This window comes from Bidens hawaiensis, unplaced genomic scaffold, assembly GCF_021521415.1.
Source record: "Bidens hawaiensis isolate Kalapana, Puna unplaced genomic scaffold, B.hawaiensis_p1.1 tig00031453_1, whole genome shotgun sequence".
Classification (NCBI taxonomy): domain Eukaryota; kingdom Viridiplantae; phylum Streptophyta; class Magnoliopsida; order Asterales; family Asteraceae; genus Bidens; species Bidens hawaiensis.
The window spans coordinates 26,732-98,820 of record NW_027495297.1 but is presented as its reverse complement, the minus strand read 5'-3'; the positions used below and the strand labels follow the sequence as shown (position 1 = coordinate 98,820).

The window sequence follows — 72,089 nt, the reverse complement described above, 5'->3', positions numbered from 1 at the left end:
CTAAATTTATTAAATCGTGTTATATCTTTTATAATTAATCTTATTACCATTAATAACTAGGAACCCTCGTCAACGCATCCCGAGAAGCTCGGTCTCATTTAACTTATTTTCTATCACTGTTTCATCTTCACTTGTTCTACTTTATCAGGTGAGTATCTCACTCCCCTCTTTTAACTCATTTTTATTGTTTTGGGGACATATGCGTTCTAATTATTTTATTATTATTTAATACTCATTTGTAACTGTTAATTATATGTGTATATCAATTTATGCCTAACGTGTTATATGCTTATAAGCTTTATTTGATATGCATTCGGAGGGGTCCATCATAATCACATAATATACGATCATACGACCGTCGTAGTAGCCATTGTCTAGTTCATCTGGCATCCTGTTTACCGATAACTTATTTACTTGTTCATTTGGTTAAATTGCTTATCTCATTTGATACAATTTGCACTTTTCTATACTTATTATATATTCACTTATCTGGTGTTTTACTCACTCAACATAGTGCTGACAAATTATTATATTTTTAACGCATATGCAGTTCACCGTATGATATGATTATTAGGATTTGTTTGAAAAAACTTAGGGTTGCATGCTAGAGAAGAAGATACAGGAATTAGATTTTGGGTTTTGTTTTACTTGTTTAATTATGAAATTATGTACTTTGGTTATTTGAAATTGTTTGATTATTTGAATTGGAATAATATATATTATCATTTTAATATTACATGATAGTACATTGAGAGCTATGAGCAATCCGTTCGCGCCACGGAATTTCGCCTTGGGTTGGGGTGTGACATTACTAAAATTAGGGGATACCGTAACAACTCGGATTTTTCTCGATTAATATTTTATCCGTTACCCGACCCGCTTTTATGTTCGGGAAATTTTACCAACAAAATATCGCGTTATTCGAGTTATTATTATTTTTTTATTATTTGTTATTATATTTATTTAATATATAGAAAAATAACTTTGGTTTATATATAATTTTTACCCTAAACTATAATTTAACCCTGTTTTGTTTCCACCTTAATAGTTCAAGGACCTTTTTATAAAATCCTATATTTTAACCCAATTAACCTATATCCGCATACCAGAACCCGTGTACCATACTCATTTCGTATATCCGTTTACCCAATTTTATTCTTGGGCCACAATCTTGTAAGGCTCCGCTACCGGTGCCTCACTTTGGACATTGGATTTACTCATAAACGCAGTTCTAAATATCATAGTTAATTAAAACTTTACGTGGAATATAAAACTTTCATAACATTACAATAATAATTTATAACATGTCTTAAAACATTCTTGTCTTTCAAAATCAAAACATTAAATATAAAGCATCATGAGTGTTCAGATGCCAAACTCTTATTCTTCTGTCATGTGTCCCCGCTCAAGCCAGCTGTCTCATCCTACTCACCTGCATGCATACTAAAAGTCAGCAACGCTGAGTGAGTTCTAGTTAATTACACATCATACAATACATACACTTACCTTCAATCATGCATCTGAAGATACATAATGATTACTTTACTTATTTACCTTCATTACATAATTTCATACATACGTTCATACTTTACTACTTTCATACTATATAATTACCGTCCATTCTATTTCAGATATTATTAGGGTCTGATCCCTCTTTCCTTGTCTATCTCATATATTATTAGGGTCTGATCCTTTTCTTGTCTATCTCAGATATTATTTAGGGTCTGATCCCTTTCCTGTCTATCTCAGATATTATTAAGGTCTGATCCTTTTCTTGTCTATCTCAGATATTATTCGGGTCTGATCACTCTTTTCTTCTCTATCTCAGATGTTAATAAGGTTTGATCCCTTTATTCTCTATCTCAGATATTATTAGGGTCTGATCCCTTACTTCTTCATCATCGTACATACTGTTTTTACATACCCGTAACATACATATACTTTCTTTAATCATTTATACATACTCATATGATGTACATATATCTATCATACACATTTAACTTTTATATACATACCTCCCTTGTTAACACTTGCAATATCTTAAGATCGTTCACGTACCGACAAGCTTTCATTCACATCCAAGATACACATAATTAACATATAATCCATACATGGGGCATACACTTACCATTTAAGGTAAGTGTATTAACTATCACATCGAGTATGCACACAGCCCTGAAAACATAATAAGGAAATGGGGCTAGAAACTCACCTGAACTCGATTATGTTCACCGTTAATGGTTATTCCTTTCCTTAGTTGTGCGAGACTAACTGTATAACAATTACGCGTATTAATTACTATCACTACCCATATCGTATTTCTAGTTTAATCGTAACCCTCAACGAACGGGGGTCCGTGAGCGGCGCCCATGGCAGCGGGGTTCTAAGGGCGGCAGCCCCTAGCAGGGTCCAATGGGCAGAGCCCTTGGATGCGGTCGAGCTACCAAGTCAGCTTGGAAAAATTTTATTTCCATTAACTGTCTTAAAACATTTTCATTAGAATTCTTAATTATTATTATTATATTCTCTAACTCATTCGTTATAGCGAATTGTCTCTAATTCGTTATAAAATCTTCCTTAATTTGTTACCTGGTTCGTTATCTTAACATAGCGAATGGTGAGTAACGAATCACCTGATTCATTATCTTAATATAACGAATTGGTGAGTAACGAATCTCCTAATTTGTTATCTTAACATAACAAATTGATGAGTAACGAATCACCTGATTAGTTATCTTATCATAGCGAATTGGGCACATAAAGAATGACCTGATTCATTTGACATAACGAATTAGCATATGGTCTTATCCGTACTTTGAGTCAGGGTCAAAGTCAAAATTGTCAAGAACACCAAATAGTCAACTGACACCCGATTCTCAATTAGACCTCAAATCTTGATCAAATAACGCGAACTTGGTATCATTGAGCTCGGATTCACCTCGCCTACAAACCCCAATCCATCAATCATTCCAATATCGCGTTTAAATGGTGTATTTGATTCATACATACGATGGCTCCTTCATACTAACAATTAACCCCTTATATGTTAACGAATTTCAACAGAAATCATTGTGTATGGTTAGTTTTTACCAAACTCAAACAAATCTAAGATTTCTCAAGCGAATCCGAACCTAAACGAACAAGTTTCCATTATAAACGTACCTTAAACGAGTTGGTTTACAAACACGGTCTAGTCTTGATGTTATTTGGTTCGTCACAACGTTCTAGCACCAACAAGCTTGGGTTTTCACCTTCGGATCTTGGTTCGGGATATAGGATGGTGTTTGTGTGTGTTTTTTATGGTGTAGGCTATGGTGTAGAGATGGATAAAAATGGAAAAGGATTAGGGTTTAAGGGGTATTTAACTCCCTTAAGCCCATGGACCTAAGCCCTATTCCATTTCTTATTCCATCTTCTAAAATCCAAGCTCATCCTCTTAGAAATTATTATCTAAACCGATACACGACACATTATTGCATAAACGAAATTCTCTTTTATTATTATAATCAAAAGTAGGATGTTACAAATCTTCTCGTAAACTTGGAAATTGATCAATGCATCTTATTCTTCTTACGTATTTCGGCCTACCGACACTTTTAATTAGGAAAACGAAATCAAATTAATTCGTATTAACTTATTAATGAACTGACCTCAGTTGATTGGGTATTATACATTTTGAGATCATTTTAACTCAATTAAACATACCTGCGTCGTCCCCTACCCAGCGCCAACTAAACCCCAATGCTTAATTATACTATAACAGCCTATTAATCATCGTTCTGATCCGTGTTCTTGCCGGCCATAGTTGTTATTGTTTAGCCTGCAATTAATCATCAAGATAGGTAATAAATTATATGGTTTTGATCGTCATAATTTGCTGTACAATAGCCCTATGATCAATCGGCCAATCACTTAACGATTTGGCCGATTGATTGATGTAAGGTTCTTATATTAATCTGGTCTGCGACTATGTGTTTATAGTTAATCGGCTTCGTGTATATAATCAAATAACACCCTAGCACAGATGGCTAGGGTGGATGTCTTGAGGGGTTTCTTTGGCTGGGGGCACGGGTTCGAGCCACCCTCAGCCCGATATTTTTGGCAATTTTGTTAAACACATTTGTATATTGTATAAATTCTTTTAATCAACTAAATAATATTATAAATACTAAAAGATTGATAATTAATTTATATCTTATTAAAACCGACATTTTAACTGGTTACTTTTCCGAGCCTCGGTTTAAGCCATACATATATATATATAGCAAGGTTATAATAAGAAGTAATTTTTTCCTAAAAAGTGTAAAAAGTCTGTTTTCACCATTAGATCTAATAAAACACACCGCACAATAAACACACTTTCCATATCCACTGTCAGATCAACATATCTAACGCACCAGATTACTTCTTACACTTCTTAGGTACACTTCACTTCTTATTTAACCTCACCCTATATATATATATATGTATATATATATATATGTATGTATGTATATATTTATATATAGAGAGAGAAAGAGAAAAAAAAAATGCAATACAACAATCTTTAACGTACAAGAATACATATATTCACGAAACTGATCCATAAAACCACATCTCAACATCTCGGAATCATCTGTACACACCCAATTAATCATTGATTCACCGAATAAAACAGATTTGGATGGTTAATCGATCAATTTTTTACTTTTTTTCACAAAACCCGTTTTATGAGCGTTTTAGTTTTTTTTTTGAGCATTTTAGGTTTTCAACTGAGCGTTTTAGCCTTTGTTTTTGTGCCTTTGAGCGTCTCGTATACCTATCGCCCGTTAAGGCATTATTGTTTAGTATCTCGACCATATATATATATATATATAGCGTTATTAAAGTTTATTTAAAGTTTATATAATAAAGGTTTTAATAAGGGTTTTTATTTAAAATATATATATTTAGAATATCACGTTAATTTACGTATTAAAATATAGTATAAGTTTAGGTATTTTATAAAAGATTTTATTTTATATAAATATTATTATTTAGTATCTGTTATTTATTATTTATAATATCAATTTAAAGGTAATCTTTATTATTAGATAACAAATCCTACTAAACTATTATTTCGCAATTATCGGTCGATCTTAACTCATTATTAATATATATTATTTATTTATTACAATTTTAAATATTTGAAGTAAAAGGATTTAGTTTTGTTACAAATATATATATATATTTAATAACCTTCATAAAATTAATTTTTAAAGAGATTATTTTTGCGCAATGCCCGCTCATACCTAGATTCTCTTTTACCTCATTTATTAATTCGTAGTATTTCTTCGGCTATTATAATTCTTAGGATTTGTCCGTTGATATTCTATACAAGCGTGACGTTTATTTTTGTTCTTATCGAATTCATTTGCTCTTGCTTATAAGGTGAGTATTCACTCCCCTTTTACTTATTTTTAACCATTTTTGTGACATATGCGTATCGTATTATATTTACCTAGTAGTTAATATCCACATTAGCAAATTGTTAACCTTGTGTGCATATCGAATATTTGTCTAACTTGCTATATGTTTATTTGCTTAGTTGTCCTCATTCGGAGAGATCCATCATAATCGCAGTAATAGTATGATCATACGATTGTCGTAGTAGTCAATGCCCACTTCGCAAGGCAACGGTTTTTACGAAACCCCTTATTTGCTCATTGGTTTAATTGTTTATTTCACATGAACAATTTTGCACTTTTGTATTATATTGTATTCAAATTAACTAGTGTTTTACTCGCTCAACCTCGTGTTGACAAAATTTTTTATTCTATACGCATGCAGATTATCGTTTGAACTGATATCAGGATTGGTGAAGAATTTAGAGTTTTTAACACTAGAAGAATAAATCAAGACTTAGATTTGTATTTATTGTTTTGTTTAAATTATGTACTTTGTATTATCTGAATTTGTTGAATATTTAATTTAAATAAATAGATATTGTCACTTCTTAATTGTTGCATGATAGCACCTTGAGAAATATGAGCAATCAGCTCACACCCCGGCATTTCTGCTTTAGGTTGGGGTGTGATAACATGCATTTTGGTTAATTGGTGGGTTTCAAACAAGTTAAAATATCTTAAAACGAGTTGGTCCGCTACAGAGATGACCGCGCCCCGCGACCAGTCTACCCTTTCCTGGTCGTGCGGCGTGGCGTGCCATGGGGGGTGGGTTGGTCTCTAGCTTTGGTTCTTTGGCGATTTTGGTCCCTGAAGTTTGTTTTAAGTCGTTTTGAGCATAAAATGAGCGTTTTAAATACAGAGCCTTATAAGAAAATGAAAAGTATGAAACGTGATTATAACTTAAAATACACTATTTATTAATATCAAAGGATTAGAAAACAAAACGGGTCGGGTCTACTGTACAGATACAAATATGAATCAAACCGAAAATGACCAATGCCACACACTACATGTTGAAGACCTTGCAAAATCCAATTCAGAAATTAGGGGGTGAATGAAAGCTAATTACCGATTGGGCCAAGTAGGCCAGCCCGATATGTCTTAGCTAGATGGGCTTAGGTTATGGGTTTTACAGTCTATTAGTCTTTCTTGTGGACCAAGTTGGGTTCTCATATAACTGTATTTCCCTAATAACAAAGTGAAATTCTTTACGTTTGTGTGTTTGTCTATTCTTGTTTAATCTTTTGAAGACCTTGAACAACATGTTTTCCTTTTAAAATAAATTGGTTTAACTTAAATTTTAAAAGATATGAATTCATGTTATAAAAAGTTGAACGTACCTGCACCCGTAAATATACTCACCACTCATTTCTATTGTTCGGTCTCATCACAACAAATCAATTAATGAACTAATGCTGCCAATGTATTCGCAGTCACTATTTCTCTCTATAGTTTTGTCACTGTAGTTAACTTTCTATTTTACTTATTTTTGCTTAATATTCTAATTAGAAGCATATATACTGTGGTGATGTTGGCAAAACTGGTATAACTGTTGTGAATGTTGGTATAGCTGTTCGTCTGTTCAACAAAAGATACTTAATTTCCTTATTTTTATCTTTGTGAGCCGTCATTTTTTTCTCTCTTAGTTAATATTAGTTAAATAAAATAGGCATATGTATATAAACTGACACGAATATCAAACTAAATAGGTGTCTAAACTTGAGTTGGTGACAATTGGGCAACATGACACACGTTTTGGATTTATATATATTTTCTTTTTGACGTTCATTGCTAAAGTTCATTATTTTACTTTTGTATTGAAATTTTGTATATTTATAAATGTAACTACTATTAAATATATCTACAACTAAATTGTCCAATTATGTTGTGTTGATCAGTTCTTCAAGTAAATAATAGAAAACATGATAAATATTAAACCTATAAACCTGTTACAGCATGAAGAGTAGTAACCGCAACAGATTATGATGTAGTCGACATGTTTGTTATCTTGATCGAGTTCCCCTTTAGGATGTATAGTTAAGGATGGTGTTAAGGTTCTTGCGAGGAACCCGGTTTTAGAAGAGAGGAGGCACACAAAATTGTTATGTGTGTGATTAGGTAATGATGTTAATATTGATCTCTCTATATATACACACAAGGGGAAACCCTTTATTAGCTAGTAAAGGTATATAGCCCATCAACAATTACCAAACTAATATATAATAAGGTATAATTAATTATTTTGATCTATTATTATATAAATGATAATGATAGCCATATTAATAAATATATAATATGTATTTATTCTTACATTCTCCCACTTGGCCGAGTAATCATTTATTATGAGTATTAGATAAGCCTGATCAGGAGTTAACACTCATTTTAACTTTAAACTTAAACTGGAGTAGAGAAATACAGTCATTGAATTGAACATTAGCTCAAGACCCCCATTAATCATATTGCAGTCCTTATTTAAAACCTAAGTAGTTATGATCAAAATTTTCAAGTAAGCCCCTCAGAATGTTTGATTTGTATATTAATTCGTCTATATGTCATTATGCATGCAGAACATATTAAGAGACGTACAAAATCAAAACTGATGAGGAAATTAAATAATTAATCATTCACAGTATGATATGCAGTTGCGCATAGTCATCAATAACCCGTCATTATTATAAGCGCTTTCATAATATTTATGGGTGAAACTTTTAGTTATCGGATCCTTAAACATATCATGAATGTTTTTATACGAAAATTTAGATTCCTCAATTCGTTCATAAACGAATAATTAATTTCATATCGAAATTTTAATGCAGCGCATCTCGAACTGTTACTGTTTGAGAAAATATGGTAGCTGACTTATCACAGTAAATCTTCAATATATAATTTATACGGAGTTAACATACTTATTTATGAGTCCACTGATAAATTTTCAACAAAACTTATCTACAACTGTGTTGTGATTAATCAACATGTTATATTATCATGACTTAGGTTGTTGTTATCAGCATATTATAACTCCTCCACAAGATAAATTTATCTTCTGACATAAGAATATATCCCAAAAATTACATTATGTTATCTTTGTATATAACAAGGTTTAGGTAATCAATCGTCTGAGTTTTCACTTCTTCATTTTAAATTATAGTCTCTCATTTCCTTTAAAGATATTTTGATACTCTTTTAGATGTTTCACATTTACCTAGACATATCTAGTATGTTGAAATTTGAGTAATATCTGAATGAGTTTAGACTTGAACCTACATAAGGCTTTACTTAATGAAGCATAAGTAAATAATCTCAATAATCATGTATCCTCTGAAGGAGAGCAATATCATTTGTTACATGTGAAATGACCCATTTAAGGTAAAACTTATGGAACTAACTAACGTCCATTCGGGTCTATCTCAGAATGTTATATCTATAAACGTAAGAGATATCTTTGAGATATTTCATATCAAAGTATGTGTTAACAATGCTTTGACTTATGTAACATATATTGTCAAAAGAATGTCATCTATATAAGTACAAATATGTTTTAAGTTGATCCCACTCATCTTGAGGTACGTACATTAATCCACTTGGTTCTTGATGAGAATAATTGTATAAAGATTTCATCACATTTTGATGTTTGCATTAACCCATATATGGATTTTATTGACTTATAGACTAAAAGTTCTTTGACCTTTAGTTTATAACTTTTAGGTTGTTTTATGAACAAATAAGTATGTAAGCCGATTGTTAAGGAAAGTTGTTTTAATGTTCATCTAATGTAGCTCTTAACTATTATAAGCTACTAGAACAATAATGATTCTTAAAAGAAATCTTTTGTAATATAGGTAAGAAGATTCTTTGATAATTGGTTTATCCTTGAATATAACCTTTAACAATCAATCGTGCTTCTTACTGTCTTAACATTTCGTATTGGGATTTAGTTTAGTTATGAACACTCTTAGGTGATTCAATCAAATCTCAAAACGTTAGCATGACTTATGGAGTCAATTATGATTGATGCTAATGGTTTAATTATAAGGGGCATGACTATTAAACTTTCCAACATCCATTTCAACTTTAGTTAGGAAGGTTACATAATCATCAATGTTAGTAGTTTTAAAACCTAGATGGCCTCTTGAGTTGATTATTGGGTAATTTTAAAAAGTCTTAGTTTTATGAATTAGCTCTTAGTTAGGTTGCTATCATTTTCAGGATTCTAAGTGTATAATAGTTGGTGCAGTATGGTGTACAAGAGGTGTAATTGGAGTTAAATTTGGAGTAAAATTTAATGACTCTCTTCCCCCTGCCTCTTGTACTTTTAGTAAGTCATTATAAGGGCTTTTACTGCTCCCACTAACCTTAGAAACCTTTAGGAAATTAGCATACTTAAGGTCAGTATTTAAAGACCAATAGATTCTAACAGAGAAACAAGTTAATAATATAAGTTGTTGTAGATTCTCTTGGTGAGGATCATTTTAATAACAAATCTGAATTTGTCCACCTTTAAGCAACAATGAAACTTTTGTAAGAGTAGTAGTAAATTCTAAAGAGATAAGTTTTGATGTAATAGTGTTATGATGGAGCAGTGTCTTGTACTAGAGGTGTATTTGAGATAATATCAAGTTTTCACTCCTCCACCTCTTGCAAATCTTGTAAGTTATGATTGAGACACTTAAGGCTCCCACTAATCTTTAATATCTATAGGAAACATACAAGAGAATTTTCAATGATGTACATGACGTGGGAATCTGTCATATATATGTTAGACTTGATTTGATTCCATTAACGACCAGATGTCATAATAAACTTAAAGGGCATATTTAGAAGAAATCGTATTAAGTATATATATGAATGGATTTCTTTAAGATCGTGAACCATGGAAGACATATTAGATACAAGTAAATAGCCGTTTAAATTATAAGAAAATTATGTCTGAATATTCCGTTTGAATTAAGTTTCACGAATTTAAGTGAAATATAACTTCTAGTGGACCCATACCTATTTCTTAAGCCAAGCAAAGTTTAGGGCATTTAACACATTATTTAAAATCACTAAGAATGAGATTATATGAAAAGTCACCTTCATCAACCAGGTCATGATTTCTCATGAAATTTGGTTTTAATGGACGAATTTTATATGTCTCATTTATCTTTTGTTAAATTTTTATTTGCATGATAACAAAAGTTGTGAAAGTATACAGTATCATCTAGTTCTATTTTATAAATGTTTCAATAAAAATATTGATAACAAATAATATGAGAGTTTAAGGTAAGAGTGACTTTATGTTGGCTATGCAAACCTCATAACTGTCATAATGTAACTTAAGTATTGATACTAAATTCTGATTAATCTTCAGAATATTTAAGGTATCATAAAGTGTAATTAAAAGACAGTTTATCATGGTTCTAATAACCTTAACATTTAAATTTGTCACTAACACTCATGTTAGTTATTTGTTGATTTCAGGTAAACATATAGAACTAGATTCAACCAATCATGTGTTGATTGGAATATTAGGATTAGCATACTTAAATATCATTTATAAAACTATCAGTTTTAGCCAGTTGTTCTTTTAAATTATGGATAGTCATGTAATGCTTATGCCTAATCTAATGACATATATTTGCAATGAGACTTCTCCTTAGAAAACTTAAAACTGGAACTAATACTTGTATTTTGTCTATGAACCTTAGATTTATCCTCTTTTAAGTTTTAGTGGTGTGAGTTGAATAACATTTTATTTTCAGTACCATGCATTTCTTTTCTTGTACATATGTTGCTGATCAACACACTCATTTTCCTTTGGTACTTCTGAATGTTATAGTTGATTCTTAAGGCACCAAATTGTACTATTAAAAATTTTAGTATGTAAAGTACTATAAAATTGTACTTATTTTCATGTGTGAACCCTTAATTTTATGGGTCATGGTATTGTACATTATGATGTATTCATGGATACCATTTAACCTTATAGTTAGTATTTAGAAGGAATGCATGCATCTTATAAGTTATTTTGATTAGTCTTAGGAAAAACTAAATCAAGAATAACTCTAGTGATAGCATTTATTTAAATAAGTTCTTGAGTATCATTATCATAAGAAACATTATGATTGACTCATCCAATTTGTTATGCCTAGTTTTCAATAGTATGATTTTTATTAGAAAGAGCAGTACGATAGTCATAACATGTCTTAAGGGATAAATAAATCTGAGAATAGCTAAATATTATTAAAACTCTTTATGATGTAAAACTTATATTATGCTTTAATATTAAAGTGGATGATTTGGATGAGATAGTTATGTATAGAAGAAAATTATAATGAGTAATACTATGGGATATTAAAGTAAGATAGATTAAATTTTATGATCATTAAATTAATGAAGGATCATTAATGTGAGTATCATTATATTTTATTGAAGATGTGATATGTCTATTATTAACATCAAACATAATTAAAAGTTCTACTTAAATAAAAAATAAATCACCTTTGGGCAGAATTAAAATTTATTTAAGTATGTGTGCAAAACAATTGTAACACATCACCTGAGCAGAAGTGAGACAGTTATTTTAATTATGCACATGCTAGTTTTGCTAGATAAAAAGGTAACACTTCACCTTTGGGCAAAAGCGAAACATTTGTATCATCTTAGGCAAAAACTAACAAAAGCTTTTAGTTAGACTTGAATAATATGGTAAATATAACAAATTACCTTTGGGCAGAAGTGATACATCAATAGTTCATTCAAGTTAAGCCTTTTTAGCTTTGTAAAAAAAATATAATATTTAACAACTTACAAAGCTATTGAATTAGTAGCAAATCATTGGAGTTCTCGAAATATTTAGTTCTTGAAAAATTGAGTTTCCAGAAAATTTTGAGTTTTCGAGAATCTTAATGGGTTCACGGGTTTCTGAGGTCTATGGGTTATGGTCGGTAAACTAGTCTATATATCGACAAAAGTATTATTATTATTATTATAACAATAATAGTTTTAATTTAAAATTTGCGGAGTAAGTCAATGCACTTAATGGAAAACAAATCACAATCTTGATTTATCTCAAAATTTAAGGAAACTTAACTAAAACTTAATCAATCACCAAATTATGTGATTTTTCATCAACAATTAGAATGAAAATTATGAACAACTTTATGAACAAAAAAAAACATAACATGGAAAATTAGGGTTTATCAACTTTTTATTCCAAGTCATCTTATTTAGATCCATATTTAGGGAAAACATAAAAACCTTATTAATCAACATCACTCTGATGCCACATGTTGATTAGTTCTTCGTGTAAATAATAGAAAGCATGATAAATATTAAACCTATGAACCTGTTACAGCATGAAGAGTAGTAACCGCAACAGAGTATGATGTAGTCGACATGTTTGTCATCTTGATCGAGTTCCCCTTCAGGATGTATATTAAGGATGGTGTTAGGGTTCTTGAGAGGAACCCGGTTTTAGAAGAGATGAGGCACACAAAATTGTTATGTGTGTGTGATTAGGTTATGATGTTAATATTGATCTCTCTTTATATACATCCAAGGGGAAACCCTTTATTAGCTAGTAAAAGTAATATGGCCCATCAACAATTACCAAACTAATATATAATAAGGTATAATTAATTATTTTGATCTATTATTATATAAATGATAATGATGGTCATATTAATAAATATATAATATATATTTATTCTTACATGTTGGAAGTAATTTTGGACTCCAAGTCACAAGTCGGTGAATTTGAGGGACTAATGTTGACAAGTTGGTCATAGTTGATTATGTTTCCCAATTTTGTAATTAGAATAGGTAATGTCTTGACTTGCAAGTTATGTTGGTCTATATAAACCAAGTTATGTTAGACATTATAGATTGTGTGGTGTGCAATGCAACCGAGTTAGGGTTCATCTAGAGACACACATGCGATGTACCGAGTTGGAGTTCATCTAGATGTAACCGAGTTAGGGTTTGAGAGTTTGTAATCAGTTTTTTGAGTTAGATTTTTTGATTAATATAAACGAGAGTTATTCATTTTTTTTGTGTTTGATTATCGATCTGAGACTTGAAACTATATCTATATTATATGTAGTTAAATGGTTAAAGATGTTTAATAATTTTAACTAATGTGTTCCTGACGCGCTTTGCGCGGGAAACTTGGCAACGAACCTGAATATTATAACGCGAATATGCATATACATCATAACGAATATTACTTTGGCACAACTAAATAAAAGTTTATCTAACTACCAAAAGAACTTGGTTGGTATTTGTCCGGCTTATTACGACATTGATGTAATACCGACACTTGGTATATAGCTTACAATACAAAAAAATATTCTATTGCTCGGAACATATATAACTTGTTGCAAATACAACTTTATTTTAACGGCCTGACATAGATATAAGAATGAGCATGCCGTAACACCATACTAAAAAGTTTTAAAAACATACGCATGTTAAACGTTACAAAAGAATCAATGAATAATATGTATAAGTAATAACAAAAAAACTATATATGAAGAAAAACACATGTTAAGGTACATGCTAAAACTATGAAAACTTAATAAAGTTTAGCAAAAAGAAATGTCATGGTTTAAAATTGAAACAGTTTAAAACTTTGAAGGGGCTAAATTAAAACAATATATAACTCAAAGACTAAAGTGTGAAAGTAAAAAGAATTAATTTATTTCATAAACTCATATATAATATTTATAAAGAGAATAACAACAATCAAAGAATACAATAATGAGAGAATATCTCCTTTATAAAAATATGACTAACTAACTTTGGTCAACATAGATTGAATTTGAATCTTCTACTTTTAGCGGCTATTACCCCCCCCCCCCTCAAGCGAACAGGTAGGGGTCCAACGCAAAGTTTTGTGCGGAAGCGTTCGAAGAGAGGTCTCGGAGACTTTTGGTGAAGATATCCGCTACCTGGAGCGTGGTAGGAACAAATTTGGTGTGTAAACGACCGGCGGAGACCAATTCTCTGATAAAATGATAATCAATATCAATGTGTTTTGCTCGTTTATGCGGTACAGGATTCTGACTTAGAAATAAAGCGCTCTTTTTGTCACATAGGAGGGTTGGTCGATCAGGCGGTAGAGCATGCAATTCACGTAAAAGATGGGTTAACCATATAATTTCAGTCACCGTGTTTGCCATAGCCCGATATTTAGATTCACAACTTGAACGAGCAACTGTTGGCTGTTTCTTTGCACTCCAAGATACTATGTTTCCTCCCAAGTAAATGGAATATCCATATATTGATCGTCTAGTTTCAATACATCGAGCCCAATCAGCATCAGAGTATTCGATTAGATACGTTTTAGTGGGGCGGTCGAATGTAAGTCCGAAGGATAAAGTACCTTTGACATAACGGAGAATGTGTTTAATGAGTTGGAAATGGGCGGTGGTGGGCTTTTGAAGGAACTGACTAGCATGGTTTACTGCATACGAGAGATCTGGTCTTGTGATAGTAAGGTATTGAAGAGCCCCTACTAATGAACGATAAAAGGTGGGATCATGAAACGCTGTACCGGAGGAGGTGAAGGTATCAGTGGTGGTAAGTGGTATTGAGACCGGTTTTGAATCAAGAAGACCCGCTCGAGATAGAATGTCATGAGCATATTTTGCTTGACTAAGAAATAACCTGGAACTGTTGGATATGACTTCGAGTCCGAGAAAATAGTTTAATGTGCCCAAATCTTTGATCTTGAATTCTTTATGTAGACGATCAGTAAAGTTGGCAATCAAGGATTGATTGTTTCCGGTAATAATTATACCATCTACATAAACTATAAGATATAATAAAACAGTATCGGTTTTATAAACGAATAATGAGGGGTCGGCTCGACTGCAAATGAAACCGAGAGCCACAAGAAATGCACTTAACCGTTGAAACCAAGCTCTTGGCACTTGTTTTAAACCGTATACCGCATGCTTTAGACGACAAACATGATTCGGGAATTTTGAATCGATACAACCGGTGGTTGCTCCATGTAAACTGTTTCGTTTAAGTGGTCGTTTAAAAAGGCATTGTTGACATCAAGTTGGCGAAGTTGCCAATTATATATTGTGGCAAGACTGAGAACTGCACGAATAGTAGACGCCTTGACAACCGGACTGAAGGTGTGGGAGAAATCGAGCCTGGGAATTTGAGTGAAACCTTGTGCAACTAGGCAAGCTTTATAACGATCAAGTGAACCATCGGCTTTGTATTTGATCCTTAGAGCCAACCACATTGGAGTTGATGGGACGTTTTACGAGATCCCATATATCATTGTTACGAAGCGCGGTTAGTTCTTCATTCATTGCCGTTACCCATTTTGGATTTTTGGATGCGGTTTTTATGCCCTTGGGAATATGAGTGGTAAATAAGGCATGATGTAAGTGATTGGAAGAGAGATAGGATAGGTTAGCAAAATGTCTTTGCTTATAAATACCAGATTTGGATCTCGTGTTCATATGATGAGGTGAGGTATTAGGTGGAGGTTGTGTGATGTAGGAATGGTAGTTGAAAATTGTGGTTGGTGTAGTGGAGCTGTAGAGGATTCGGATGGCAAGGGGGAATTGGGTGGGGTGTTGGTTGTGGTTGGGCTTGGAGGGTTAACAATTTGGGTGGAGTGAGTATGTGGGTTGTGGGCTTGGGCTGGAAATTGATCAGGATGATCTGGGCAAAGTTTGCAAGGATGGGATGGTGACGTGGGAATGGAAGGAGGAGCCACGGACTGGAATGATGGCTCGGGAGATGGGATCGCGTCATCAAAGTTGGAGAAAAGAAGTTTGGCTTCGTCAACCGCTGATACAATACCGGAAAAAGGAAAAGTATCTTCATCGAATTTCGCATGACGGGTCATGTAAACTCGAGAGGTGGTCGGATCAAGACATCGATAACCCTTGTATTTTGAGCTATAGCCGATAAATATGCAAGGGGTACTTCGAGGAGAGAGTTTATGTTTGGTGTAATCTCGAAGATATGGAAATACACGACAAACAAAAACTCGAAATGTCGAGTAAGAAGGCGGTTGATGAAACAGTAATTCAAATGGGGATTTATTGTCGAGAAACAATGTCGGTATGCGGTTTATAATGAAGGTGGCTGAAGTAAAGGCGTCAAGCCATAACTTAGCTGGTGCATGGGCATTAAACATCATTGCGAGACCCGTTTCGGTTATATGGCGTGTTTGCGTTCGGCTCGACCGTTTTGTTGAGGCGTATGTGGGCATGATAATCTATGAAAAATGCCATGTTGTTGAAAAAGGTTTTGGACCCGATTGTTGGTAAATTTGGTACCACCGTCGCTTTGAAAAACTTTGATATTAGCCGTGAATTGATTTTGAACAATGTTTAGGAACGTTACAAGTATATTGTAGAAATCCGACTTATATTTTAATGGGTAAAACCATGTAAATCGGGAGAAATCATCTACAAATATAACATAGTATAAACTTTTGTACGCGTGCTCAAATCTGAAAGGCAGAGGTATGTGACCTATGGCCTCAGCCATAGCCTCTTCTGTGAGTGCAGAAGCTAAATGACTCGTTGATCAGCCTCTTTCCAGTTCTAGATTAGGGAGGGTTTTACCGTCATCAGTAACGGTGGCTGGGGGTTCGGATTTTGAAGGTTAAGATATGAGATAACAGGGTAGACTTGGTTCTTCCAATAGAGATAGTTAGTTTGAGTGGTATGAGATGAAGGAGGGTGTGTATAGGGGCTGTGTTGGAAATTACAATGGAGGAAGAATTCAATGGGTAAGTAGTGGATGGAACGATGATTGAAGAGAAAAAATTGTAAGGTTTTAGAAAACCTGGTGTGATACCATGTGAAAGTAAAAAGGATTAATTTATTTCATAAACTTATATACAATATTTTATAAAGAGAATAACAACAATCAAAGAATAAAATAAGAAGAGTATATCTCCTTTATAAAAATATGACTAACTGACTTTGGTTAACATAGATTGAATTTGAATCTTTCACTTTTAGCGGCTATTATATAGTTATAAAGATTTAAAGTAAACCATAACAATTCTGTTTTCTTTTAATATATACTATGATTTTTTCTTTATTATTGTACACGTGTTACGGGAACAATAGATGCATCTAAGTTCATGTTGCTCAATTGTCACCAACTTTAAACATTAAACACCTATTAGTTCTATGATTCTATCAAACGAGAGATGATCAAGGACATTATAGCCTTTACTCGTAAACACATTGTTAAATAATGTTAACCTCATAATAATAATAATAATCATTTAACGCACTTTTAAAGTGACTTGAGCAACATTTTCATTTTTTTTGTTAAACCCTTCACCTAACCTCATTGCTTTTGGTTTAAGAGATGCTTAGCACAACTCATGATTCACGTTATTTATTTATTTATTTATATGTGTTTAGCCCAGGTTATGATTCACGTTATTTAATAATTAATTAACTATTCTATCTATTTATTTGTCGTTAAAATAAAAATGCTTAGCCAAGGTTATGAATTATGATTCACGTAATTTAATAACTATATAAATAAGTAGGGTCAAGTTATAATAAGGGTATGATCTTTGTAGAAATATTAAGAAGTAACATAGACCATTAATTTTGGATTTGAATGATTAAGATTAGTTTGGAGAAAATTAAATATAAAACAAGATGAAGTGCAAAAAAAGAATAACAAATAATTGTTGACTCACTCTTCATATGTAAGGCATATCAAATCCCCTCGTTTTAAAATGTTAATAACTTTTTTATACATTTTTTTAAAAACAAAATAGCCTTAATAATTGACGTTTTTTATCTTTATTATGAGTACCGTATTGTTATAAAAAAAATATTTTCTATACATTGTGTAATGGGTTATATGCATTGTGTTTTTTCGTCATTTTATTTTATCCAATTATGTTTTAGCATAGTGTATTTTCCATTGTGTTGTTTACATTGTAATTGTGTTTTTCATTGTGTTTTTGTCATTGTGTTATTTTTCATAGTGTTTTTTTTTTCATCATGTTTTTTAAATTGTTTTTTTTTTCGGTGGCCATTTTCTGTTGACCTTTTCCGGTGAGTGTTTTTCGGTGACTTCGGTATTTTTTCGGCGATTATTCCGACGAAATATCTCGGGGATTGTTTAGCGATGACATTCTGACAACTTTTCCGGTGAAATTTTCCAGCGAAATTTCTAGAGACTTTCTGGCAAGTTGGTGGCGGTGGCGGTGGGTGATAGTGGTGGCGGTGGCGATGGAGTGGTGGTGGTTGTAGGAGATGAGTGAAGATGTAAGTGAGTTTTTGGAATTAATGTAAGTAGGTTTTTGAGATTAAAGGAAGCGGGTTATCAATATTAAAAAAGTAGACTAAAATACCCTCATTCATAGTCTTCCTAAGAAAATCAAACTTCTTATTTGAACATAACCCTATATAATAAGTATTTACATGTTCCCCTAACGATTAATTCTCGTGCCAATGATTAAGGTGAGTCATCCGAAAACTTCAAGTTAAGAAGAGAGGTTTTTGGCTCAAGTCAAACATGTAACAGAAAATAGGGAGTTTTAGGTTGTGTCGGGGATTTTCTCACTTATGACGGATTTCCTTTTGAGTTGGTCTCAGATACTAAAAAAATAAAATAATAATAATAATAATAATAACAAATAAATAAAGGATAGCCTCACTTTGCTTGTTTTCATCATCGTGCGGAAGAGAGTAGTCAAGCGAAGTGAGATTTAAGGCCTGAAATCGTATTATGATTTATGATTCAAAATTAAATAAAAAAAATTAATTTTGAGCTTGAGCTCAAACCTACAATAACTTAAAGATGGGCAAAAAAAATCTAGTTAATTGACCTGACTCAATAACCTAACCGAAACCAAACTTTTTTGAAAATGCTTTTACACAAATATTTCTATCAATGCGCTTGCCCAAGTGTATTTTACATTGGAATCGGAAATAACTTTATAAGATAATAATACAATGGGAAACGTCTAAGCCAATCTCTGAAGCCTTCATGAGTCCGGTTAAGACAGCATAACGTGGTAAGAGTGGGACAACGACACTCTCCAAAATCACGAAGTATGTTGACCTAACACATTAGAAAATCATAGTTCATAAAAAGAAAATATTTTAATAAAGTTAAAATTTAATTAATAATAGTTGACTGTGTGCAATAAATCTATAATAAATGGCAGTAAATGCCAATTAATTCCACTAATTCCATAAATGTCGCCTTGTGAATTAATTAAAACCAATTATGTGTAACCCGACTCAAGCCGAACCTAACCGGTTCCAATGGTTAAGTTTTAAGGCTTCTAAAACCGGATCCAAAGGTCTGACTACCTTTTTAGTTCTATTCTGAAGCGGTTTAGGCTATAAAACCAATTTAAACACCTGTATCCTTCTGACGTGAGAAGGTTATGACTTATGACTTATGATTCACGTGATATAATAATAATAATAATAAAGAAATAATAAGTAACGGAGATTTGGACCACGTAACGGTTGATATGTATATAAAAGGGGAGTCTCCTCAGTTGTTGTTGGAAAATGAGGCCTGAAATCGTGTTATTCGGTGATTCCATAACGGAGCAGTCCTTCAGAAACGGCGGATGCTCTGCCTACTCTCGCAAGGCGGATGTTGTGGTTCGGCGGATACAACACTCGCTGGGCTGTTCTCTTCTTGCTGCATCCCCATGGTATCACTCTCTACATTACATTCATTAACATCCGAATATTCGCAATCGGATCATGACTCTCAGGGCTTAATTAATTGATCTATGCTGCTGCTACTTAGTTAGAACTAGTGAACGCCAACACGTTCCGGTTGAAGAATACAAAGAAAATCTGAGAAAAATCGTTCGTCATATAAAGGTTTACCCAATTAATTGTTTCACTATTTTCAAATTTGGTTAACTTGTAAGGTTTTATAAACATATTAATGCAGGAGTGCTCACCCACCGTGCTAATTGTCCTCATTACCCCCCCACCAATTGACGAGGAAGGTCGCCTACAATATGCAAAGTATGGCAAGTTTGCATTCGATGTCAAATTACAAGTTTACCAATGCCACTTCTCTTCCAAATTCAGTTTTAAACTTTTAATATATGTTTTTGTGAATATATGGTGTTTTTGTTTATTCATAGATCTCTATATGGAGAAAAAGCAATGACCCTTGCAGAAAGAACAAATGACGTAGCTGGAAATTATGCAAACGCATGTGTCGAGGTAGCAAAAGAACTCGGTGTTTCTGCGGTCAACTTATGCTCAAAGATGCAAGAAACAAATGACTGGCAGAAAAAGTTTCTAAGGTTAGTGATTTTACATATGGAATTTGATTTTTACTGCTTAATTTTTAAGAAACTAAAAGAAGATAAAATGCTTATATGGTTTAGCAATTTTTCCAAGTCTATGGTAATTTCATGGATTGCATTACCAACTCATGTATATCAAGTAGTTTATAATAACATTTATCTAAACTTGTCAAACGGGTTGGCGGGTGATAACCAAGTTGTAAACGTGTTAAGTTAGTCTGGGGGTTGGAATAAAATGGGTTAAACGGGTTCAACCAAACACAACCAGTTTAATTAAGCCCGTCAACACAATATGGCCCATTTTTTTAAATTAGCCTTGTGTATGAGACTATGATCTGAATCAAGCTTCGTATACCTGAGTGGCATGATGGGTGGGTCAGGTGGGTTGAGTAACGGGTCAAAACGGGTTCAAGTTAAAAATGTATAAACTTTAGTATAGGTTTAAATTGCTGGGTTCAATGTGCCTAATTAGGCATCAAAAGTCTAACTGACAATTTTCAAGAATTTTGACCCATTTGAGATAAATTACAACCCAAATTGGCCAACTATAAACTTAATCCATCCCGCACGGGAGAAATTTTTAATAAAATGACAGTATTTGGGAATCATGAAGTAGTGAAATGAAATTAATATTTACTTTCTAAATACATGCTAAAGTTATAGTATATTGTTAAATCCAATGTTTTCCCAACCAGACTGATTATTTTTTAAACTAGATGACGTCATAAATAATTTAAAAAGTAAAAATATATTATTAATCAGTTTTAAACAAAGTACAGTACTGATTATCTTTCGGTGTGGATTTGCAGTGTTAACAAATATGTAAGCCTCAGAGTAAATGAGATTCTAAAATAAAAAGTAGAAAACATATTTAAATAGTTTCGATTTTCCTTTTTGGCAAAGTAAAATAACTAGTTTTGCAAATTGTGTGTGTTGGCAGTGATGGCCTGCATCTAACACCAGATGGGAACAAGGTTGTATTTGAAGAGGTTGTAAAAGTGTTTAATGGAGCTGGGCTTTCTGCACCTGACATGCCTTTTGATTTCCCTCATCACTCAGAAATTGATCATCAAAACCCTGCTAAGGTTTTCCAAGAAAGAGGCTTGTGGTGGTCTTTACCTTTTAACTAAAACAAGATTCTTCAGTTACTTGTTTTAAGGAACTTCTCATATTAATGACTCTCTTAAACTCTTATGACATTTATCAATCTCATCATACCTGATTATAAAATTGTTTTTTATACCGTTTATGATCTTACATTAGTGCTGAGCACGGTTCGGTTCGATTCGGTTATTAGGTGAAACCCAAACCGAAACTGAAGTAATCAGTTATTTGAATATACAAATCGTTCGGTTTTCGGTTTTCTGGTTATTTTCGATTTCGGTTTGGTTATTTTCGGTTTTCTTTTCAATTATGTGTAGACAATGCAAAAAAATAAAAAATAAAAATGCATATTTTAAGCTTGTATAAAAACGTATTAGAGTACTACATATATATTTCAAAAAATAAAAATAGGCACGTGTTATGTACAACTATACGAATTCAAAGTTGATAAATAGAGTTTAAAATTCAACGAAGTTCTTAATTAAAAAGCATTATAGGTTTAGTCACAATCTTCATTCATCATCTTATTAATCTTCAAAGTTTAGTCCATTCCTCATCATTTTGATAATCTTTATCACCATCAATCGGTTCGGTTTGGTTTTTTTAAATTGAATAAGCGGATTGATACCGAAAATTCGGTTTTTCAAAAAAAATTAAAAACTTAACCGTCGGTAAATGTGTCAGTTCGGTTTTTTTCGGTGCTATTTTTTCGGTTAATTCGGTTTCGGTTTGGTTAATTCGGTTTTCTAGCTCGCCCCTATCTTACATGACTTTAAAATGAGAGAGAACGGAAATAAGGACAAGAAATTTGGGAAGACATGGAGTGGTATGGGCATCTGTCGAAAACATAATAATCATTAAAAAATGTGTGCTATGTTATTTATTTTCTGTTAAATAATTGAAATTAGTAGGTTATACTCGATCATTTTTCCTTATTGGTACATGAAACTTAAAAATGTTTTATAGATATAATATATAAATTAGTTAAACTAGTCGTATTTATGTTTGATACTTCTGTTGAACGTGTCGTTTCTAACCTGTTTAACACGATAAGACTCGAATTGACAACCCATGTGTTAAGTCTATTCATTTTAAATGCCTACACCTTTCCTTTTCGCATATGTAAAATCATTTAAACCTTCTTCAATGAGCGTTTGTCGAGCATAATGGCAGGTAAAAGGGAACATGTAGGTTTCGTATTTCAAGATGTCGGGGTTGCATTTTAGATTAAAGTAATTCGCATGTAGACGGAATTAATAACTGGATATGTTAGAAAGTGTTCTGCAAGAACAAGATGTTCTTTTCAATGTAACGAAGTGCTAATTTCCATGTATAAAATAGAACATATATGTTCTTTATATTGAGTTGAACCATCACAAAGTTTTAGTTTGTGGTTGATAATTAGTGGTTATAATTGACGGCAGTTAGCATGGTACAGCTATAAACAGTCCTTAGCAGAAAGATTCATCAGTGATTATTAGGTTCATGTTTATAACATCACTGATTTTAGGTCTATATTTTTTTTAAATAAATGCATCAACTTGTATAGGCTTACAAGGCAATCAAAGTTCATTAATAGAAATTGATCACAAAGATTATTAAAGCATTTATAATGATTACTTTCACAACCATAAACGAATCCCTACGGCGTATGAAGCGTCGATATAATATTTGTAGTTTAATTAATGTGCGGAGTAATAACACAATAGCATAATGTGAATAAATATTAAATGAAATATAATATTTTTTAATTCAATAATTAAGATAGAGTACATTACATTAAAGATTAAGAGTTAGTAACTTGTGCCAATGTGCCGGTATTAGTTATGACCACTTGTGAGAATTACAATTATATTAATTGCCATGATTATTTGTCATACGGATATATTGCTTGTTAGTATAAATATTAGTGACATACGGTATTATATCATATTAGACACGTGGTATAAACCGTACATGCTTTTGTTAGGGCATGAAAATTTGACACTGTAGATACATTATCCTGATATATGTTCTAGATCAGTTATCCTTAGCATGTGTTTCAAATCCTGTCAGGATCAAAGATCCTTATTTACTATTGTTCTCTTTGTATATCAATATATTGGCAGGTATAACGGCTAGAGACGTGGTCTAAACTATTATTTCGCCCTCCAAGTGGTCTAGCACGTGGTCAAAGAAGTGTAGCAGCTATAAAGGGAAGATGGCATAAAAATAGGACTTCTTGTTTATGTATTTTTGTATTTAATGAAGCATGAGCAGCTAGGGTTTACATCATACACATTACACAAAACCATTCACGACCTACACTGTAATTCTAGCAGTATACACACACACTTAGCAATATTGGTAATCGTTGATCATAGCTTCCATCCTTGTAACCTTGTTTTTTTTTATTAATAAAGTGGTGATAGACGATTTGTCATCACCTGGGGTTTTTGTGCCGACGATCATCATTTGATCAAGGGCTTTTCCTTGCAACAAATCTCTGAGTTATACCTATTTTAGCTACATATTCATCGTTATTATACAAGCACTCTACCTCACAAATTCAGATTTGGTTACATTATCCTTAAACCGATTTTTGACCAAAACAATTTGGCGCCCACGTGACGCTTTAATCCAGAAGGTTTCTCATCAATTTTCAACATTTTTAACCTATACCATACCAATGGCCTATCAACAAACCTCTGCTTCCAACTACCATGCCTTCATCACTTTCTCTCTCATCAAAAGCCTCATTGTCGATGCCTCCTCCACTCGTGGGAGTACAGAGGACCAACGCTGCTAGGAACAAGATGCAAACCCTAGTCTTCCAAGGCTCAAAGTCCTCTGCTGCCACTTCTGCGGTAACTTCTAACAATGATGTTTCTGCTATGTTTTCACAAGTTAAGGCGTACATGGAGCAGCAGAATAAAACCAACCAGAGCATCCTACGCGAAATTGAAGATTTCAAGAAAACAAAGAGGCCAGCGGAAGATCAGACTCCCTTGATGCCTAGGGTGCTGGATTTCACCACTCCAGGATCCATGGCTCAACATACTTAAGGATCATCCATCCTTCAACCAGGATCCTTCATCCTTTAACCAGGGTCCTCCATCCTTCAACCATGATCCTCCATCCTTCAACCAGGATCCTCCATCCTTCAACTAGGATCCATGGGTCAACATGCTCAAGGATCCTCGATCTTCCACCAAGGATCCATGGGTCAGCGCACTCAAGGATCCTCGATCTTTCAGCAAGGATCATCCATCCTTCAGCCAGGATCCTCTAGATTGTTTCATCAAGGATCCTTCAACTATCAGCCTCAAGGATCCTTCATACAGAGTCAAGGATCCTCGAGAGTTCAACATAAAAAATCGTCCGGAGGTTCATGAGGGAGACTTTATCCCTATGCAGACCATTGTTTCCGATGGACCAAATGTCATAGCTGATGCTTCCTATCCTGGATACTCTTATGGGATACCAACATTTAGTCAACAACGAGGTAACCTTTATAATCATATATCTTTAGACACTAACATTGGTTCTACGCAGGATACATGTATTAATCAAGAATGGCCAAGGAACTACAAAAACTCAACGATACCCTATCATATCTCTATCTGGCTTGAATCTAGGGTTTTTCAAAAATTTCCAGTTCCATCATCTAATCTTCAAATCGACTACAAAAGCATATTATAATCCAAAGAAAACCAACAGGTAGCCAATCGTAATCGTTAATTTCTCATATTGGCAATGTTGATTGGTGTATTAAACAACAATCGAGCACAAACAGGCGATGAGGATCGGGCATCAAAGAAAGTACCAAGAAAAAGAAAACGCGGTCTTGGAAAAAAAAGAGGAGTTGATTAAACTACAAAATGACATAGTATACAATCTCGTTTGTCTCTGTGTTGTTTTCTAGTGCTTGTTCATAATCACAGCCTCATTTCAAGTGCAATTGCTTCTATATATGCTATGTATAGTTTACTTTAAAAAATTAAAAAAAAATTGTATCTTTATAACTGCATGTTGGTGTTTGTTTATGCCCAAATTGTAACCTCAATACAAGCTTGTTTTTTTTTTTTTTGTATTACAAATGTGCGGTATATATTTTACTTACAAATGTGCAGCATATATTTTACTTACTTTTAATTAATAAAATTGATGTTTTTAGGCGATTTAGAGACTGCTGAAATAGACGTCGCTGGAAAATAACAATTGGTATTGTGGGCGGTTTTGAGACTACATGAAAATAGATTACATACCACCCAAAAAACCCCTAAATCAAAACCAGATGGAATCGATGAAACAAAACCTCCATTAAAGAACCTCCAAAAATTGAAAAAAATATATAAACAATTTTATTAGAATGTAGCAAAAAACCATATTCAAAATTTATATAAAACCTGAAAAGTTTATACATATCCAACAAAAAGAAAACAACCACAAAGAAGTTCAACTAAACTTCTTTAATTAAACCGGTAGCTTGACCCACGTGGTGTGACGTCAATATTATCATGTATACAAGTTTTCAGCATAATTCATATAAAAGATTGTCCAGTTCCATATGTGTCACCACTAATTAGCCTAAGATTGGTTGCGGGGCACGCTTTAGAGTACCAGTGCAACATGACATCGTTTATGTGTGTTTGCAGCGTGACATATTTCCTCGCGATGTATTAGATAAAATAAACTATAGCCAGAAAGAGCAGCAGATAGAAAATATATAAATAGACAAAAGCTAATTTCCAAACCTATTTAATACTGTGGTATTGCTACTGCAAACTTGATATGTAAACATATGTGGGCAAAATGTGTTTATGGTCAACCCATCACTGACACGTATAATAAGCCGTCATGTTGACCTGTAACCAACCTGGCCACCATGTTTCAACATGTTCCTAAAGTTAATAACTTTTATGATTGAATTAGTTTATCAAATTAATGAATGCCCAACTTAAAGTAAAAAATGTTTGAATAGTCAACAACCTCCTGTATAAATAAGTAGATAGTACACATGAATAATACCAGGTATTATGTATCACACATCCTACCCATTTTTTCTAATCCATACATGTAGTCCACATATTAATACACGTACGTAATACATGTACTACATGTATGCAATACATGTATTAAACCTCGTAGAACCTACTCCAACAATTAGGTCAAAATAAGCACTTTGTCTTCCTAATTTCTGGTAGAACTCATAATCATTTATATACTAATATGTCGTAACTCATGATTAATCAATTAAACAATCAAATCAATACATGAAACGAGCTGATTATGAGTCGGTTTATTGATTAAAACAAAAAAAAGAGAAATTCGAATTAAAATACCTGCAATTGGCATGCTAAACGACCGAATTAATCAATGATTAGGTTTCAGAACAATCAAGTTATCATGATTTGCGATTTGCAGGTGTTAGTTTCTATAGAAAGTAGGTTTGTATTGAGATTGTTGAACGGGGAGGTTGAAGAGGACGTCGAACAGGGAAGAACACATTTTTTCTCTATTAGAGCAATTTATAATTATGACCCTATAATTAGGAGTTCCTTAGTTCTCTTCCTAAGTAAGAGTTCTCTCTTGACACTTTCTCTGTGTATATATATATCTTAGTCATTAAAATTTGTTAAATGTTTTAATTTATAAAAAGGGTTTTAATTGATAAGTTATCTTGTTATTTAACATAAAAGTTATCTCTTGTATAAATATTATTAGTTATTATTTATTTACAATAATTATTTAAAAGAATTCTTTATTAATAGTATAAATATTTGTATATACATAAAATGTATTTTTAGCTTAAACTAATTATTTGATACAAATCTCTTTATATAATTTATCAAAAATTAATTATTTATTCAAGTATTTTAATTATAATTATGATTTTATATAATTAAAATATACTGTTTAATAAAATTAATAATAAACTAGAGTAATACCTAACTTTTGTAAGATTACCCTCGATCATCAAATTCCCGATCCTCTATCTAGTTTTAATTTTGTCGATTTAACTATATTTATTTCCGCAATTATTATTTGTTAGGATATCTCGTCGGTTTTTCCCGAAGAGCTTGATCTACCTTATCTTTCTTGTCGAATCATATCTCTTACTTAATCGCTAAGGTGAGTATCTCACTCCCCCTTTTAACTTATATTTAACCGTTTTGGGGACATATGCGTTCTATTTATTTTATTACTATATATACTCAACTTGCAGCTGTTAGTCTTGTGTGTTTAACAATTTATACCTAACGTGTTATATGCTTATATACTTTAGTTGAATACATGCCAAAGAGGTCCAACATAATTGTAGACTAGTATAATCATACGCCCGTCGTGTTAGCTATCGTTCAATTTCATCTGACATCGAGCTTACCGACAACATTATTTACTTGCTCATTGGTTAAATTGCTTATCTCACTTGACACAGTTTGAATATTTCTTTATTTATTATATATTATTACTGTTGTATCTTAAACTGGTGTTTTACTTACTCAACATGTGTTGTTGACAAACCTTTCTATTTTATACGCATATGCAGGTTATTGTTTGATCTGGTTGCAAGATTTGGTGAAGACTTAGTGAAGAATTTAAGTTAGAAAACTTTTAATCAAGATCATTTATGATATATATTGTATTGTTGTATGATTATGGATTTTGTACTTTATACTTGAATTATTTGAATCATGTAATCGAATTAAATAGATATTGTCACTTTTAAATATTGCATAATAGTATTTTGAGAGCTGTGAGCAATCAGTTCACGCCCTGGTAAGTTTATTGTTTGATCTGGTTGCAAGATTTGGTGAAGACTTAGTGAAGAATTTAAGTTAGAAAACTTTTAATCAAGATCATTTATGATATATATTGTATTGTTGTATGATTATGGATTTTGTACTTTATACTTAAATTATTTGAATCATGTAATCGAATTAAATAGATATTGTCACTTTTAAATATTGCATAATAGTACTTTGAGAGCTGTAAGCAATCAGCTCACGCCCTGGTAAGTTTATTGTTTGATCTGGTTGCAGATTTAGTGAAGACTTAGTGAAGAATTTAAGTTAGAAAACTTTTAATCAAGATCATTTATGATATATATTGTATTGTTGTATGATTATGGATTTTGTACTTTATACTTGAATTATTTAATCATGTAATCGAATTAAATAGATATTGTCACTTTTAAATATTGCATAATAGTACTTTAAGAGCTGTGAGCAATCAGCTCACGCCCTAGCACTTCGGCCTTAGGTTGGGGTGTGACAGATGACTTGTTTGATTATTTTGCAAACTAGTCCCTAAACTTGGGTGGTGGGTACAATAGTAGATAAAATGTTAGTTAAGGGGTGTTTTGCATATTTCTCGTAGTATAAACAATAAATAAATAAATAAATAAATAAATAAATAAATAAATAAAAGAAGTAAATATACTAAAACAAATGCAGGTTTTTTTTTTTTTGATAAATTACCCGAATACAAAATGGGTCGGGTAACGGCTACAAAACAAAAAACGGAAAAACCCGAAATGTTACAACAGTAAGAGAGATGGTAGAGAGAGAAATAGGCTATGGGATTTGGGAAGGCGGAAGAGCCACGTGATTGAACATTGACAATAAACTATAAAAGGTATAGGGTTAAGATAAAATAAAAATCCACTTGAGTTGATAAAACTCTAGTTACTCATTCTCAACCACATGTTTTTAATTTAAGTTTGAAACTTGTGATTCACGATAAAGTGAATACAAAATGTAAAAGTAAAGTTACATTTTCTATCTCTTGAAAATTATGTTTTGTAAAAAAAATATGAAACAAATTTTTATATTTATTCAGATATAATTTACAAACATTAAATTTAATATCCAGATATTCGAAATTTGAAATAGTTCATATACGAATAGTCGGATAATTTGGATACGAAATTTGGTCATTTTGAGTCCCCTGCTTCCAACCACCCAGGTTGACTTTATTTACATCGTGGTCTTTCAAAGACGATCAGTGAAGTAAAGTGAGATGAGGCCTGAAATCGTATTATTCGGTGATTCGATAACCGAGCAATCATTCAGCATCGAGTACGGCGGATGGGGCGCTGCTCGCAAGGCGGATGTTGTGGTTCGGCGGATACAACACTCGCTGGGCTCTCTTCTTGCTGTAATTCACTACCTCTATGAATCAGTCTCAAAATACAAATATACTTATTTATTTCTTGGCAGTGTTCAACAACCCCTCCTGTGGCTGCTACAGTCTTCCAGGTAGAACTAGTCAAACCCAACACGTTCCGCTTCAAGAATACAAACATAATCTCACAAAAATCGTCCGTCATTTAAAGGTGCTCTCGTTTGATCATCAAATTAATACTAATAAATTTTAAGTATTTATAAACGCATTAAATATTAATGCAGGAATGCTCGCCCACCATGCTAATTCTCCTTATTACTCCCCCACCAATTGATGAGGAAGCTCGCCGCAATGTATGCCAAACGCTTCTCTTCCAGATTCAGTTTTAAACTTTTAATGTATGTTTTTGAAAATCTTATAGTGTTTTTCGGATTTACAGTACTGTATATGGAGAAAAAGCAATGACGCTTCCAGAAAGAACAAATGAAGCAGCTGGAAATTATGCAAACGCATGTGTCGAGGTGGCAAACGAACTCGCTGTTTCTTCAATCAACCTATGGTCAAAGATGCAACAAACACAGGGCTGGCAGAAAAAGTTCCTAAGGTTAGTGACTTAACTGACATGTGGGATCTTGATTTTTACTACCTTATTTCAACAAGATAAAACACTTATATGGTTTAGCATTGTGCTTAGTTATGATCTAAAAGTTTGAATAAAGTAGTTTAGGAGATTGTATGCATCAAAAGTATAATTTAGACGACATTCAAGCCTTTTGACCATCGTTTGAGTTGAAACACAACCCAAATCGACCCACTATAAGTAAAGTGGTCATGTGGCCACATTTAACTTAATCCAATCCCACACAAGAGTAAATATAGGTTATTTCCCAAAATGACAATATTTGGGAATCATGAAGTTTAGAAATGATATTGATATTTACTTTCAATGTACATGCTAAATTATCGTATATTGTTAAATCCAATGCTTTCTCAACCAGACTGGTGATTTAAAAACCAGATGACGTCATAAATAATTTAAAAATAAAAAATATAATAAGTTTGAAACAAAGTACAATACGGCTTTATCTTTTGGTGTGGATTTGCAGTGTTTGACAAAGATTTAAGCCTCGAGTAAATCATCATCATCATCATCATCATCATCATCATCGTACTCAGTATATCCCGCCAATAGCAAAGCTATGGTAGGGTCTGAGGAGGGTAAGATGTAGACAGCCTTACCTCTACCACATAGGGATAGAGAGGCTGCTTCCGGTGAGACCCCCGGCTCGATAGTAGTTTTGCATCAAGCCTTGGACATAAGACACATAACACTCAATCATCGGGACACCGGCTGATCGGTGCATGTACTCTTGTCTTTCGGCTATCAACGCCACCACGTGATGCCTGATTAACCTTCCGCCACTTTTAACGTTATTTTCACGAGATTAGTAAAATAGCGTCAAAATTAGTGTAATTTCACTTTTGCCCACCCGAGGGTTCACACATATATACATTATATGCGCGCACCGCAATGAGGTTCTTAAAGAAAAAACAGTACATATTTAAATAGTTCGCTTCTTGCTTTTCCTTGTTGGCAAAGTAAAATAACTAGTTTTGCAAATTTTGTGTTGGCAGTGATGGGCTGCACCTAACACCAGACGGGAACAAGGTTGTATTTGAAGAGGTTGTAAAAGTATTTAATGGAGCTGGGCTTTCTGCACCTGGCATGCCTTCTGATTTCCCTCATCACTCGGAAATTGATCCCCAAAACCCTGCTAAGGTTTTCCAAGAAAGAGGCTTGTTGTGATCTTTACCTTTTTACTAAAACAGGATTCTTCAAATACTTGTTTTAAAGAACTTCTCATGTTAATGACTCTCTTTTAAATTCTCGTAATGTTTCTAGACATAAAAAATTGTTTTCCATACCTATTCTTTATGATCTTACATTCTTAAATGAAAATATAAGAGAACCAAAATAAGGATAGGATATTTGGGAAGACATGGAGTGGTATAAAATATGTATGATGCTGTTCCTTTTTACATATTTAAAATCATATTAGACGTTTTTCAGTGGACGCTTGTTGAGCCTGCTGGCTGCAAACGAGGAACATGTAGGTTTCACCTTTCAACATGTCCTGAAAAGACTTTCTGAATTGTGTATAATGCACTCTTAAAAGTAAAGTATTTTGGTTGTGTTTGAAGTCAATAATTGAATATGGCATGGTGTAATGCAAGAACCAGATGTTCATTTCAGTGAAAACCAAGTGTCAACTTTCGTGTCTAAATTAAAACTGACCATTTGTCTTTATATAAAGGTTGAACCATCACAACGTTTCAGTTGGTGTTGATAGTTAGGAGTTATAACTGTTGATGGTTGGACGTGCAATGAATAATGCTCAGCAGAAAAGATCCACTCTAGGTTACCACTAATAGTCCAAGCTAAGTAGCAACCCATCGCGTTGCGGCGGCGCACTAAGACGAATTTGATTGGTATCGATTAAGTTTGTTATTATTTATTACACATATTATCAGATTATGGTTTATTAGTAAGAGCCCACGAGCTCATTAGGTTAATTAGGGTTTGGTTATATTTGTGTGATGCAGCGGAGACGGTATCAAGCCTAGGTTGGATCTGATTATACCATGTAAGAATAAGATGATGGTAAAATACTTTCTTGATTAATAATGAGTAATTCATTACAATAGATAGAGAGCGCAATACAAACCCTAATTACCTAATGGGCATGTGGGCTCATAATTTAAAAACCTAATATCCAATACCATTATCGCGAATGTTGTTCGCTACTCATTAAACCACGGTTCCTTCCTATTGTTGTTGACTTCGGTCCGCCGCTCATTGGACTTCGGTCCTCCGTCATGCCGACTGCAAGACTATGGCCGGTAGTCGCGCTACTAGTTGGTTAGATTTCTACCCCACCATCGCGCCGCTGCATTGCAATCTTCTTGTATGGGATGTGTCATTGAAGATTACGGCTGGTAAAATCAAGTAAAATACGGATTTGTTAGCAAAAGTTTGGATTTCTGAGTTGATCTAAAACATCAATCATATTATTATTATTATTATTATTATTATTATTATTATTATTATTTTCTGTTTTTTTTACAGTTTGAGCTCTGGTTTTCTTCCGCTCTAACTGCAGGAGAATATTAGACATATTATCCTATTATGGTTTATAAGTAAGAGCCCATAGGCTCATTAAGTTAATTAAGGTTTTGTTACAATGTTTATATATTGTAACTCAATCATTCAATAATAATCAATTAGTATGTTACCTTTTTATAGTTATAGCATAATAATAATAATAATAATAAATCTTTCTTAACAACTGTTATTGAGTACGCTTTTAGTCAATGTTGTAAAAGTCGTTAGGAGGACTTTAGACGGCTGAGTGGGGAGTTGGGTGTACTCGGTGAGTACTCGGACATGATAAATATAAAGATAAATTAATGTTTGGATATTATATAATATATATTAAATATCATAAGTTTATTAATATTTAAAATAAAATAGGTGAAGATCTATACAAATAAGAGAAATACATTTTTAAATAATAAATTATTCTAAACATTGTTAATTATTAATTAAAAATAAAATTATATTTGTTCTTTCATTTTATGGAAATACGAGTTATATATTTATTTTTAGTCAAAATCAACCCAAGTTCACCGACTACTGGATGTGATTCTGGCTGAGGTTGACCACCTTTGATCGATTCTTAGTAACTAGACGGAGTTAAAGAAACTAGTCTCGGTGACATACCTTGTAGCAATTCTTTGAAGAGTATACGGTCTTGTAAACCTACTTTTTCAACATTGTTTTTAGTTGGTACCTTCTGCTCACGCGTTTATTTTTAGTTTTGAATCCTTATAGATGTGGTAACTCGGTCCTATAACAAGTATGTGATATTTATATCTTGAAAACAATCTATCTATCTATTATAATAAAAGACTATTATTTATGCCACTTGTCAATCTCATAGCCATCCTCATCTTTTTTTAACCAATTATAATATATGATCCTTATATTACAAGTCATTTCAATATATGAATAAAAGTTTATTTTATTAAATGTAAATAAAAGTCATTTAATAAAATGTGTAATAAGAACAATCGACCTGGACTAAATCATAATAACGCCAGCGGCTAAGGCTTAACCTCTAATACCTAGAAATATATATGATTTTAAAACTAAAAGTTTATTCGGGTTGACTCGAAACCTAGAATTCGGACCAAGAACCACCCCGAATTACTTCGGTTCAGGTTCGGGTCAGTATTTTTTTGGGTTTGAGTTTTTCGGGTGGGGTTAGTTTGGGATCGGGTACGGGTTTTCTTGGGTTGGGTTTCAGGTTACGGGTAAAAGTGACAACTCTACTTTCAACTATTATAAATAAGAATCACCACATTTACTTTATTCAACTTTAAATCTTCTTATATTTTTCTAACTCTAAGTAATCGCTATTATTTAAACATGGTTTAAGGTTAGTATGTATTTGTCATTTTCCTGACAATACATTCATATGAAATGAAACAAATCATTTTGTTATATTTTAATTTTCGGTTTTCATGTTGCTTAATTATACAATTTTTAATTGTAAAATATAAAGTCAATTAAAATTTGTCATACACAGAATATTAATGACAATAAATTTATAATGATTAATCAATTTTAAATTCTAAAGATTCTATGGATGATTATATCATCAAAGTTAAGGTAATATGGTTTTTGGGATAATCATGTTTTTTTTTGTTATGAGAAACATGAGCAGATGTTCTCAAATGACATCATATTTATTGATTAAAAGGTATGATATTTTATGTGTGTGAGTATATTGGATATGTTATCATTTATCTAGAGTTTGTATGTATTTGGAGAACCTTTTTTGTAATACGGATAACTATATGTGGCTATATCAAATGTTATAAGCAGACTTATATGTTACCTTATTAAGAGTTACACGCAGACATGGACTAAAGATTTTGATTTTTAATAAACAATGTATACCTACTAATACAATCACAAGTGTAATGTTAAAGGAAGTTTTTACTTATTTGTAACATATTTGTGTAATTTTAGTTATGTAATTTTTGTAATTTTAATGTAAATTGTAATTGTATTAACAATATATGATCAATATGTTAACTGTATTTAACTTAATTGTTAAAGTTTAAAGTTTTCATTAATTATCCGTGTAATACACGGACATCAAACTAGTAGTTTATATATTAATTGCACTATTTTTATTTCGTTTTTATATATTATACTTTTATCTATATAGATTATTTTACTAACACAGTATTTGTTTTAACAAAAGTCATATTTATATATGTAATAATTTAATTTGATAAGAAAAAGAAATTTGATTATGAAAAATAAACGTAAAAAGTGTGATGATATAGAAGTGTAAATATTTGAAGGGAGTATGTAGGATTCCTATTAGGGGGTGTTTGGTACAGAGAATGAAATTATAGAGAAATGGAATAGAGAAATGGAATTGCAGAGAAAGGGAATTAGTATGGAGAATGAGAATTGACTGTTCTGTTTGGTAGTACAGAGATTTCAGTAGAGAAATATAGCTGAGAATCATTTCCCTTGTTTGGTACATAGAAAATAAACAAAGAATTATATCAACTTTATCATTAGCACAAGTATTTTTTTCATAACAAATATTTATTAAAAAATAAAAAACATATAAAAAGATGCATAAATTCCAACCAAAATATGCATTGATCAGACAAATTCACATACAAAACATAGTTTTTAAGCAAAAAACATCAACCAAAGTTAAAACCAATTCACATACAAAACATACTTCAACCATACACAACTATCACATTGAACCATCGGTATACAACTCGACCATCTCAATTTTCTCTTCTATTGTCAACGCAAGAAAAGAACGTCCTAGATCCACATCTTTACCAATCAAATGAGCTGCTTTGAACCGTTTTTTCGTAGTGATACCTGGTAAAGCTTTCAACTCATCACTAACCTTTTCATAGATTTCACGAGCCTCCATACCTTCTTTGCTAAGTTGTTCACCCACCATCTCCCCAAATCGAAGCAAAACTTCCTTGATATCTTTGCAAGACTCTCGATATATCTCATCTGCATCCGTGCTTCTACCTCTTTTGCGCTTGCTTGTTACACTTCCTGTTTGTCCTTCGGATCTATCAACATTTGGAACGGCTTCATCAACAAAATCAAAGTCTTCAATATCAACAGGTGAGCTTTTTTGCGTCTCTTGAACAACATCTTCTTCTCCAATGTCAACTGCTTTACTACCAGTAGCTCTATCCTTACCGAATATGGTACACAATTTGTCATAGAAAGGAAATGACTTGTCACGAAAATTCACAGCACCTTTGTAAGACTACAAGACAATTACAAATAAATTAGACTAAAATTTTAAAATCTAAAAAATATATTTTTTAGAATATACCTTCACGTATTCATTCCAAACACTTACGTTTTGAGGAGTTTCTTTGACGAGCACTTTCCCCCTCTGATCTGTAACCAGGAACCACATCTACAACAAACTGCTGGACATTACGCCCCGGTCTTTGTAGGTAAAAATCAGATGGTACACTGCTTCCAGCGGGATTAGGTTTATACATCACAAGATCTTCGTCTCCAATCAAACCTTGTACATCCATAAACAGCTCACACACATCCAAACCTGCTATCAGACATACAAGTTTAAAGCAATTCAATAAAGAAATTATTTCACGATGAAGATATAGCCAAGGGTAATAGCACATTCACAACTCACCCATCCGCCGCTTTAGGTTTTGCCTTTGTTTGGCTAGTCTTTCTTTCGAGTTGCTGCCAGAATCACTTGCAAGGTCATACTCCTAAAACAGAATAATCAATATATCAAGACTAACTATATCCACAAGACTCTAAGCTAAAAGTTCAAAAAAATACAGTTGCTGTCCTCCGGAAGTCAAAAGAGCCCCATGTCCCAACACTTTAGAGAGTTCAAAGCTGTCAATAAAAAATGTCAGATCAATAGCTGAAACAGAGCAAAAAATGGGCGTACGTAAGGGACCAAGAAAAACCTCTGGAATGAAGTGCTAGCACTTATTTTGAGGAGAGATGTTGGCCAAAAAACAACCTCTTCAACAGAACAGTTTATGCAAGCCTCCTTCATCTTTGTCTCAACAAGATTAAAGAGATCAGTCATAGATAAATGCTTGAAACATCCAGCAATTGCTCCAATGGCATGAGCTGCCGCAACTCTGGTATCCCAGTTTTTGCTATGAAGATATTGTGATACCTGAAAAATGCATTAAGCAATAATCAAACCAATTTGAATGCACAACCGCCATAATATGTCCCAAACTAAAAAACAATACTAAAATAAATCAATGCAGTAATACATACCTTACGTAGCAAAGAGCTTAAATCTTGAGGATGTAATTTTGCAATCTCCCCTATCTGGCGAGCTGCAGTGAATCGTGTGGCTTGTGTCGAGCCAGCTTAACAACGGTCAAGAAATACAAGCAGCCAGCATGAACCTGAAAAAGTACACATTTTCACTCTACCTTATTTCAAGCTAATATTAACCTAACTCTAGATTAAGCTGCTTCTCTCATACCAAATCCAAATTGTGACATTCAAGTTCCAATCGTTAATTATGTCAATCTGCTGCATCAGATAGTATCACCACTCTAAATCCATCTAAACTATATATATTAATGATTTTTCAACTAAACTCCCATATTGCATGATTAGGCATACATGCATGGCACCTAATCACTTTTTAAACAATTCAAAGGCAAGTCGGTTTTGAAACCAAACTATAAACTTATTGCTAAAAACTCATCCGTTTTCCCACAAAATATGCATTTACAATATAATAATGATAATAACAACAATAAGCCTAGAAAAGAAAGATTTCAATAAAAAGATACTCTCGAGTAAAGTCAGCAACCGTTGGAGGCAAGAAGATTGTTGCTGTGCCATATCTCTTAATAATTATACCACTCACAACATTTCTCATTCTACCAAAAACAATAATCTTTCACAATCCTGTCAAATGATTTCATTCCTCTCACCAACACACAATCCTACACCAACCAAAAATTATAAAAAAAATATACAAATCAACATCCAAACCTAAATAATAATAAATACATTCCAATCGAATTACACTAGCAATACACAGCATTATCCAATAACTATTAACAATTTCGTTATTATAACGATTGAATCGTTAGCAGTGATGGTAATATACAGAAATAAGAGAAATTGAACGTACCTTAGGGTTTTTTCGTGAATGGAATTGAGAAACCTAATAATAATTAATATAATAATAATATTAAGTGTGAAGCATTCGATTCAATTGACGGTTATCGGCGTGGTGACGTGGCGGATGTGTGTTACGGTGATGGTGTGTGTGTGTGTGTGTGTTGTACGGTGAAGATGAAGAACGAATGAGGGTTTCGGGTTATTATTATTATGATGATGATAACTGAGATCGGTTCTTGGATTGGAGATGATTTGTGGGTGATTAGAGGCTGCAAGTCCATCGAGCAGGGAGAGGCGTGAGAGAGTGAGGCTGAGAAATGAATTCAGAGAAATCCAATTATCCGCTTTTTTTAGAGAAACAAAATCAGAGAAATGGAAATGGTTTATTTCCATTTCTCACCTCTTTCTTTCATAAACAAACAAGAGAATTCTTTCCAATTCCATTTCTCACCCATCAATTCCCTCTACCAAACACCCCCTCGTGTTTTGAAGATGGATGAAAATTTAATGTGGTAGTTGATTATAAAAGTTTGTGGCATAATTGTATAAATTCTTCTTTGACACTTCCAATTTCATAGTTTTATTTTCTTATATAATGAGTTCTTATAGTGAATTTAATGTTATTTTAGAGAAGTTGTTTGAAACTTCGGTTACGTATTTTAATTCCACATTAACTATTAATGCACAATTACTTACTGGTGAAGGGTATTTTGGTTAAATCAACAAATTTTTAAATGCTAAATAATTGTTTTTAATACTTTATTAGCTATAAATATACCGTTTATAAAATTTATAATTTGTATTAAGCAAGCAAATTTAATGCTCCTCCCCTTAATTCATATTAAATTGACAATATATAACAGTAATTACACACAAGAGGCAATGCTCACTCTTTGTTCTCTCATGGAGTTTCAAACAATTTTCAAAGAAGATCCATCACACCCTATCTCATATAACTACTTGAAACACGAGCCCGAAACCGAAGATGATTTCCCGATTCAAGATATACAACAATTAAACAATTTTTCTCTAATGGGTCCATCTTTTCACCCGGACTACGGGGTACCTGATTCTTGGTATGACCCGTTTAGTACGTTTTCATATGGATCGGGTTCAGATGACCTCGAGCTTATGTCATTTGAGCTAGACAATGGTTGTTTGACCCATGTCAATAAAACTTTTGTGGGTGCATCTGATTTGGACAGTTTTGTGCATGTGTTGAACCCAACCCGAGGTCATAAGCCCTTGTGTTATAATGAACCGGACGAAGGGTCGTGCGTTACGGGTGAAAATGGCATCAAGAAAAATAATGGAAATCCATGCAAAGGGAAAAGGAAGGCAAATTCATCAAAGGGGCAATGGACAAAAGAAGAAGATAGGTAAGACACAAATAGAACTTAAAACAATTTTAAGTAAAGAACCATAACATAATTGAACGGCAAATGAGCAACATTTACTTACTGTTTTAAAGCGATTATAGAATCGCATGATCCTCTCTCTCTCTCTCTGGCTAGCATTACGTACAAGTGCTTATGAGTCTATCACACTTTTCTACTTAAAATTATTGGTTTTGATTGATATAGACGGAAAGATGTTTCTCAAACGATTGGGACTTGTTAGGGTATCCTTTAAAATCTTTAAATTTGATCCGTGCCTGGCTTTTCAAAAGCATCGCGAAGTACTAGAATCTAGAGCAACTGAATCAAAATGATTTAAGTGGTACAATTGACGACGATGTTTTTCGTTGTTGATGTGTTCCTATTCATTATTTTCTTATGTTTGCTGTGTTTGTAATATAAAGATTGAATGTTTGTAGGATTCTGAAGCAATTGGTGGAGAAACATGGAGGAAGAAAATGGTCACATATTGCTCAAATGTTGAAAGGAAGGATTGGGAAACAATGTAGAGAAACATGGCATAATCATCTCAAGCCTAACATCAACGTATGCATCATCATCTTTTCCTAAAAAACCACAAAATTTAAAAATATTTGTCATAAGACTCATAACTCATAAGTTAATGTTTCTTTATACATGTGTAAAGCCCAAAACCCAAAACCGAATCCTTATCAACCGAGTAGGACATGTGGGCATGTGGCAGATTCGCTTTGTGCCTAGCTATTATTATATATGTTTTTCTTTCCTTTAAATGTCTTATTCTTTATAACTAAGAATATCATATTTTACAATTAGCATTAAAGGATTGCTCTAAATTTAAAGAATACCCTTCTTACCTTTAGAAATAAAGCCCACCTAAAATAAGCAAGCTTATCGATCTTGGTCAACCGGTTTTTGATTAAAACAATGACTTGAATTGACCTTTTTCTTCCTTTACTTCAATTAATTCTTCACAAAATCCAGTTTAATTTATTTTGACAATTTTATGGGTATCATTTTCGACCATCAGAAAGAGTTTTGGACAGAAGAAGAAGAAGACAGTATATTAATCACAACCCATGCACAAGTCGGAAACAGATGGTCAGAAATAGCCAACAAGTTGCCCGGTCGAACCGAGAACTCCATCAAGAACCATTGGAACGCAACTAAAAGGAGGCAATACACCACCCGAAAATGCCGGTCCAAATGGCCAAAACCAAGCCTGATTCTCCAAAACTACATCAAGAGCTTAAACCTCCCACGCGGGAAATCTTCAACAAACAAAACCAAGACCGATAACACTATCATTCAACACAAGTTTTACTCGAGTGATGGATTCATAATACCAGACTTTGATTTCAGTGAGTTGCCCGAGTTTGCACTTGATGAAAACTTGCTTCAAGAGTCGTCGTTTGACCACATATCTCCGGTCAACCAAGGCAGCGATGGCGACGGTGGTGAGAGGAAACAGATTGATTTAATGGAGATGACATCACAAGTCAATTCCTAGCTGCCGTTGGTTAATACATATACAATTATACACATATATACTTCTGATTGTCTAAACGAATAATGAGGGTTTTCATATGTGAACTGACTTGATAATGGATCCTTGATATGAAGTAAAGAAACAAGTTATACTGCATAAAAAATGTACATTGTGATTTAAGATGGGTACTATTTTACCAAAGCGTATCCAACGATGATTGTATTTGTAGGGGTGTGCAAAAACAGGTCTGAACCAAGTTTTAAAAACCGATTCCTGGTTCAATATATATTCATAATGAACTACCAATTTCATGCCGTTTTAGGTTTAATTTGTTTCACCTGTGAGTATAGAAATACTCCAGCTAGGGCAATTCCAGTGCCTGAATAAGATGAATGAAACAATAATTTTATAAAATATGAAAAGAAGTTAAACTTGGATTTATTTACAACAAGGGTATTATGGTAAATAAAATTAAAAAACTTACCTATGGAGTTAGTAAGCGAGATGGGTGTTCGGAAGAAAAAGATAGACGCTACAATTACAACCACGCGCTTCACACAGTTACCTACACTATGTGTAACTGGAGTTACTCTTTGCAGTATCATATAAGCAATCTGTGTAACAAACACTTGTTAGCATTTAAACGAATCAAAGCAGGTCGTCTTGAAATGGGTCGGGTTAGGCCGACCCACTTTTAGCCAAAAAATTTAATATATATAAGGATTTGGTGAGTCATATATGGTTACAAACATTTTGGACAAATATGGTTTTGGTAAGCCCAATATGGCCCGGCCCGTGTAGGCTCAAACAAAAAGGGTTTGTAAAAGTACCTGCTGATATGCATGAAAGCAGATTGAAGCAAGTAGAGATCTAATGTACACCTGTTTAATGTTTAACCCCTGAAATGAAAAACAATAATCAGTGGTCAGAAAAACTTATTAAACCAATGAGGTGGGAATTTCGACTCGTTTACTTAGGGGGTGTTTGGATGAGCTTTTTTTGTTGATTTGCTTTTTGAAAAGCAAAAACAACTTTTGAAAAGCTTCAATTTGAAGCTTTTGAAGGAGTTTTGAGAAACACATTTTGCTTTTCAAAAAGCAAATAAGCAAGTTTTAAAAGCTCGTCCAAACACCCACTTATAATGGCTTAATTTGAGTTGTGTTTAATTTCTAACGAGTCAAATAATGTTTTTTTTTTTGCTAAAAGAGCAATGACCACATGTAGGAAGCCACCCAAAGTATTTTATTCAAAAATTGATATTATTAGTGTAACAATCCTCTTTTGTTAATCAAAATAAAAAGTGGACAATTTAGATTGATACTCACAGCGGACTGCAGGTAAGCAGGGGTAAATTTGACTCCTTCCACTAGTAATGCAACAGGGGTGAACATAAGGAAGGACATAATTGTAATAACTGAGAAGAGGGTAATGTTGTCTAATGATTCCTGCAAATTATGATGTTGGTTAACTCTTGTTTTTAGATTTAATACTAGCATAATGAAAGATAAAAAAATAGTAGCCATTATTACCTCTTTCTTAACCATAAGCTTCTTGCTCAACACATTACGCGACTGATTAGCCAAATTAGATGCCATTGCACTCCAAAAACCAGGCCTATTACCAGAATGCAAACATAAATAGCAGTTGGACAATAAAGTCAAACTCTTTAGTTTGACACATTTACTTATGAATGGGATATGGGTTGCGGTTTATCTCCAGCGGGTCAAATAAAAAGCGTTGCTTAAACGGGTTAAAAGTTGCACAAAGTGTATGTTTAATGCTTGCAGCCTAGTAAATCATTTCATTTTTAAATAAAACTGATTATTATTGCAAATTTGCAATAACATAGTTTCTGAATTTCTGTAATCATAAATAAACCATTATCTATTTATAAGAAATGTTTATAAGAAATGAACAAAAAAAGTAAACTTTCTGTGCTCACCAATTAAAAGAGACCTCAGTCAATGATGCAAGTATCACTCCACCAACAATTGGGACAAGGGAAGTTAATACCCAAAATGTTGGTATCTGTTAAGTTAAAAAAAACATCACGTTAATTACCAGTGTCCAAATAAATGTACCATATACAACTTTCATATTATAAAAACACCATTAAATAAGTAAACAAACCTCTCCAAGAAACAAAGTAGATAACACGACTGTGAAAAACGGTTCCATTGCTTTGATTGTATGAGTAAAAGAAACAGAAACTTTGCCAAGACTCATGTTGGTTGTAAGATTGCCTAACGTGTGCATAGCAGCCAATGGAAGGATTGCTAAAAGCTGCCAAAATGTAATCAAATTAGCTTCAAACAAAATACAAACTATGCAACTGATAAATCAGTTTCTTTATACCTGTGCACGACTAACATTTGGCCATTTATGAAGATTCAAAGCCCATGTCATAAATATAATGGAAGTCCCAACAGCAAGCTGAACTGCAGTCAGGGTTACCGGATTCGGAAAAACTTCAAGAACCTGTAAACCAAAAATCAAAATGAGCCAGACCTCTTTGTTATTCAGAAATTTGGTGCTAACTTACATTCTTTTTTTTTTCATTAAACTACTAAAATTACATTGAAATAGAAAGCAAGCGGGCAACAAGTTGTGTCGCTATTCCATCTAATTGTTTCGGTTTGTATTGTATCTTTGTAATTAGATCATAGGACTTTGAGAATTAAAATATGTGCTTAGTCATGTAATCAGCCGGTAATCACTGTACAAAATGTACTTCCACGGTTGGATTACACAGCAATTACAAGAGCAATATTAGTTCAGAAAGCAGCCTATAATCTGTATCAACTTCCTATTAATCCAATGAAAAAGGTAAAGCAAAATGAATAATACAACAAAACAACGGATAAGATTGTGTTCACTTTCATTTAATCAATCAAATTACACCAATCCTGTAGGTCCATAATTATTATATTGTCTACTCACATATATCAGGTCAATTTTGCGAGCATCATAAAAATCACCAAGCAATACCAAAATTATTATGTTTTAAACCTAAGGCTAGGCGTAATGGGGCAACATATAGGCGTTTTTTCGTGTTTTGGAGGACCTCCCCCCCCCCCCCCCGGGCGACAAAGGGGGGAGGGAGCGAAGTAAGGGTGCTCAACGAATCGAATTATGAAATAATTCTGAAATTTTGAGACTAGATTCGACAAATTCGATTTGAGTTATTCGAGTCAGATTCGAATACTAAACACCCCTAGGGCGAAGAGAATTTGTTCCAAGGAAATAATAATAATAATAATAATAATAATAATAATAATAATAATAAAATAATAATGTGTGTGAAAAACGGCCCTACAACACAATTACACCTTTAAAACAAAATTTACGCCTTTACACGTAGCCTAAGAAAGCCTGAATATATATATATATATAATACAAATGACTTTATTTAGCAATTTGTTCATGTGACGACAAAAAGGTCACATGAATTGATTCTCCAGAGTAACTCCAAAAGAATGAAAAAAATAGATACATGATTCTATGCAAGTATGAGAAAGTGATTGTATTATAATTGAATTTAGATTAAATCACTGTTCACGTGTAGTATCATACACAAGGATCAAATACCTAATTCAATGAACAGAAGAGAAGAGAAGAGAAGAGAATGAAGTAATTAATTAGTACCTGTTTATTATATATATTGAAATATATATTGAAGAGGTACCAGAGGCCAAACAACAGTCCAAGCACTAACGTCTCCGTCATTCTCGACTTATTCTTATTCTCTTCCTCCGCCGCCGGCACGTCGTTTTGGGCGGAACTTAAGTCGGCTTTGAGTTGGCGTGATCTGTGGTGTATAACCACCGGTGTAATTATATTCTTCGAAATCCAAAGCCTAGGCTTCCATGAGTGAGAATCAATCGATGATTCCGGAAATGAAAGGTGAATGTTAAACGAAGACGTGGCGTGATGACGACGGAGCTTTGGAGGTGAAAGTGTGGTGATGGCGGCTTGAAGCATTTTCGCCATTAGAGGACCAGACCGTGGAAACTGGAAAGGAGGGAAAACAAGTCTTATTTGGCAAACTTAATGGGGTTTATTAATATTGCAAAATAATCTTATTTGGTTTATCCGTTATTTTATTAATTATAATTATAATAATAATAATAAGTGGGACACTTGGACCAAACCACGTATATATATATATATATTTAACTTACTTTGAACACTAGAATATCTGTTACTGGGTCCCTTTATAAAAAGAGATTCAAGAGAGAGTGGGTGAAGCTTGTGGTGTAATGGTCGATCGAATGTTGTTCGGATGACAACTTCTTTAGTTTCTCTTGTTCAAATCGCTCTTACATGTATATTGGCTATGTTAAACTGGCTTATTGTATACGGTCATTGTACTTTGTTGCTTTAATGGATTAGGAATTAGGTGTTTGTGTAACAATATAAACTAAAAATATATTGTTATTAGTGACTGACAATAATAAATACAAATTTAATGTTTTTAGCTTAATGATACAAACAAGATAAAATAACTTGTTATAAGATCATGATGACGCTAACACCTGTTGTCTTTGCAATTGGGGTGCTCACAATCAACATTGTTGGTAAGAGGGTGAGGGGGATTATTTGTTTTTTATTTTTATTTTTTTTAATATTTTTCTAATTATAAGATAGTAATGCTGTCAATTATTTATCTTTATGCAAGTTCACAATACATTTCACTTCATCACAACATGTCAAACTTTGAGTAAAATATGAAAGCTCGAAATACTTATGTAACATCTACATGACGTATACATAGCGAACTCACATTATATTTACCCTAACACATAGGCTAAGCAGTATTATTAGTGTTAGGTATGCTCTTGTATTTATAGTAATAAAATACTGTATTTATTGTAATAATAAAATATTTAATAATGCGCTTTGAATAAAGAAATATGACAATTGAAAAGTTCCAAAAAACTTTAATCGCCTTTACATATTTTCTTTATTGGTTTGCTTTGTTTTATTACGTGGTAATTTTGGTATCTATATTTCAAAAATGTCAGCTTATGAATATAGAACAGATATGAGTCCAGAGACATAAGTTCGTTTGACCGAGGTATGTTGGAATTAATGACTCTTCAACGCATTTATTGTCTATGGATTTAACTCTGTGTTTCCGGTTATTCAGATTATTTTAATAGTTATAGATTCAAATAAACTTTTAAAAGGAATTCAAATTGAATATTCCAATTCGGATTGGTTTGAAGAAAAAAAAATAAAAATGATACGGAGTAATAAATAAATATATATACTTTCCTAGAAATTATATATAAATCGATTTCAGATTTTCAAGTTGAATCACTATTGAAGATCGCAAGTTTGAATTCTATTCAAAATCGAATTTGGAATTTTGGATGTGACAATTCAAAAACCGAATTCCTGTAAGCAATTCAAAGCGTGTTCGATTAGAATTACGTATCATTCGAGTCTAATAAAATAACGAACCCATCTAGTTGTTTTATTTATACAAGGAAAATGAGATCGAACACTAAAATGGGTTTTACTTAGGCCATGCGTTACACTGGAGTAGAGCTCCTACGTGATTCTTGATGGCATGTGACTTGTAGCATAGGTTGATTAGTGGGAGTGATTGTTGGGGATAGAGGAGGTGAAGAGGCGGCGTTGATGAAGCTAAGAACACAAGATGGTGAATGATATCTTACGTTTATACATTTTGTATGAAGTTTAAGTAAGTAATATGTCAATGAGCCTTAGGCTAGTGGTCCATTGTCAAAGACAACTCCTATAAACACTTTGGATTGCTAGGGTTTGGTAGATCTTGGGTTCAAATTCCATGGTCGACAAAGTAAAATGAAATTCGTTGTTTAATAAAAATACTATAAAGATATTATTAAAAGATTTATTTATTAATAAAAATGTTGTTTATTGTTAAAGTAAACATCTGGTTTATGGAGATGGGTGTCTTTTATATACACACATAATGTATGAAGGGTGATTTATGGGTAGTTGGTTTGGACCATATAGTAATGGTTGTCTAGTTGTCTAGTTGATGTGGTTGCTTTGGACCACCTAATCACTAACAATGTTCACTTTGTACGTAGATTTAATTAGTATTATACTGTATAAAATTTTACTATTAAGTTCAAAAACAAAGAAATTTAAATTATTGCTAGCATTTAAAGACTTAAATACGTGCGTTGATCCCATTCCAGATATAACTAACTCAGCCACCTTTTTGGAATATATTCCTCTTTGGTCCAAGCCCAACTTCAAGGATTTTTGTAGCAACAACTTTAACGTATATAAATTCAAGGATGTATAACTGTATAAGTATAATAACTTAGGGATATGATACACAAACACCACTCTCATGGTATCTTTACAAGTCGTATTTTAAATATACTAGTGTCAAACTTAAAATGAATTAATTATTCTAACAATATTGTGATTTATTGAATGAAGTAGAGGATAGTTGGCCACCCCAACAATCGCACTATCAAGTAGCAATTCCTTTCACTATCTACAAATTAAAATCTTTGAACTTTCTTTAACTTTCAAAAACCAACCACACAAAGTCTTTGTTTATAATTTTAGATTTTTTTTCCGACCCAACTATGAGTAGATGCGCATCAATTGTGTATTAAAATAGAAAGAACATAACATTCAAACTTAGCTAAGAAGTTGTTGGTAAATATTATAACTTTTTAGTAGAGACACCGTTGCCCAAGCTAATATTGTTTAATAAAAAATTGATAATTTTTTTTTCTTTCTAGAAAAGTTGGATTTAATAATCCAAACTATGGTCCCCTAGTCAATAACAATTCATGTTTACAATTTGGCCGGTGAAACTTCTAACTCTCATTTTTATTGCCATGAGTAATCTAAATAGGATAATTATCATAGAGTTTTACTTGATTTCCACTCAAATATTCTCAGTATGCTAGTTATGAACGAATGGGGAGACATGAAAGCGAAATCAAATATAAATAAAGTGAAAGTCAAGTATAAATATATGATAATTATGCTACTGAGATTACTATTGACAACAAAACTAAAAATTAAGAATGTTGTCGGTCAAATTGTATATATACACATTTATCGATCAACGTGTAATAATTTGAGTTACTAAAATTCAATTAACCATTTTTTTTACACAAGACATGTTCGCTATATAAATAAAGGCATGTATAAATGAAAGTTGTCATTAGCTCTTTCTCATCCATAACACTTAATTCTCAGTTTTCTTCTCAATACACTTCATCTTATACCATCCTAATCTTGAAAGCAGGTTTCCCTTTCATCTCCTATCTCTTATTTCTAACTATTATTTTAATAAAAGAAAAAAGATATAGGTACAGGTTTTCAATACACGAGGTGCAAGTTTTAGATACAAGCTTTTAATACATAACATACATGTTTTTGATGTAAAAATAAATAAACCAAGTATTTTATAATTTGAAAAACAATTAAAAGATTAAAAAAAAAATAATAAAAAAACTTGATTCCAATAACCCATTTTCAGGTTGGTCAGAAGCCTGAAGATCTTCCATCTTATAAAACCAGATGCAGGGGTGGAGCTTGTCAATGCTCTGAAAGCCATGAAGCTAGCTTCGTTCTTACCCTTATGTTGAGGCCCTCAAAACTTATTACACTCTTCTTAAAAAATAGTGTCATTTTTTAAAAACTTCTTTTCAAAAATTCATAAATTAATAAAGTTAATAAGTCTTTTTAACAAAAATCATTTTCATTTAAATAAAGCAATCCCAAACACACCATTAGTATGTTGCCCACTTACATAAACATCACCATATTGAAAAATAAAACAAGAACTAGGATCCATAAGGAATTATGATTTGGTTATAAACTTGGACCAATAGGCCTCATTATCTATAAAATAGTGGGCTTAGCCTAATATACCAAAGCCCATTAAAACAAGGATCGGATCAAATCCAATCCAATCCAATCCAATCCAATCCAATCTAGAACCGAACCAAGAACAATTTCTATGACAAGAAAATGCCTTAGGCTAAGGGTAATGGTAGAGGTGCATAAATCGGGTTTTACAAATATCCGGGCTCGGGTATGGTCGGGTATTGGAAAATCGGGTAGTGGTAATAACCGGGTCGTGTTCGGGTCCTTTTATTGCCTCTAAAACCCATACCATATACATCGGGTCGGGTATAGGACCGGGTATTCTAAAACTGGTATTTGAGTACCCTATTTTCGGGTATTGAAAAAACCTTATTTGTGGGTTTTTCGGGCTTTTTTCCGGGTATTTTTCGGGTATAGATTGGATTTTTTAAAAGGTTGCACTTTTTAGGGGTATTTTTCGGATATTTTTAAGGTATTTTTCGGGTATAGATCGAGTATTTGAAATACCCAGTTTCGGATATTGGAAAAACCCGGTTCTCAGTATGGAACCGGTTCGGGTTTTATGGTATTACCGGGTACAAATCGGGTCCGGTTCGGGTATTAAAAAACCGGTTCCGGGTTCGGGTTTTTTTTGCACCTCTAGGTAATGGTGCTTGATCCCACCCCAAGTGATCTAATACAAATACGACATGTAGGCGCTGACGTGGCACATGATCAAGCCCCAGAATCAAGCCCAGAGGGTGTAGTGGTTCAGGTGATCTAGGGCTTGATTAATTTTTTTTATTTTGTTAAACACATAAATACTAAATTAAAGCATTTCATTAAAACATAAATAAAAATGAAAATAAAAACATAAATTTAAAATGCAACAACCTCTAAAACAATACATAAAAATGGCGGTTTTATTTTTTTTCTTCCTCCATAATCGTTTGGTCGGATGGCGGTAGGTGGCTAAAGTCTTTGGCTAGAAAAGACAAACTCTTGAACCGGTTTTTTGTATGTCGACCTTCACCAATCGAGAAGATGCCACTTGACAATTCTTAATTTCTTTTTTATAGTTGCCATCACCAACCGGTGTTTTCGCACGTTCCCTACAAGGGGCGGCTACAACCTTGGTCTTTAAATGACCTTCGGACAAGTTTAGGTCGAAGTTAATTTGATTCTTCGACCCTCTCGAAGAGACGTATATGCCGGACGTACTAGTTATCGTACGTTTTGCCCCTTCGCCAAAGTCCTTCGCGCTTTGAGAATAAATGAAAGCTTGAAACGATTCGTGGTCCAAGTAGTTCAATCCTTCGGGTAATTGAGGGTCGTTGATTTTAAATTACCCGAACTTGACATTGTTATAAATTTGAGATATTTAGAGAGGTTTTGTAAATAATAGTAGAGAGAAAGGGAGTGAGATTGATGGGTAATTGAGGGTCGTTGATTTTAAATTACCGGAACTGAACAACCAAGCTACCATCAAACCAAAGTGTTTTAGCACCGAAACCGAAAAAGTTGCCTACATATATCCAATAAAAAGTTTCACTAAAACTTTGAATGACCAAAACTTTAATAAACAACCAGAGGAAAGGCCGGTTCCAAACCACCAAACGAACTTATTCGCTAAACCGAAAGCTCGGTACGGAACCACCAAACCAACTTTTTTGTTACGCTGAACTTTTTCGGTATATAAACCTCAAAATAGACCTAAAGTACTAAAAAAACAGCATCTACAATCATAAAAAGTTGAACAACATGAAGCCATTAAACAGGAATCCTAAAGCTCAGTTCAGAACCACCAAACCGAACTTTTTCGGTACCAGAACCGGAAAGTTGCCTAAATATATCCAATAAAAAATATAACCAGAACTATGAACAACCAAAACTTTAATAATTAACTAGTGGAAAGCTCGGAACCGAACCACCAAACCGAAGTTTTTCAGTACCGGAACCGAAAAAGTTGCCTAAATATATTCAATCAAAACTTAACAAAACCTTTGAACAACCAAATGCGGAAAGCCGGGTACCAAACCACTAAACGAACTTACTCGTTAAACCTAACTTTTTCAATATACAAATCTCAAAATAGACCTAAAGTACTATAAAAAAGAACACAACATCTACAATCATAAGACCAGAAAGCCCGGTTCGGAACCACGAAACCGAACCTTTTCGGTTCCGGAACCGAAAAACCAAATATACAAACCTTAAAAAGACCTAAATTACTAACAAAAACACGTCTACAATCATAAAAAGTTAAACATTAAGCTATCAAACAGAACCATAAAGCCAGAAAAATCGTTTAAACATATAGAACCTGACAACACACGAAGCGAACGATAGGAGTATGAAGACGAGTGAAGAACATGCAGTGAAAATGAAAGTAAAAGCAAATGAAATAAGACCAGAAAGCCGGGTTGCATAGACACATGTAACAAAACTATCTACAACTACTGCGCAACTAACAAAACTTGACAAACAAATAAAAAAAACAATCAAAATAGGTTTTGAACTATCGCATGTGAAACAGTGAAAGCATTGATTTGATACTTGAGAGTAACAGCAAAGACCATGTGAAAAACAACACCTCTTGTTTCTAAATCCAACAAACAAGTCTTATATTAAAAGCAACAAAAACATCACTTTTTGTGGCACAGACATATCAACATTTATATGTACATATAATTTATTGTTTGTTTTATTAATTAAATTTCATAAATATACTTTTTGACACATCAAATACAATCACCGTATCTTCGATCTTATCCAAATCTAATTAAGCTAAAGTAATCATGTCACTAAACTTACCGGCAACAACGATACTTACGTTTTCCTTTAATCCTTTTAACAATAAATTTGTTTCCCATCTAATAAACCAGTAATTAAAGAGTTAATAATATTTTTCCAAATTGAGTTACACACGTACCAATATCGTTGTTTATTTGAGCAACAAAACTAACTACAAAAGCGCCTTTTAGAAAAAGTAAAATAATAAATACATCATGTGACAACAATATAAATACATACACGATGACATTGAAGATAAATAAATAATAATAATATTGAGTTTGTCATACCCCTGCGACTTCATCAATGGCAGCCCTTCGATTCAACCTTCTGTTGTCTTCATCATCTTCGTCTATTATTACAACAAAACAACAACTCAATAGAACCTGTTCATTCAACCTCCACAGCAATGGCGGCTGTTTCACCAATTTGGCACGTGTTTATTCCAGTAAGCACGCCTCCGGTTCGGTATCGAAACCGACGTCGTTCGCGCAGGTAGATTAGGTTTAACTGATTGATTGATTAGGTTATTGGATGTATAATATAATATAATATATTGATTATGGTGGTGGTAGTTGATTGAATCGTTGATTGAAAGACGGGATTTGACGGAGGATGAAGCAGAGGAGTCGTTGGATTACCTGCTGCGGGATGCGAATGAGGCGTTAATAAGTGCGTTTCTTGTGCTCTTGAGAGCCAAAGGTGAAACTTATGAAGAGGTAAGTCATATCATTAACTAATCTTGTTTTTCCCCAAATTTGATTCTTAATTTCATATTATTGCTTTAGGTTAGGTTTTCATTTATAAAATGGAAATTTTGGGAAATTAACATTTGTTTTGATGATTGAGGCCTTGATGTTATATAATCAGTCTTGTGTAATTTGATTAAACCTCTTGATTAGGGATGCAAACGACCCAAGCCTAAAAGTAAGCTCATTGAATAAACGAGCCTGAGCTTGAGCTTCATTTATCGAGCTCAAGCGGCTCGCAAGCCTAAATGAGCATGTCGTTTATATATATAATAATTATTAATTAATACATATAATGTTATGAAAAACTAACTAAATAATATATATATATATATATATATATATATATATATAATTATAAAGGGACAGGTTCAAGAGGGAACTCAAAAAAAGTGGAGAACTCTTCCTTTGACATGTAAAAAAATAAGATAAAGCTCGATTTCACATGTAAAAAATTAGTTTTAGCATAAACTTTTTTTTGGCTTTTTTCCTTATAAAATACATGTAGAAGACATTCCAATAAAAAAATTGTAACATTTTTTTAAAACCTTTTTTTAAAACTTTTTTTAACTGATTTTTTTTGAAAACGGCTTCTACATGTGTTTATATGTAAGAAGCTCTAAAATAATTATGTAAAAGTGTGTTTTTTACATGAAAAATGAAATTTTTAGTATTTTTTTTTCATGTAAAATGAAGAGTTCCCGAGTTCCCCACTTTTTTTGAGTTCCCTCTTGAACCCGTCCCTAATTATAATTATATATAGTTAATTAATAAATAGTAAACGAGCCGGCTTTAGAATTATAGATCGAAACAAGCCGATCTCGAACTCAAGCTCTATGTAAGTTAAACGAGTCAAGCTTGGGCTCGGCTTGTTTGCTCCCCTAGTCTTGATTGTTGTTGATTTCAATCTATCATAAGTGTATTGTTTGACCATGAAAAGTCAACTGATGCCCAATTTTGAATCCCTTTAGTAATACCAATATCAAGTTTATCATATTTACCATGGATGCGAGAGCATAGATGATATGTTTTATCCTTGTGTGTATATTTGGAGTGTTGTGGTACTGAGCACCCCCCCTGTAATTGTACATGCTCCCATAGCAATAACATATTTTGGTTCAGGCATTTGCTCGTATAATCTCACTAAGGGGCCATTTTCACATTCAATGTCAAAATTGATGATAGTTTGACTTTAAGCAATTAGCAATGAAATGTGTTATGGCTAATTTGTTTATGTTTTTTGATGATTGAAATTTGTTGATGCTTGTGTTGTTATGAGTATAACATACCACTCTTGCTAGCTTTTGATTTTATTATTTTACCAAAATGTAGTATTTGACCATAAAATGTCAACATATATCCAAGTATAACCAAAAGTTTTAGCATAAGCATGTATCAAATTCATCATTGATGCAAGAATGTATTTTCCCATATGTATGTTCAGAATGCTGAACAGCATTCTGAACATACATATGGGAAAATACATTCTTGCATCAATGATGAATTTGATACATGCTTATGCTAAAAACTTTTGGGTTATGTATCCAATGGATCAAAGATTACACAGAACAAGTTTTTGATTTTTTATACCGATTTATATGAATATTGTGAAATCTTGGAATTATGAGTGTGCAGGTGGTGGGGTTAGCTAAGGCCATGATTAAACACTGTAAAAAGGTAGAAGGGTTAGGTGACGCGGTGGACATTGTTGGGACAGGTGGCGACGGTGCAAACACTGTAAATATTTCAACTGGATCATCAATATTAGCAGCCGCTTGTGGAGCAAGAGTCGCAAAGGTTGCATTTTGTTCCGATTTTTAGTGAATTATAGCCAAATCTTGAAATGGGTCAGTTTAGTTTATGGCTATCTTTAATGGGTCAAGCTGGTTAAGCTTAAAGGTTTGACTAAAATGGAGTTAAGGTGGCAATTTTCTTAATGTTGGCATTTTTAGTGAATATCTATAAATGGGTCGGTTTGGTTTCTGGGTTATCTCTAGCGGGTCAAACTTGTTAAGCTTAAAAATTTAGCTAAAAGGGATGCTAGTCAATTGGGTCGAATAAAACAAATGGGTTTATAGTCATCCAAAGTGGCAATTTTCTTAAAGTTGCCAATTTAATGAATACCTTAAACGGGTCGGTTTGGTTTATGAGTTATCTTTAACGGGTCAAACTTGTTAAGCTTAAAGATTTAACTAAAGCGGATACTGGTCAAACGGGTTAATTGTCATCCAAAGTGTATTTAAATGGATAAAACCTTCAAAACTGTTTTATTAATAAAAGTTTCTTAATATTGTAATAAGATAGTTTATGTTATCGTATTCAACACACTAATTATTTATAAAATCAAGAATTAGATAAAAGAAGTGTTTGTGGGTTGGCCCAAAACGACCTGATCCCCCAGCCTGTTTCGTGATCTTTTTTTTTTCTTTTTTTTTTATAATGGTTCAATTTGCATGTTGCAGCAAGGTAGCAGGTCAAGCTCATCTGCATGTGGAAGTGTTGATGTTTTAGAAGAATTGGGTGTTGCAATTGAATTAGACCCCGAGGTTTGTCGGTTTCCTAAATATAGTATTTTATTTTATTTTTAAATCTTATGTTTGTTAAAACAAAATCAATTGTAGTTGTGCTATCACCATCAGGAGGCTTTTTTTGACATTTCTAATAAAGTTATTGAATTGTATTGAAATAAAGTGAAAGAGTAATAAATTTTTTGTGCCATCCTTTTCATGAAATTAAACATTATACTTGGCAATAATGAAATGGTTTGACAAAAAGTACTAAATATTAATGGCTCTTATTTTGCATATGTTTAATAAGTTATTCAATTTTATGCAAATATATGTTTTAATTTGTTATTTAATTGTATTAGGGGGTGAAAAGGTGTGTGAACAAGGCAGGGATTGGTTTTATGATGTCACCTATGTATCATCCTGCAATGCAAATTGTTAGGCCCGTGAGAAAGCAACTAAAAGTGAAAACCGTGTTCAACATCCTCGGTCCTATGTTAAATCCAGCACGTGTTCCTTTTGCAGTTGTTGGTGTTTACAAGGAAGACCTAGTTAAGTCTCTTACTAATGAATCATAAAGGTTGGGTAACAGGTGGTTTGGGTTAAAACGGGTCAAAACAAGTTGGGTTGACCTGCAAGCACTTTTTGTTATTTTATTAAATATCTTTACAAAGTGTGATAACTATGAAAACAAAAGTAATATAATATCAACGGAAATTGCTGGCATATCAACAACTAATTTGTGGTTACTTTTGTTATTTTATGGTTTTTAAATATAAAATTTGTTTTTAGTTATTTTTGTTGATGTTTAATTATTATGTCATACTTTATGTTGTCTAGTTATATGGTCACTATACTTTACATGTCGGGGAAAATGTTTTTTGGAGTCGTTTGACCCTTTCTTATTTATTAAATTTTTATTTGATCAGTTTGAGATAAAACAGAACCAAGATCAACCCATTCATGATTAATGAGTCTACGTTTTCACTTTAAATGTTGCACAAGAGAGGACGCTAGGAGAATTATAGCCTTCGATCACATATATTATTAGCTTACACATAATATTTTTATGTTGCATAGGTTCATAAAATGGCAAAAGCACTTCAACGGTTTGGCATGAAAAGAGCATTAGTTGTACACTCTGAAGGCTTAGATGAAATGAGTCCTCTTGGTAAGATCTATTTTATGTTTTTTTTCTTTCTTTTTTAGCAAGTTGTTGCAGTTAGCATTTTGAACAACCAATATACTTTCCAAAATGCCAGAAACGGAAAAAAATAAAAAAGAAAACAAAGATTGGCAAGAAAAATTATTACAGATATTGATTATGAAAAAAAATACTAGGGAAATTTTTTTGAAATGCCAATTGATCTTTCCTTGCTTGTTCTAATTGGAAATACCATAGAAAAAGGTAAAAGGGTGACTAAATAACTTTTAAAATTTGATAACCATTAGGACCAGGGATGAAGGAGAAATCGATTGGTTGGGACTAAATAACTTTTAAACTTTAGGGACGAAATCCAAAATTTAGACTAAACCACACGGACCATCCATGTAATTTACTCTCTCTTTTTTTAATCTATTTATATTTACAGGGCCGGGACTTGTTCTTGATGTCACCCAAGATTCCGTTGAGAAGTTCTCGTTTGATCCATGTAAGTTTCTTGCCCAATTGAACTTTACATCATAAATAAGTATGATCTATAATTTTGTTATATGTTATATTTGATATATATTTATGCTTTATAATGCCAATTGGTAACTTTATTATACAATGTAGGCAATCAACTTTAGTACTATGATGCCTACTTTTAAATGGTCTTTGTGTACATATTATATGTTCTTCCGTGTTGTAATGAACTTAAAGTTTTTATTCAATAGTGGATTTTGGGATGCCTCGTTGCACTGTAGACGACTTGCGCGGTGGTGATGCTAAATATAATGCAGAAGTGTTACGGCGAGTATTAGCAGGAGAAAAAGGATCTATTGCTGATGCATTTGTGAGTTTTTTGTTACTAAAATTTAAAAATACAATTCTATTTAGGGATGAGCAAAATCGGTACCGGTACCGGTTGGTACGAAATTTGTACCGATTTGGTACCGTCGGTACATAATCGGTACCAAAGTTTTAAGTTTCGGTACCGGTACAGGACGGGACCGGTATTTCCCAAATTTTTACCTTCAATCCCGGTACCGTCCCGGTCCCGGTCCCGTACCGGTACCAAACCGAATATTTCGGTACCGGTACTGGTACCAAGAATTCGCAATTTTCGGGACCGGGACCGGTCGGTACCGGTATGGTCCCGATCTCATCCCTAATTCTATTGATCATATGGCTCAAAGTTTGACCAGATTTGACCAAATGTTGACGACATTAGTTGCATTTATGTTTGTGCATTTTATAGTCAAATGCCTAAAACCTATTGGAGAAAGTAGTTCTTTATTATCCATTCAGATATATAAAACAATTTGATTAGTTTTAGTTACAGGGGAAACTCAACTTTTCATACTTTTTTCATCATAAATGAGGTTTTCTATATGATTTTAATCTTTGGTTCCTAATTTTTTTTCATTTGAAAATTTTTATCTTTCCATTTTAGTGATGGTATGTTTTTTAATTACGGGTCAAAATTGGTACTTTTTTAGTGCTTTTGGTACATTGGATTTTGTTCAATAGACTTGCAAACATGTTTTTTTTAGTTCTATTACTAGTTAATGTGTCAAGTATGAATACAAAACCTATTATATTAAAATAGTTTATGATATTTTGAATAAGGCGATTTAGGAGGTCATATGTATTGGAGATACACTTGAGATGGCTTTTAACCCGTTTGATATTTTTAACTAATATCTATTTAAATTGTTCAACTTAACCTGTTTGACCGTTAGAGAGAAAAAGTAAAACCAGTACTAAATTAACCCGTTTATAGGTAACCTTGGCTATTGTTTCTCTCAAGATACCAAGGAAATCAACTTCTTTTTTATGATACAACAACATTCATCTAAAAGAAGCCAACATTTGACTTTTGAATTTTTACTTTGAGTGTCTGTTAAAATAAAAGGTTTTTGCAAGGCAGTTTGACCGTCTGTTTCTCTTTATATACTAAGGGAAATCAACTTATTTATAATAGATACCACATTCATCTACAAGGTCCACTTTTAACTTTTGGACTTTGACCGTCTGTTAACAAGAAATCTTTTTCAGGCACTCAATGCAGCTGCAGCGCTGTTAGTGAGCGGGCATGTAGATAGCCTAGGAGAGGGAGTGGTTGTGGCCCGTGAGACATTAGCATCTGGAAAAGCGATCTCAACCCTTGATTCATGGATAGATATCTCCAACAACTCAATGGTAAGCCCATGGGTTTCTTTTTGAATGGTATAAATATTATTAGCCACCGACTAGCAAGACACTAAGCACATTGGTTCTTTGAAGTTGGTAATTTTGGGTCGGGCTGGTGGGTTGTGTAACAGGTCAAAATAGTTAAGTTTTGGTACATGTTGAAGCATGCCGGACTTTCAGTAAAAAAAGTTTACTTTATTAACATACTGATTTGGTAACTTTTGACCCGTTTGATAACATCATAAGTTAATAGGTTAAAATTGCAACCCGTATAAATTTGCAGTTTGTTTTCAGTTTAGTGATATGACTTGACCCTTGTATTTGCAGAATGTTCAATTGGCAGCATAAATTTCAATAAATGAATTTTGAGTTTGAAGGTGGGAATTGTGTAGATTTATTTCAGGCGGTTTAACAAGCAAAAAAGAGCCCCAAATCAGTTTCTTGAATGCCTTTTATATAATTTTTAGGGTTTATGTTTCTTGAACATTTTCTCCTTGTATCCTACAAAGATTATAGAAAATTTTTTGGCTTTAATAAATCAACCAAGTTAAACTGACTTGTAATCCAACTTTTACCGGATCGAACCCGACATAATTAAAAAATCAAACTGAAGGCCGGACAGACACCGGCTGGGTTGGGCCAGACCGAATGCAGTTTTGTTGGGCCATAAGTTTTGTATTTTGAGATGATTTCATGGTGGGCTGCAAGCTCCAGTAGACTCCTTTTTATGGGCTAACTATAAACTAGTTTGCGACTAGGGATGTGCAGAATTCTGGTCGGCCGGAAAAAACCGGGAATTGGATCGTATTTTTCCCGCAACCGAACCGGTATGATGTACAGTTGTAGCCCCTCGGTTCTTATTTAGCAATAAATCGGTCTCTGGTCGGTCTCGGTCTTGTACCAAAGGTAACCGACATCTGTAAAAAGGACTGAATACAACCTTTGACCTACTTTGTTGACCTAAAACAACACAGATGATGGCATCTATTGATACCTATTCAAATACAAACAGGTCAAATCAACGCAATTAGCGATCAGTACATATGTAATTTGCTTTTAATCGTTCAAACAACTTACAATCAAATTGCTCAATAGTTGCTGCTTTCATTCTTAAGGTACATATTCTCCTAATTTGTAACTGGTCAGGCTAAACGTACCCCCTCCCTTGCTGACTATACACCCCATTGAACTTTTATTTCCGCTTAACATTTGTAATTGACATGTTATTTCTTCTTATTTTATTTTTACAATTATCTCAAAATATCAAATAAAGAACCATTAAGTTTTTTTTTTCTTTTACAGTCTATATATTTTTATTATTGATTTATTATTTTATTTCTTTACGATCTTATTAAAATTTTGTTTATTTTTACGTATTAAAAAGTTTTGTATACTTTTTCTAGCTAGTTTCTTTTTTTATAACATGTATTCAAAACAATTTGCATTTTTTGTTAGGTTCGAATACATGAAATTAATGTTACTTGAGAAAATAGCAAAATTTGTTTATCAAGTTGTATGCTATTTCACCCTTTTTATTTAAAAAAGTAATATGATTTTTAATAAAAGAATGTAAACTATCTCTTATTTTTTTTTAAAAAAAAAAGCTCTCCAAAATATTAAAACAAGTATAGAAAAAAAAACATTTTTTTAAATCAAGAAAAATAGCGTTTTTAAATAAGAAAAGAAAAGGCGTTTTTTTAAGTAAGAAAAAAAAATGTTTTTGTTTTTTTTAAATGCTTTTAAATATACCTAAAAGATAAAAAGAAAAAAAAATGTTAGATATAAACAGAAACAAAATGTTTTTATAAAAATAATAATTATAATAAAGATAACAAAATGACAAAAGAAGCAACAAAAATGTCTTAATCGTATTAATGTAAAACTTGAGTGAGTTGGCATGTTTAGTAAAATGGATGGAATGTGATACGTTTAGCAGCACCTAATGAGTGGGTAAGAGAATGCGATTTTAATGTTTAATTTCGTGTATTTTAAATATTTATATATATATATCAAACACGATTACTTTGAGATCTTTTATGTCTATTGGTGTTTGGTGCTTGAAACGAGTAAAAACGTCAATTATATATTATGCCGTTTTATATTGTTATTGCATATTTGAGTTAAATAGTTGTTGAAAGTTTATAAAAAGAAAAATAAAGGAAAAGGAAAAGAAACAAAGTCACGTTCATGACTTAATTTGCATCATATTTAAAGAATATTTAGATCAACATTAAATATTATTATGTAGATAATGATATGTGTTAGTTATCTATCTCGTGTGAAGGCCGAACCCCAATTTAATGGAAACAAGATATGCACTATTATAATAAAGAGCGCGTGTTGAATTATTCCTTCTGGCACAGGCTTTAATCGAATACAACCTATGGGCGTCTAGGGTGAGGAGACAAGAGGACTACAGGAGGTTACACACGAAACAACAAAAAAAGAAAGGAAAAGTGACGACAGGAGGAGCAGTAGGTCAAAAAGAAAAGAAAGAAAGAGATGATATATTTTTCGTTCACCTTCCAATCAGTATCGAAGATCATGGCCTACCAAACATCAACATTGATTGGAAGGTGAATGAAATTTAACAAAGACATAAACAATTTCCGATGTGATAATTTATGATGAAATTTATCAAAACATCAACATTAATCATGATAATTTGAATTCTTTCTATATGCTTTTTCTACAAGGCCTTGTCGGCTAATATGAAAAAATCAAGACAAAGGCATTAGTGGATATTGTGTTTTAACTTGAAGGTGCATTTAAGCACATTTTGGGCTATAAGGTTCACCTCATGCTTGCGGGTGTATCATGATGTTTACAATTTGTGTGCTAATGCATTAAGGCTTCCAACCTATGAGGTTGATTTAGTATGACAACTCTCAATGTATAGTCGGGCTTTCCCTTCACTCGTTGTGAAGAAGATTTGATTTCCTTTCCACATGAGGGGAGGGTGTGTATGTATGGTGTCCCATTTAGTGAGATATATATAAGTCGTGAGCCTCTTCAAAAGGAGCCATTTTCCGTTGGGGAAATTATAAGTATTGAGCCTCATGGATGAGGCTATTTCCCTCGGGGGAAATTATAAGTATGGAGTCTTATGGATGGAGTTATTTTTCTCGGGGAAAATTATAAGTACGAAGCCTTATGGATGGGGATATTTTCCTCGGGAGAAATTATAAATATGGAGCCTCATGGATGAGGCTATTTTCCTCGGGGAAAATTATAAGTACGGAGCCTCATGGATAAGGCTATTTTCCTCAGGGGAAATTATAAGTATGGAGCCTCATGGATGGGGCTATTTTCCTCGGGGGAAGTTATAAGTAAAGAGCATCATGGATGGGGTATATTCCTCGGGGGAACTATATGTATGGAGCCTCATGGATGGATCTATTTTTGTATATGGATTCAAGCCCCTCAGTCGGGCCTTCCTTTCACACTTGTGAAGGAGAATTGACGTTATTTTCCCATTAGGGAGAATTATAAGCATTGTGCCTATTAAAGATGGTTTATCCCATCTGAGGGAATTATAAGTATTGTGCCTTTTAAAGAGGGTTTCATCTCACATGGGGGATTATATGTATTGTGCCTCTTAAAGAGGGTTTTATCCCACCTGGGGGAATTATAGGTAATGATCGACCAATTATACTGTCAACTATAAATATAAAAACATAATTAGTTTTAATACATGTTAGAAGTCTTACACATGAAGGATGATGGAATGGGCTAATGGAAGAGGCCCATTCCCTTTTTATAAAAGATAACGTGGATATGAAAGTTTCTTCCCCCGGAAAATTCTTGGAATGCAAAGTGTTACTACATGAGGTTTTTTTCGTAGAGACTTTGTCACTCTTTGGAAAGGGACTCTTCTTCTTCAAAAGGAAACTCTTGAAACATGAGATGTTGTCGTAAAAGGCTTTCCTTCCTCATGGAAGGGACTTTTCCAATAAATCTGTAACAACTCGGATTTTTTCATATATTAAGTGTTAATCGATACTTGACCCGCTTTTATGTTCGGGTTATTTTATCAAACAAAAATACTGTATTTATCGAGTAAATAAATACTTATTATATTATTACTTAATTATTTATAAAATATATATTTATATCTTTTAAATTATGCAATTCTAACCCTAAACTAAACTTTTGTCCAATTTTGTTTCCATTTGCATTCTATAGGGGCTATTCTACAACTTTAGTATATTATAATCCATTATAATATCCAACCCATTAACCCAGGTCCGTATCCGCGTTCATTACCCTTAACCCATATTCAAATTTGCTTAATTAATACCTTAATTCTCGCATAAAACTTGGAATTTATCGGTGGGTATGATTCGTCTTTCCTAATAGATCACCACCGACGTGCTAATTAAGGAATATAATAAAAAAACGATCTCCTATTGAATAATAATTAACAAAACCCGTCTTTACCTCTATAGCGATATACCATCTAGGGCTAACAAAAATTCAATTAAAACTGGTGACATCTTCTTCTCTGTCTCTCGATCGTACATCTACAAGAAATTGAAGTATAACAAGCTTCCAGTATCAGTTATGAATCGTTATTCATGCCGTCGCTTCTGTTGGCGTTCATAATCAATTCAACGTAATTAAAGGTAATTAGTTTATGGATTCATGTCGCCATTGTTCAGTGAACAATACCCCTAACAATAACTTAACAAACAACAACTGGTTAAACAGATTACAGATTCTAGGGTTTTTGTTGATTTGGGGGGAAACTCAGTTTCTGGTTATAGCACGGCAGTCGTGTTAGATCAACCGGTCTTTGTGTGGTTGTTAAGGCGCAGACCGGCCACAGGTCATGGGTTCGATCCTTGGCCGACCCAGTTTTGTTTGTTTTTTTATTTCTATTATATTTTGGTATAATTAATATTAATAACTAAAACCAATATTATTACACCCAAACCGACACTATATATAACGTATCGGATGTTTTTCCAAAATGTTAATAAATCTAACCAATCACAATTTATCTTTTTCTTTTTTATTTAATTTATTCCAAGGGTATGTTAGTAAAAACTAATTTTCATATTTTTGGTAACTAACAATACTTTGATGAAAGTTAATATTACTATTTATTATTAATATATATTATTGATTTACCAAATTTTGATTAGCCAACGTCAACCAAAAATTTTTTTTGGTGATAATTCATTTAAATTCAAATTTTAACCAAATTCTAATTAAATGTTATTTAAATGACAAAAAATACCTTTATGATATAAAATAATATTATTTGATTGTACTTTATCCTTTCGTACATGTAGCTTTTGATCTCTTCATGCAATATATATTACTACTCTAATTATATATATCTTGCTTCATAATTATTGTTATGCCTACATATGTATTAATAACCCTACACATTATTATTATTATTATTATTATTATTATTATTATTATTCGAGTTAAATTCATTTAACATCCTACACATGAATTAATATTATCCTACACATACATTTTTATGCCTACATAAATACTAGTAACCCTACATTAAAATATAAAATGTGTAGGCTTTGTGCAAAGTGTTTAGGTAATAATCCTACATACAAATATTAAATGTGCAGGCTTTGTTCAAAGGGTGTAGGTAATAACCCTACATGTAAATATTAAATGTATAAATGTATATCCTTTGTTCAAAGTGTGTAGGTATAAATATATATTCCAATTCTTTATAATTCAAAACCTACACAAATATATCATATACTTCCATCAAGTTATATAATAAAAATTATTCATATAAAAATCTCAAAATTTGTCGTAAATTATAGATAAGACCATAATTAATAACAAATAAAATCTAAAAAAAATGTGTCTTACGCAATAATTTGTAACAGGTACAAAAATTGATTTAATTAACACTATAAATTAAGTCCCTAACAAAATAAGCCACAAATATGGAATGTGATAATATAGGTCATATATTTGAAATGTGATTAATATATGTTCGTTTTAGTTTAAACTTCTAAAATATAAAATCCCAATATACCCTTTTAACATTAAATACATTAAAAAAAGGAAGATGAATATTACAATATTGTCATTTTGAATGTAAACCATAGATCAAACTTAATTAATGGCTAAGATTAATTTCTCACACTTCTTACAATAATACAATTTCTCTCTTGAACCATCCCCTATATACATATATATATATATATATGGATGTATTATAAGTATATTGTTTTTAATAAAGAATAAATCATCGTTACTTTATTAAAACCCGACACCAATATTGGTGTTTCCTCTTCGTTGAATGTCTTTATAAATTTGTTTATATTAATTTTTTAGATATATATATTATATAATCAATAGATGTATTAAATAGGTTTTCGTTAAAAGATTTAAACAAAATATTTATGTATATCTTAATACATGTTATATTTATTTATTTACACATAATTAATTATTTGTTCGTATTCGAAGTATATCTCAAGTTATATGAATCAAAGTATTTTAATGAATTTGTAAATTTAATTATTTATTTAGATATTAATAATTTAAGCATATCTTATATCTTAATTCTTGAAATTGTTTAAGTATTCTGTAAATGTTATATTCTAGTTTAAAGTGATTTTATAAATAATAAAAAGTGATATGTCTAATAAATGATTATCAATAATATTAATCGTTGCAATAATAATTATGAAAATCGAACGTTCAATCAATAAAATTATAATCGCAAAACCTAACTCAAATCGCATCAAAATCTTAAATCATTAAATCGAGTTATACCTTTATAATTAATTTATATTGTATTATATTTAACTAGGAATCCTTGTCAGTGAATCCCGAAGGGGTTTAACTGCTCTCATTCTCACATCATCACTTATATTTCGTTCATCCGACCAGGTGAGTAATCACTCCCCTATCTTACTTGTTTTCAAATGTTTTGGGGACACTTGCGCACCATTTATCAAATTATTTATCTATTATCTAGTATTCAAAACCTTAACTGTTTAATCCTTGTGTGTATATCAGTTTATGCCTAACTTGTTATTTGCTTACTTGCTTACTTGAATCGCATTTGGAGATGTCCAACATATTCTCAGTCTAGTATGATCATACGACCGTCGTAGTGGCTAGCGTACGACGCATTGACAATGGTTTCAAGGACATCTCATTTTTTGGTAACCAATGCCCATTCGCATTGCAAGGGTTTAGCCCTTGCTTGATATTTGTGTAATTTGTTTACGTGCTATGGTTTAACTGTTTAATCTCACATGAACAGTTTGCATCTTTCTTTATTTATTAAATATTATTATTATTGTGTCTTGAATTGGTGTTTTACTCACTCAACATGTGTTGTTGACAAATATATATTTTGTACGCATTTGCAGGTTATAGATTTGGATTGCTTATCGAACTGAAGCTCACGTAGAGATGACTTTAGGATAATAAACATATTCAAGAATAGTTGGTTTTGTATTTGTAATTTTCTTTATTTTTGTTGTATTTAAATGTTGTTTGATAATAAATAAATTAATTAGATATTGTCGCTTTATAATTTCATGATAGTACCTTGAGAGCTGTGTCAATCAGCTCACGCCCCGGCATTTCCGCCGTAGGTTGGGGTGTGACAACCTCCTTCATTGTTTGTCTTTCAAGACTCAGGGTAACATTTCGAACCATGAATGCTTTCCTGTAAAATATTCTTGTTTGTCTTTCAAGACCTAGGGTAACATAATTTAATAACTTTAGAAAATAATTTGTGGGTTTTGAAACTTTCAAAGGGCTTTCACTTTCAAAGAGGATCTTTGACTATTGAGCCTGAGACACACAAAAGCTAATATGGAAAAAGTTTTACTTACCATAATAGACTTTACTTTTTTTTATGCACTGGGCTATTGAGAATTAATAATATAAAAATATAAATTGTATGCAGCATACTTGTGGCTCTTTGTAGAGCACAGGAGAGGCACTCTTGTGCCTTTTTCATTCACAAAATGTCTTTTAATATAATTTATATTTAATTCAATTTCTTTTTATATTATAAATACTTAAGTACCATGGATATTTTGGGGAAATCCCCAAATTATCCATTTTCACCGTCAAGGTCAAGCTTTTGTCCACTTGATCAAATTAACCCCAAAATGATGCAGTCGGAGGCGATCTTCTTTGATGTCAGACGACGTTTATCTAAGCGAACAGTTGCTCGCCACATTTACTAGGCAGAGTGGAGCCTCATCAGTCTGACAACATTGTTACTGTTGGCGTCTCATATTTTCCGGCAACCTGTCATATTTTCTAGTCGGTCTTTTAGAAAATTAAAGAACTCCAGCTCTGGCGACGCTATATATGCTAAGATGTCCCCGTCGGACCCGACGGTCTGCAGAGATGTCACCGTCAGCCAACCATTTTGTTATATGAGCGAGTAAAGGCGTCCAAAGTCATCTACCGGTTGTTGCGTTGCAAGAGAATTGGGATATTTAACTAAGTAGGAGGCGGCGACTGTGAGGACTTAGGGCCGACGTCAGGAGAAGAAGACGAGTGGTGGTTGAAGAAACGTGGATCGACTCACTGGTAGACGATCTACTTTCCTCGGGTGTGATTATGCTATTTCACCGATGGTTCTCTGGGATCTGATGGATCTGGGTTCTTCCACCTACAAAATGAACAGCACCGTAAACTTACCCCTCAGAAAGGGACAGAGGGGTCCTCTTTGGGGTAACCCTCCGGTGTGAATGAGTATTTGTGAGAGAAGATAATAATATATGAGAGTAAGGAATTTGGAGTGTATTGCTTAATAGCTGAATACTCTGTAATTGTCTGTTTGAGTATCCTCTCCTTGTGGAGTTGATGTGGTATTTATAGTGCTAGGGTTTCCCATGATTGGGCTCAGACCTAATTAGGGCCTTGTTGGCCTCCTCCAATTGCTTTGCGCCACGTGTCCTTTAGGACACCTGGTGCTTTTTCATTGGTTATAATCACGTGGTAGCACATGGGTTTTGCTGAGTTGTCCACCTTTCATTGGCAGCTGTCAACATCAACATATTCTTATTCCTTAAAAAGATACCTTCTGGAAGGTTGTCTGACATGCACAATCAAGGTTGCCCTAATCCTGATTTGGATAAGGACGAGGTTGATTATGTGCATGTGTGATACGCGCCTATCCTGAGGATGCGCGAGGTCTTCTCTTTATTCTCACGCGCAGATGTTTCATGCGCAGATGTGATATGCACGAGCATGTGATATGCGCCACGCGCATATGTGATATGCGTGAGCATATGTGATGCGTGAGCATATGTGATGCGTGAGCATATGTGGTGCCTGAGCATATGATGCCTGAGCATGTGATGCATGAGCATATGTGATATGCGTGAGCATATGTGATATGCGCCATGCGCGTAGGTTTTGGCTTTGTGCCTTCATAATGTCTTGATTTCAAGCCTCTTGTCCATATCTTGTGGGTTGACCCGCCTCGCTCGGTGTTGAGGCGGGTACATACCTCTTCAAGCCCCCCCAGTCTAATGTGTGTCTTGTCTCGCGCGAGCGAGGTAAGATAGATATTAGACTAAATAGTTAGCTCTTTTAGTAGTTGTTTGTCTTTTTCTTCTTATTATTCATCGCTGCGCGAAATTCTATCCTTTTTGTTGAAAACGAATCGTCCCTGTACGTGGTTGGTTGTTGCTGACATGCGTCAGTGATGGAGACGTGTCAGACCTTTCGTGTGCTCGAGGTGCTACAGTTGCCTTTCGTGTCCCCTCACATAGTGTCAGGGACACGTGTCGCGCTCGCGTTGGTCCGTTCATGCGAGTGGTGGCGCGTGAATTCTGGCAGCAGCTGTAGAGTTTCTTTTCGTGTCCCCTCACACAGTGCAGGGACACGTGTCGCGCTCGCGTTGGCTTACACCTGCGAGTGGGGGCGCGTGAAGTCCGATCAGCACCAATATTTCTCTCTCCTGGGCCTATAAAAGCCAGCCCTTAGAGTTTTTTATCCTTCATCTTCTTGTTTATTATTCAGAGCTTTCCTTTCTTTCCTTGTATTCCGATTACCTTTGTTCTGCTTCCAGATATCTGTTCTTCATAAGCATCCTTTGTTCGTTGAAAACGGCATCCATAAGTCTTTGGTAGGTGGCTCCCGCATTCTTCAAACCAAAGGGCATCTTTGTGTAACAGAAAACACCCTTGTCGGTTCTGAAGGCGGTCTCGTCCTCGTCTTGTGGTGCCATTTGAATCTGGTGATAGCCCTTGTAGGCATCCAAGAAACATTTGAGCTTGAATGGCGCCACGGAGTCCACCTTTGCGTCGATGTTTGGAGGGGGTAACAATCCTTTGGGCATGCTTTGTTGAGGTCCTTGAAGTCAATGCACATCCTCCATGACCCGTTACTTTTCTTTACCATCACAGGATTGGCTACCCATGTCTGGTATCGTATCGGGCGGATGATGTTTGCGCTCAGTAGATCCTCAACCTGCTCATTCATGGCCCTCGCTTTCTCATCCCCCATGACTCTCTTCTTTTGAGCAATTGGCTCTACAGACTTGAACGTGTTGAGAGAATGTTGTGCCAGGTCTCGCGGAACCCCAGTCATATCAGAGTGTTGCCACGCGAAGACCGACATATATGCCGTGAGCAATCTTTTCATTCTCAACCTCGTGTCGTCTGATATCGTTGCGCCAATTGTGATCTTCTGCTCCGGGAATTTTGGGTTGAGAATCCATTCCTCTGGCGCGTTGTCTGCCATTGGAAGTTTCATTCTCCCTTCCCGCGGAGAATTTGTCACTGCACACAAATGATCTCGGTATACAAAAGTTACACCTGTTGGTGTTGGGAACCCCAACGCGCCGTGCGCTGGCGACGGTATGGCGTTAAATTGGGCAATCGTTCCTCTACCCAAGATCATATTGTGGCAAGAAGTGGTGGGCAAGACCAAGAAGTTGACAACTTCGGCTCGCTTGTGTTTCTCATCCCCCATAGTTAGCTCAAATTGTATTTGACCTAGGGGATGAATGATTTCATTTGAAACACCAGAGATTGGTGCATTCACAATTTCAAGCCTTGCTTGGTCTGCCGGATCCAGTTTTCTGAAACATTGCTCATACATGATGTCTGATTCGCTGCCAGTGTCCACCAGGACTTTTGACACTTCGTAATGAGCAATGTGTGTAGTGATGACAAGAGGACTGCTGATAGAAGGGCCTCCCCTGATTCTTGGGAAGATTACTTGTTGCTCGCGCCAATCTCCTTGGATTTGCGCGCTTCTCTTTCTTGATGATTGCCCTTGCCTTCCTCCCTCGGCTACACAGATTCTTTTGTACTTTTTGCTGGCAGAGGCTCCTTCTGGTTGTTCACTTTCTGGTCTTGGGTTTTTCACCAGGTGAGCCAGCTTGCCTGATTTCACATCTTTTTCAATTGCATCCTTCAAGTGATGGCATGCATCAGTGTTGTGTCCCGTGGACTTGTGAAACTCGCAGTACTTGCCACTGTTTGATGGTCCCTTGTAGTGTAGTGGCTTGGGGCTTTTGAACTGGACATTCTCAGTGCTTAACACTTGTGAGGGTGTTTTAGTGAGGGGAGTCCAGATTCTTGGCAGAGGTCTGCTAGGATCTCTGCCGCCTTCCCTCTTGTCACCCTCCCCGCGATTACGAACGTCTTTTTGGGGCTGGGGTGAGCTTGGTTGGGCCTGCTTTTCTGCGGAAGAAAAACTGGTTGATTGCAACCTGGACCATACAGTGTTCTGTTTGCCCCTTCTTTCGCTGCTGCGCAGTGCCTCTGCTTGATGCCCTCTTTCTCTCGCTCTATCTTGGGCAATTTGTTTTTCATTTCTCGCGAAGACTCGCGATGCTTCCATTAGCTTGGCCCAAGTGGTTGGCATGCCATCTCTGCTTACGAGAGCTCGGCGGAGTTGATCACTGCGCGCGCCTTGTATAAAGGCCACGCGCAATAGTTGCTCAGTGATACCTCCGATTACCAGAGACTCCTGATTGAAACGAGTGATGTAGTCTTCAATCGTTTCATCATTCCTGCGCACGCAGTGCATGATGTCATCAGGGTCGCGCGTGTGTCTGCGCTGCTGTACGAAGTGGGCTTGGAACTTTTCCAATAGCTCCTCGAACCCATCGATTTGCCCAGTCGGCAAGCTCTCGAACCAGACACGCGCCGCTCCCGTGAGGCAACGAGCAAACATGTGACACCATGTTGGCATCGTCCAGCTTTCTAGGTTTCCAGTGTTGTAAAACCCTTGTAAGAAATCATCTGGATCTGTTGTGCCGTCATATTTGCCCAAACCACTTGGCATCTTGGTTTTGTGCTGAATGGGGGCCTTCGCGATGCGCTCAGTGAACTTTGAATGTTTCACCAAGATGTCTGGCCTGTATGGTGTGGTTACGTCCACTTGCCCTCTTACTGGTGGGCTGTATGGCGCGTGCAGATCCAGATCGGCTCTGGCTCCAGGCGCCATGTTCACGTGCGCGCGGAGCTGTGAGCCTCCTGCATGAGTATCTCGCGTCTTCCTCATGCTGTGCACTTCTTCATCACTAAACCCAGTGTGTGCAGTGTGAACGGAATGACCATCTTCCGGCGCGCGCGCCCTTTTTGTTCCATGAACGTTTTGCTTGTCAAACGCTAGCCTTTGTGTTAATTCGGCTGTCTTTTTGTGTTTGACCATCTCATTGTACTTGTCCATTAGACGTCGTTGCTCGTTTATGAGCCATTCTTTGGGGTCATTAGTTTCATCTTCCGGACCCATTGGTCCTTTTTGTTTCGCGCCGGCGAGATTTTGTAACGTGAGATCGTCTGGAGGAGTTTCAGTCTGGCCATGAGGAGTTGTGATGAAGGGACGGTTACTGGTGGTGCGCGTAGAATCACGCGGCACCCTCAGAAACTGCTGTCCCTCATTAACATCCTCACGTTCAATATCCTCCAGAACTTGATCAACGTTACGAACGCCAGAATCCATGGTGAAAATTGGTTTCTTTTTTTTTTTTTATAGATCTGATGAGATCTTGTTGCCGTTGTAACAGTGGATGGCGCCAATGAAGAAACGTGGATCGACTCACTGGTAGACGATCTACTTTCCTCGGGTGTGATTATGCTATTTCACCGATGGTTCTCTGGGATCTGATGGATCTGGGTTCTTCCACCTACAAAATGAACAGCACCGTAAACTTACCCCTCAGAAAGGGACAGAGGGGTCCTCTTTGGGGTAACCCTCCGGTGTGAGAATGAGTATTTGTGAGAGAAGATAATAATATATGAGAGTAAGGAATTTGGAGTGTATTGCTTAATAGCTGAATACTCTGTAATTGTCTGTTTGAGTATCCTCTCCTTATGGAGTTGATGTGGTATTTATAGTGCTAGGGTTTCCCATGATTGGGCTCAGACCTAATTAGGGCCTTGTTGGCCTCCTCCAATTGCTTAGCGCCACGTGTCCTTTGGGACACCTGGTGCTTTTTCATTGGTTATAATCACGTGGTAGCACATGGGTTTTGCTGAGTTGTCCACCTTTCATTGGCAGCTGTCAACATCAGCATATTCTTATTCCTTAAAAAGATACCTTCTGGAAGGTTGTCTGACATGCACAATCAAGGTTGCCCTAATCCTGATTTGGATAAGGACGAGGTTGATTATGTGCATCTGTGATACGCGCCTATCCTGAGGATGCGCGAGGTCTTCTCTTTATTCTCACGCGCAGATGTTTCATGCGCAGATGTGATATGCACGAGCATGTGATATGCTCCACGCGCGGATGCGCCACGCGCATATGTGATATGCGTGAGCATATGTGATGCGAGAGCATATGTGATGCGTGAGCATCTGTGGTGCCTGAGCATATGA

General features: G+C 33.9%; 2 protein-coding genes and 2 pseudogenes across 4 annotated transcripts; 3 read left to right on the top strand and 1 right to left on the bottom strand.

Moving 5' to 3' along the window:
* The first annotated feature begins 19,948 nt into the window (after positions 1–19,948).
* On the top strand, positions 19,949–21,907 carry LOC143582113 (GDSL esterase/lipase At5g62930-like; annotated as a pseudogene). Its single transcript, XR_013143933.1, has 5 exons — positions 19,949–20,140; positions 20,197–20,272; positions 20,346–20,422; positions 20,545–20,709; positions 21,653–21,907. The product of XR_013143933.1 is annotated as a GDSL esterase/lipase At5g62930-like (transcript).
* Positions 21,908–29,796: 7,889 nt separating this feature from the next.
* LOC143582112 (GDSL esterase/lipase At5g62930-like) lies at positions 29,797–31,848 on the top strand (annotated as a pseudogene). The gene is made up of 4 exons (XR_013143932.1): positions 29,797–30,136; positions 30,210–30,289; positions 30,365–30,529; positions 31,561–31,848. The product of XR_013143932.1 is annotated as a GDSL esterase/lipase At5g62930-like (transcript).
* Positions 31,849–41,161: 9,313 nt separating this feature from the next.
* Positions 41,162–45,085, bottom strand: LOC143582111 (triose phosphate/phosphate translocator, non-green plastid, chloroplastic-like). Its single transcript, XM_077064744.1, has 9 exons — positions 44,708–45,085; positions 43,418–43,540; positions 43,193–43,345; positions 43,005–43,090; positions 42,592–42,676; positions 42,388–42,507; positions 41,893–41,961; positions 41,547–41,676; positions 41,162–41,441 (listed from the first exon to the last, which is right to left on the bottom strand). Exons 1-9 carry the CDS (start codon positions 45,050–45,052, stop codon positions 41,371–41,373), a joined length of 1,182 nt encoding a protein of 393 aa, XP_076920859.1. The 5' UTR covers positions 45,053–45,085; the 3' UTR covers positions 41,162–41,370.
* Positions 45,086–51,993: 6,908 nt separating this feature from the next.
* Positions 51,994–59,091, top strand: LOC143582110 (anthranilate phosphoribosyltransferase, chloroplastic-like). Its single transcript, XM_077064743.1, has 10 exons — positions 51,994–52,183; positions 52,264–52,407; positions 54,073–54,234; positions 54,900–54,983; positions 55,307–55,495; positions 56,025–56,115; positions 56,537–56,596; positions 56,823–56,941; positions 58,147–58,290; positions 58,609–59,091. The coding sequence occupies exons 1-10, from the start codon at positions 51,995–51,997 to the stop codon at positions 58,627–58,629; spliced, it is 1,203 nt and encodes a 400-aa protein (XP_076920858.1). The 5' UTR covers position 51,994; the 3' UTR covers positions 58,630–59,091.
* The last annotated feature ends 12,998 nt before the right edge of the window (positions 59,092–72,089 follow it).

Excerpts from the sequence above, each read along its gene's own strand:
- LOC143582111 (XM_077064744.1), bottom strand. The coding sequence starts at position 45,052 with ATGGCGAAAATGCTTCAAGCCGCCATCACCACACTTTCACCTCCAAAG. Across the intron at positions 42,508-42,591 it reads AGCTTATGGTTAAGAAAGAG|GAATCATTAGACAACATTAC; the intron begins GTAATAATGGCT and ends CATAATTTGCAG. Across the intron at positions 41,677-41,892 it reads GCTTTCATGCATATCAGCAG|ATTGCTTATATGATACTGCA; the intron begins GTACTTTTACAA and ends TTTGTTACACAG.
- LOC143582110 (XM_077064743.1), top strand. The coding sequence starts at position 51,995 with ATGGCAGCCCTTCGATTCAACCTTCTGTTGTCTTCATCATCTTCGTCT. Across the intron at positions 54,984-55,306 it reads CAATTGAATTAGACCCCGAG|GGGGTGAAAAGGTGTGTGAA; the intron begins GTTTGTCGGTTT and ends TAATTGTATTAG. Across the intron at positions 56,942-58,146 it reads GATCTATTGCTGATGCATTT|GCACTCAATGCAGCTGCAGC; the intron begins GTGAGTTTTTTG and ends AATCTTTTTCAG.